Raw genomic sequence first — 70,894 nt, 5'->3', positions numbered from 1 at the left:
GATGATACATCCGGCAGATGCTGCCACATCTGCTTTCTCTCCCGCCTCCGTCCGCCTTTCAACGCAGAGATGAATACAAAGTCAGTCTGGTGTTTCACATATAAGGGCTTTGCAAGATTAAGCATTACGCTTAATTTTAACTGGTCAAGGGAAAGAAGTTTAGGGAGAAAAAGTCTCATTAAACACCGTGTCTTTTTTGAAACGGAAGGTATTTAAATTCATCATTTACCACGTGAATAGATTTTTGATGGACTTAAACGGTACCATGTTTTAATCAATCATATAAAAACTGCACCGCCACACACTTATGTTGTTAAATATATATAAAAAATAATGAAAGCATGAGATTTAACATGGTTTTCCACCACGGAAGGCCACCATTGGTCTTAAGGATCATAGTGTTTGATTTGATATTTATAATCTCTAGATATCTCTTTGATTTTTTTTACAACTCTGGGTCCCGAATTTCTTTGTTGATAGCGATGCAATTATTATTTTTGTTGGTTTCTTTATTTTTATAGATATCATTCTCTTAAAATAACGTCAAGAAACTTGATTTTTTTTTGCAAATTCAGATGAATGACCACCCTTATTGATAACATTGTTATTATTATTTTTATTACATCTTGGCTTTTATAGATGCCCTTCTCTTATAAGTCGCCACATTATCGTTAACAATAATTATGTTTCTTTTGTTGAGAAGATTTTTTTATAAAGTTAAATAATCTGCATAAGACTTTCCATTTTCACCTCCAAGACATACTTGAAAAATCCAAGAGATCATATTTCTACCATTTTTTTTTAAAATTTTTTGCAACGAGTCAAAGACCCTCCTTGTTGATAATAATGCTATTATTATTTGTGTGCATCTTTACCTCTACAATATAATTCCCTTATAGGTCACAAAATTATTTTTTGTCAATGATGACCTTCATTTTACTGTGAAATTTTTGTTTAATAATGTTAAACACTTGCATAATGCTCTTTATTTTCGCCTGCACCATACGGGGATCTTCCTGCTCTAATACCATATTTAAAAAAGCAAATATAATTCTAACCTCGTTTTTTAATATGGAAGACCAACATCAACCTTAAGGATTAAAATTTATACATTCTCGTTTTGTAAGAATATCTAGATATTTCTCCTGTCATTTTTTCAATGTCAAGTTAATGATCATACTTCTTGATAATATCAACATTTTATTTAGGAAACAATGTCAACCGATAATTTCATACAATGTTTGTAAGCATCATTCCCTTTCTATGCTTTAAGTCTCGGATCCATCAAGAACATGTTTTAGTGGTGTTTGGTGACAGGAACCCTATGTTAATATTCAATGAATATGAATATGTCCCAGAAATCAGAAAAAATTCCTCGAGAAATTGGGTCTGATTTGTAAAACAAGAGTATTTCATGAGTGTACCCTAATTTTTAGGATACATTCATGAAACACTAACGCATACCAAGCAGCACCTAGGGGTGCATTTCATTGTAATATATAAGATTTTGATGTTTTAAATTTCAAATATAAATATTTGATTACTAATAAGGACTTAAAATTACTTATTTAAAAAATTCGAAAATTGCATCATATATTCATTATTGTTGTATTTGAATTAATCTGACTTGAAGTCAAAGGAGGTTGAAACATATTTAGGCTATTTTCTAACTAAATATTGGTTTCCAACTTTAACAGAAACCTAAATGATAGCCATATCGGCCAATGCTTCAGCTTGTATCGGCCTACATAGGCCTTTTTTTAGATACAGAAAAGGTTTTCTATTAATGTCTTCTTGAAATATTGGCAGTTGTCGCCCGTTGGCGGCTGAATTAAATGTATATTTTACCATACCCACTTTTTTGAATAACTATATATTCAGATTTGAATTCAGACAATTTTTTTTATCGTTATCTGAATCTGAAATCGAAATCTGACTTTCAAATTAATATCCAAGTCTGAATCCAACTTTTAAATCTAATCCAAACTACATTATAGATGCTGATAGGGTATTTGTTTGAAACTATATCCGATCCCAATCTAATTCTGGACAGTATTTAGTTACATACAAAATGGAAACTGAATTCAATTGGATGTCATTTCTTATATCTCAATTCAATGTAATTTAATCGAATATCAAAATTTTTTTATCTTTATCTTTTTTTTTAAAAAAAAAATTGGTTTCGTAGGATGGGGATCTAAATCCGATTTATTGACATCTTAGATACAATACGTAGTGACTAACAAACACTCATCTTTAGGACAGTGATATGAAGGGCGCAAGGGCCTCCTATCTGTATGGGGCATGGATTCACCCTTGTAATTAAAGCGCGCATGTTTGATGGTAGTGGAATATGTTTGTAGTTCGGAAATGATTTCAAACAAGTTGGATCTTCTTCTTCTTAAATTTAACTTAATTAGATTCTCTGTATTTGGATTTGGATTCAAACTTGAACTCAGACTGTTTTTTAAAATTGAATTGAAACCCAACTGGCAAATGTCCATACATCCACATGAGTTTGAACTCCACTAAGAGGTCCCACTGCACATTCGAAATTACATGTCCCCTAATGCTGTACAAGGAGCTGGGTGATGCGAGCTCCAAGTTGTAAGCTTGGACTCCACTTGACTTGCTCATTAAAATGAATTGATTTTTAATTAGAATGTAAGCTATATATATATATATATATATATATTGAGGGCCATTTTAAAGTAAGAATAAAAATTTGGTCATCAGTGACGTAAAACAGATCAGCATTTTTCACAAACATTCATTATGTTCAAAGCATATGCATGTTTTTTTTATCGGTTTGCTATGTCAACAGACCACACTTAGAGCCAAGAGACTTAGTTGTTAGTCCAAAATAATAAAATCCTAATAAAATCCTGCAGTCAATGTCTTGGCTCTCGGCACCAAGAGGCATAACATAGTTGGTCGGTTTGAGTGTTGTGCTGATATAATGATTCTTTAGTTCGATTTTCTTAGGTGCTGCTCATATAGATTAGAAAATGTGGTATATGCGTCGCTTGAATGGAAAGGTGTACGATCTGATTTAGGATTCTTAGAGGGGGAGGAGGGAGGGAATAGCTTTGAGTCTCAGTAAAGTGCCTTTACATGTTTCGGCTTTGTGGTATCAACTTTAAGTTGCAAGTATGCATTTAACGTTTGTGAGTTGCACGCTCGAGCTCGACATTTAACTCGTGACCTCTTTCCTTTCTAAAACAACAACTGAGGTAGTTTGGCAGTATGAACACTTTGTAAACATTTCATGAATTCACTCAAATTTTGGGGACAAGTTTGTTATAAGCCAGTACTTGTCTACTGTCCGATGAACTTGCCTCTATTTTTGGGGCAAATTCATAAGACAGTTTGTGTTGTTCTTGATTGGACATTGGACATCTCAGCTAATAATTTTGAAAAGCAAAAAAGGTATTTTCATTTGTTTGGTGCATATGAATCGAATACACGCGTTGTGTCGACTTTCGATTTGTGATACTGTATATATTGTGTTGCGACCAAGTTTGATTCTGTATATATAAAAGACCAAGCAGATCAAATTCATCGCTTGGCATATTGCTCATTTTTTTTTCAATTATTTTTGTCTTGGCATAATTGTACAGAAAAATAATTTATCGTAGAAGTGTAACCCATCCTTGCCAAGCAATTAAAGGAAGACCAAACACTGTCTGAAGTAAAATTGATTTGGATCGAAATTTCGAATGATCAAAATTTCACGACAGTGTTTCCTAATTAGAACCGACTCTTCCGTCTCCAGACGATGCTCCTATGGGTTGGTCCGAAGGCGACAAAAGATCCAACTCTATATGATCCGATCTTAATGACGTTAATTCGGATCCAATCAAATTTCCATACTTTACGTTCATTCGGATCCATATCATTACGTGATTGTATCGACATTGTTTCCTCTGCTGGTTTTGAACGTGGACTTAATTTGATGTAGGAGTTTGTCATTCAGGTGTTTAAGATTCGTAATCTTCTTCCTGCTGGTTTTCATATATAAGAATCGAATGTGAAATACTTGTATCAATTAAGGGAGGAAATTATATGGCACTCTTAGGGGACACTTGGTAATTATTAATTCATCTATCTAGATTAATTCAGATCTATGGATCTGATGTGGCGAAAGTTCCGTGCTAAAATTCAAAGTTCATCAAAGCAACGATCATAGGTTATATCACTTAATTAGGATCCACAGTTCATCAAAGTACGTTAGCTAGACCATTTGTTCTAAAAGCAGTTTTCTCGTGTTTTGTACACTACAGGAAGATGACGACGCCCACACGCTTATTCAGCGTATATCGCAGCTGCTGCCAACCAACAGCAGCCATTACGTGAGTGTATCAACAGCAGTCCTCTTCCAAGACAAATTTAATTTATTAAAGAGAGGCAGGCAAGTGCATATGCAAGCTAATGTATGACGTGATTAAAGAGAGGTACGTTCTAAAGTGATTTTAATCACTAGCTAACGTACCTCCCTTTAATCTTGTAATACATTAACTTGCATATGCACTTGCATGGCTGCTGTTTGTTGGCAGCAGCTGCGATATGCGCTGTGGGCGTCATCATCTTCCTGTAGTTTTCAAAGATCACCATATCAAAAAGAAATTCTAAATTAAAGAATACGTGGTGCTCAAAAGAATTTGTTCGGTCCTTGAAATTGGGCTGTACCTTTCATAACACCTTATTATGAAAGGAAAGGTCAGGACTCTTTTGAAAGGTCAACACTGATTATGGTCAAGACTCATTTGTATGTCATCAGTATTCACCATACTAAAAAGGTCAGGACTCATTGCAATTGTATGTCATTAGTACTCACTTACAACAAAAGGCCATGCGCTTGTGGAGTACTCGCAATAAATGTGAGGTAAATGAGAATCGCTTGCCGTAGTCCGGTGCCTGATCATAAGTACAGTCCAAATTCATTTCCACCATATTTTTCTAAAATGCTTGGATATGATCACATAATTCTTCCATGAGAAAATCTCGACGCTTTCAGCAGCTAATGAAATAAGCTTGTTGGTGACGATGATAATTCATGTTTCACCATCAGAAGCAAACGAAGAACACGTCTTTGTTACTCAAGCCGCTGGTAGTGCCGAAATCGCGTATTTTTCATCAATTCCAAGCTAAACAGAATTAGTACGTTAATTATTGAACTCCGGTACTGTATATAATTCAAAATGATGAACTCGGAACAAATGTTTCAGGATACGGTCAATATTATAAATTCCTGATTTCTTTCTTAAACGTACTTACACGGATGTGGGGAGCATTAAAGCTGTTTGGAAAAAAAGAAAATGAAAGGAAATAAGCAAGGACTAATGCACTGCTCCTCCACGACTAGGACCCTCGTAAGCTCTCCTCCCGGCGAACCGACCTGCCGAGAGATGATCGACGGGCCTGCCGGCCTCTGCGTGCTGTGAGCCGAAAACGAAGACGAAGACGATGATGGTGAGGAGGAGGGAACCGGTGTTGAGACGTCTGCGGTTCTTCATGGTTGGTTGGTGGCCCTTCTCGGCAGCAGAATTAGCTAGCAGAGAGGGATGGTGAGGGAAGGGTGGGTTTGGTGTTGAATACTGAGAGAGGAGGGAGAAAAGGAGTAGGAGGTTTGTGGGAATGGGCGGGAGGAGCGGGATTAAATGGTGTTAGAGAGTGAACGCAGCCAAAGGGCCAGGGACGTCGTTGGGTGATGCGTGAACCAAGAGGAAGAAGAGGCACCTCCATCCTCCACGGCCCACCTTCCCTTTTGACTTCAGATTTCTCAGTTTTCTTCGAAGAGTAATTGCTGTAAAGTCTTGGAGGGGCTAGTGAGCAGTTTAATGAGAGGACACTGGACATATGCATGATTTAGTGAGCAGTTTAATGTCTTTCACCATATGTGTTTGCTTTCATTGAAGATCAAATTATATTTAGGATAAGAATATTTCTTGTTTTCCAGAAGTCTAGTTCCTTATTTGAACTCAACATTATTCCTCGTAAAAGACTGAGCTATAAGCCTTTCCAAAATATACGTGCTTTCTTGCATTAAAATGAAATTATTTCAGGTTTTCCACATGCGAACTTAAGATCAACCTGGACTAACTTGATGGGTATCTACATTAACTTGCTTAAATTAGAGTTTCTGTTGTCACTTTACACAGAAACCGTAGAAACCGCTTCAAACTTTGGGTTGAAAAGGATATTTGTCAAAAAGCATTTTAAATAAAATATGAATGTTATACTAAGTTCATAAATACTAATTCAACATAAAATATGTTTTAATTCAAGTTATATATATGGGCGAATTATACAAAAAAACTACTTTAACAATCAATTTCTAGGGATCTACTCCTGTGCAAACTAAAAATAAAATAAAATTTATTTGCATTCAAAACGAAACTAACTTGGGCTTAACAAGATACACGCAATTTTATTCTAAATTTTAAAGTTTGTTGGAAACCGATCTCCTTCTCGTTAAGGAAATGAAGTCTCTTGACTCTCAGGCTGTCGTTTTCAAGTGTAACTTAACAAAAAAAAAATTAAAAGACAAAAAAAGATGCATGATGAGTAAAATGCTGCATCAATAAAATGCTTCAGTGCTCTTCTGCGGTTGAAGTAAGCTCCTTACTGAGAAATGGAAAAGAATGATGTTGAGACATCTCCCGAGGAACGTAACTTTCTATTCTGCCCGCCCGTCCGCCTGTCGGCGTACAGATGTATAAAAAGCCGTCCGCTTATCATCGCAGAGATGCTTCCAACACTGACTGACTTTGTATTCATCTCCGCATTGAAAGGCGGACGGGCGGCGGGAGAGAAAGTCAGGGTTTACTTCTTTCCTCCCATTACTTCTTTCTTCATACATCATAGAATAGAAAGTTGCATTCCTCCGGAGATGTCTGAACATCATTCTTTCCCATTTCGCACTAAGTTGTTTAACAGTGTAGTGTTACCACATAACAAAAATAAAGGTTTTGAAAGATTAAGCGTTACTCTTTCCTTTAACAGGTATGGCAAAGAAGTTCAGGAAGAAAAATTCCTGACAAGTTTTCAAAGATTTCGTGCCATTAAATCAAAATGCCGTGTCTTTGGTCTTTAATTTCATCATCTACCAGGCGAATAGATTTTTGATGGACGTAAAAATGAGTGTATCAGACGAAGTCTTTATCGTTCTTAATAAAATGGGAAGGGAGCCCTCTGTCTGAGCAGGTTTGCATTGAAAATCATGGGCAATTGGATGATCCAACCATCAGACAAGGTGACACTACAAAAAAAAAAAAAAGAATAAGAGAAATTCAGCCGCGTGTGGGAAAAGCAGGTTAGGGATGTTGTTAAGTGGCCTTTTACTGACGTCCATTTTTCAAACGCCAATACAAAGGAAACATTCACTGACATCCAGCTCTAAACTTCGCCAAGAGTACTTTTCCGACGTCCATTTCGCAGATGCCAATAAAAAGAAGCTAATATTCCCAACCTATCATCATGCTTGCGTTTGTGAAATTTTTGTCAGCAAAAAATTAACGTATGGTGCATCTGTATAACTCCACTTTTATCGACTTATTACTGGCCGATAAGTCGGCATAGTTTTGCCACCAGCATTTCACATTCATTGATAACTCACGCTTTTTTTCTCAAAAAGATAAAAAAAAATACATGCAACACACTCTCACGCTTTTTTTCTCAAAAAGATAAAAAAAAATACATGCAACACACTTGGATGTTGTTAAAAATATATAATTATTAGCATGAGATTTAACATGGTTTTCCATCAAGAAAGGTCACTATTGGCAGTAAAGAACATAGTGTTTGAGATTTGATATTTATATTGTCTGTTTGCAATGATCTCTAGATATCTCTTTGATTTTATTTTACTACTCTGGGTTGCCGAACCTCCTTGTTGATAGCGATGGAATTATTATTTTTGTTGGTTTTTTTTATTTTTATAGGTATCATTCCCTTAAAACTTGATTTTTTTGCAAATTCAGGTCGATGACCACCCTTGTTGATAACAATGTGAAGACATATTTGACACATCCAAGAGATCGCATTTGATATTATAAATTTCAAATATAGATATTTGATTACTAACAAGGATTTAAAATTACTTATTTAAAAAATTCGAAAATTGCATCACATATGACAAATTGTTGTATTTGAATTAATCTGACTTGAAGTCAAAGGAAATTAAAACACATTTAGGCTATTTTTTAAATAAATATTGGTTTCCAACTTTAACAGAAACCTAAATGATAGCCATATCGGCCAATATGCATCATCTTGTATCGGCCTATATAGGCTATTTTTCAGATACAGAAGTGGTTTACTATTAATGTCATCTTGGAGTATTGGCAGGGCCTAAATCGAATTAGATGTACATTTTACCATACCCACTTTTTTGAATATCTATATATTTCGAATTCAGACGTTTTTTTGTCGTTATCTGAATCTGAAATCCAAATCTGACTTTCAAATTAATATCCAAGTCTGAATCCAACTTTTAAATCTAATCCAAACCACATTATAGATGTTGATAGTATATTTGTTTGAAACTATATCTGATCCCAATCTGATTGTGGACAATATTTAGTTACATCCAAAACGGAAACTGAATTCAATCGGATGTCATTTCTTTTATCTCAATTCAATGTAATTTAATCGAATATCAAATTTTTTTTATCTTTTTCTGTTTTTTTTTTATTTGGTTTGGTAGGAAGGGGATCTAAATCCGATTTATTGACATCTTAGATACAATACGTAGTGACTAACAAACACTGATCTTTATGACAGTGATATGATCAGTATGGGGCATGGATTCACCCTTGTAATTAAATGTGTTGAAAGCGTGCATGTTTGATGGTAGTGGAATATGTTTGTGGTTCGGAAATGATAACCAGTCGTTGATGGTTGTAAGTGGTTTCAAACGAGTTGGATCTTCTTCTTCTTAAATTTAACTTAATTACATTCTCTGTAATTAGATTTGGATTGAACTCAGACTATTTTTAAAAATTGAATTGAAACCCAACTACCAAATGATCGTACATTCATATGAGTTTGAACTCCACTAAGGGGTCCGACTGCACATTCGAAATTACATGTCCCCTAATGCTGTACAAGGAGCTGGGTGATGCTATATATATATATATATATATATATATATATATATATATATAGAGAGAGAGAGAGAGAGAGAGAGAGAGAGAGGTTTTAGACTGCGATGGGGATGCTAAACATTTATTAAAAAATTGAGCGCCGTTTCAAACCTAAGAATAAAAATTTGGTCATTTTTATTGAGTGACGTAAAAAAGATCGAATTATGTTCAAAGCTTATGGTTATATTACCTTACTGATTAGATCGACATGATTTTAAGAACAAGTTAATGCAAAACATATATTAAGTTGATCATTTGTAAGACTTTAATGGTGTTTTTACAATAGGCAAAAATGAATGGCCCCCATAACATCAACATTTTGATAACAGAAAAATCAAAATTATTTTATAAAAACAACTTGAATCAAAGCTTGTTGTGTATCAAAATTAAATTTTTTTAACTATATTAGGATGTTTATATTCTACCATATCAAAATTATTTTTTTTAAACTATATTAGGATGTTTATATTCTACCATATCAAAATTATTATTTTTTAAACTATATTGGGAAGTTTATATTCTACCAATTAATTATCAGACTCATATTCGGGTGCGGCTAGCCAAATCCGTATCGAATCCAAATCTGATTAGTAATCAGATTTAAATTTATTTACCAAATTTAAGTATCTAGATATGATTCTTCTATTTACATCCTTACCCATCACTAAGCTCCCTTGTTTGTGAATCTCTCTGCTTTCTATAAAGAAGAAGAAAGCATATGATAGACGAAGAGGCATAATTGGATTGGGAACTAAGATTGTTCGGTTGCCTGTCATCACTTCTAGGAAGTTCGCTCCTTGCTATATTTCTGGCGAATATTGAAGACTCATAAGAGCATTTAGCTGTTTCATTCATCACTCCAGCTGTAAAAGGGAGGTACATATCTTCCTAACATAGTTAGCGTTTGATAAAAAATTTTTTGGCAGCGGGAACACATTTTTAACATTTCATGAATTTACTCAATTTTGGGGACAAGTTCGTTATAAGCTAGAATTTGTTTACTGTTCAGATGAACTTGTCGATAAATTCATAAGACACTTACAAAGTGTTTTTGCTGTCAAACGACCTCTAAAATATCTATCTTCAAATTTTATGTTAAAAAAAAAAAACCATAGCGCGACTTATGGCTACATTTTTCTAAAAAAACCACAATGTTCTTGAATCATGTTTTTTAGAAGACACTATGTTTTCTCATCAAACACTCTTTTAGAATCCCAACAGACCTGGATATAGAACAATAAACAGCGTCGCAGTCATATTACCGTATTTGGTCTCGGAGATTTTCTAATAAGTTCAAAGATTTGAAGAGTTTCGTATCAAGGATCCTTCTCTTTATATGATTAAGCAAATGTTATTATCACCGATAAAGTGTGTAACCATCTTTCTTGTTTTCAAGCAAGATATCTCATGCTCGCGAAAGATTTTTTTTTTTTTTCTCGTCGCTAGTGATCGAAATTATCATCCCTTCTTCAGATTTTATTGAGCAACTCAAAGCTTTTAGAATTTTTTATTGATGATGAGAGGGAAAATTTGGAGTGAGATGAGATGAGACACCAAAGAATTAGGAGGAAAAGCCAAAAAGTTGGCAGTGACAAGAGTTTTTGGATGGTTTAATTTGGGACTCATTAAAATTCGTGGATTTGACGTCATTCACATTGGATGTGTGACATGGGAGAGTTATCAAAGCTGTCAAGCTTTAAAAAAAAAGGTACTGACAACATGCATCACCGAAAAATGAGGATAACTTTTCTTCAAGTTGTTTTATGCCTGTTTGGTTGTGAATCATGTTGATTCAAGTGGATGCATGCCACCGTTTAATATGCTCATATTCCAGTGCCGTTCATGCCAGTGTTTGGATCCGAGTTTCCAGTGTTTGGATCCGAGTTTTCAGTGTTTGAATCCTTTGACCAGAAAAATCTTTTAATGTAATGCTCGAATTAAAGTTTATAAATTTTGATTAGAACTGAAATATTATTTTTCACAATGTTCATATAGAAATGTTTATATAAAACAAGTGATTTTCTTAAAAAATTTACATGTAAATTAAAAAAAAATTAACGTGGGGCAAGGGGCCATGTGGGCCTACCTTGTTTTCGCCTAGACGGAGTATTTATGTGTGTGAACAATGAGTGAACAGTTATTTAAATTCATCCAACTATTTAATCAGGGTCGTCCATGATGGTTAAGGAACAAACAAAGAAAAAAATGTATAAATTAATATTAAATGATGAAAATGACTATCACATTTTTCTCAAAATGTCATTCTTTGTTGAATTGGACCGCACAAATGAGATGACTGCCTTATTTTGAAAAGTTAAAATCACCATTCAATTTTCGTATATATATAAACACCATTACATGTCCAACCTATATTTGCAACATATCATGCGCATATACGTAAGAATAACGTTATCAAAATTGGCTTGAACCGGCCGATTCGGATGGCGTTCATGACAAATCGATTCGGTTCGATGGTCGATTCAAGAGTGCCGACATTAGTTCTTATTATTTATTTATTTATTTAAAGGATCCAAATCCGTTTTTACATCATTGATTTCAGGCGCCGATCCGGTTCATCGTGGCCGACCTTGAGGATTCCCGAAGTAAACAGTTGGTAAAACGCGGCCGGGAAACGGCGAATGCTTAATTTTGTCATGCATATCAACGCACAGCTTAGAACACGCGGGCAAATAAATAAATAAATATGAACAAGAGATAGAAAGAGAAAAGGGGAAGTGTGCTGGTTTCCATATATATGTAGAGGTGAAGCGTGGCCGGACGCAGGACCCTTACGTGTCCGGACCTTCCGCTGAGATTAACGAACATCGCCATACTCGGTTGGACCGGGTCATGGGTGCCCCAGATCTGGATCCAATATTTCAACTAGGAAAACCATCCTGGTTCAGCCGGATCTGGATCCGGCATGTCCTTTCTCAACCCAAATCACGTGTCCGACCTGTTTATATCATAAAAAGGATTTTTATTCGATTGAAACTTCATTAAACCATGTAAAAGCGGAGAAGACTCTAATGATAAGCCCACCATCGCGCAGTGAAGCAAGCTTCGATCAACGGTGGGAACAACGGCCACCTGGCAGACCTCTGGCAACCTGGCGGCATGATATTATTGTTGCAGGTGGATTGTTCACGGTCTGGCCGCAGCTACACAACCGCCGAATAAATTCTCTTTCCTCACAATCCTTCACATTCCTATATGTTTTAATCTCCCGCGACACATTTTTTACCTTTTCTATTTAGTGTTAAGGGTGGGCGAAGAGCCACATGCTCGTAATTAAGTACTTAATAAGCAATATAATTCATCTATATATATATATATATATATATATTCCTCAGCATCTTTTTATGTGTTATTGATGACTCTCTTAAAAACTTTTGATGTATTGTTGATGAGTTATTTAAAAAATTCTTGGTATGTTTCTTTTGTGTTTTTAAGATATGAAAATATAAAATATTAAAAGTTTTAAATATAAATAAACATCAAATAACCGGCGACCTTGACGATCAAAGAGAGGTGATGACTAAGTTGGGTCAAGGCTTCGGACTAGACCAAACTTGATTTTGTGGAATGCGTTAATAAAAATTGAGGTATGAAGAAAAATATGAAATGTTAAAGGGATGCGATTGGATGTGAAGAATATAGAAGGGGCTTTTGTTGAAATTGGGAAAAACCTGCCAGGTAGTCCCGTAACGCGCTCTAATGAACAAGTTTTTCCTCTTTCCCCATATATTTGTCATCTCCCAACGCACTCTTGCTCGTTCCTTAGCTGTCTTTCTCTCTCTCTCAATCTCTCTTTCTCTCCGTCCTTTTAAAGAACGAAGACGATGATGATGGAAATCTGCAGAAATCTGCATGCGTTTCTGGGGCGATCTGAAGAGGCCAAGCGCGCTGGTCTTGGTGGAGACGATGATGCCGGTGAAGGCGGAGGAGGTGGCGGTGGTGGCGACTGTGGCCCCATGCCTCTTCCTGGCCAAGTACACCACCGAACCAAAGACGGGTTCCCGGCGTCTTCGGGCCTGACCGTCCTCGCCCAGGAGGTGCACAAGCCGCGAAACGTGCTTGAATCCTGCGCCCTCAAGCCGCCGGCTCTGCCCTCCCCGATGAGCTCAGCCACCTCCCGGATGAGCTCAGCCCCCTCCCGGCTGGCGCTCGCCGCGAGGGTCTGCCACGACGAGGAGGGATCGGGGAGGCACAACTGCACCGAGGGGTTGGGCTTCGAGAGCTCCGACGAATCGGAGGTGGCTTCCGGGGACGGGAGTAGCGAGGTGGTGGACGTGAGTGGGCAGGCGTATCTGGAGAAGAGGACGAGGCGGAAGATGATGTCGAGGATGAGGTGCCGGGCGGAGCTGCCGCCGCCACTGCCGTGGCTGAACGGGGAAGGGCGGCCCAGGTTCTTCCTCCGGCAGGAGCGGCGGGACGGGCGGATGCTGCTGACGGAGATGAGGGCAGGGCCGCGCCGGGAGATTTTCGTGGCCGAACGCCGGGACGGGCGGCTCATGCTGCATCTGGTGGGAAAGCCACTGCCCCGAAAAGAGAAGGAAGAATTTATAAAACAAGAGGAAAATGTTGAGCAGCTGGAGGGAGGAGAGAAGGAGGAGAAGGGAGGAGAGGGCGGCGGAGCTGGGAACGTAGAAGTGGTGATGGGCGGTCAGAAGGAGGAGCGCCGCCTGTTGGGGATGGTGAGCGGTGGCTCGTGGCGGTGCTGCGACGAAGGGAGGGGTGAGCTTGAGGATTTCTGGAACCATCAGTACGTCATGTCTACGTAGATGGTTGTCGATTTGTAATTAGAATTTGTTGGGGGATGATCGATTGTCCTTTTCTTTCTTTTTTTCCCTGTGAAATTGTTTCCTTTTCGTCGAGCGGAGTTCGAACAGGGTTGGCGTTGGTTTAGCTTTTTCTTCTCCTTGTAAGTTTTTCCGAAAAAGAAAAAGGGAAAAAGTTAGGAGAAAAGAGGTGGAGGCGGTGGGCAAGGGATATCAGATGAAAAGTGTTGAAAAAAAGTGAAGGTGAAGGAGGTGGCCAGGGAATCAATGGAAAAGCAAAATTAGGAAATGGTATATTCTGGCAAGTTGGAATCTCTCTCTCTCTCTCTCTCTCCCTCTCTCTCTCTCTCTCTCTCTCTCTATATATATATATATATATATATATATATATATATATATATTATAAATATTGATTTTGATGCATTTCTCTAATTGAAAACGTACCAGAAGATGAGAGACTAAGCTTTGATTCATCTTTTGTAATTGATGTTTCTGCTGCTTATTGAATGCATGCATATGTGGGGTAGACATTTCTTGCTTCATAGATTTTGTATACAACCCAATTTCGAAAAACTCAGCTCCAAGGTGTAATGCACATTAGTAAGGCCATCAGTTTTCCAGTCACGGAGAAAAATAGATAATTCCAAAGAATGATCCCATTTATGTCCTAAAAAACTGTATATGTATATTCAATTTCAATTACTGTTAACAATAGCTGGCATCTAATTTTCACTAATTTAAGGGCATAACTATTACGCATTTGGTTTCTATTGTTATGAACATATCTTTCGTTCGATAAACTTATAGAAAGGCATTTAAAATCTGAATTTCAAATTTTAATTATGTTACAAACCATATGTTTTCATGCTTAAAAAGCACATCAATCATGAAAATGAACAGTTTTAAGTTTGACCGTGCTTTTTCTATTTGGATGAACAAAAATAATGTTTACATGTCCGCATCAACTAAAGAACATTCATCTCACTAGCTGTCGTTGCCCAGATCAACTAAAGGAACATTCAAAAATATAAAAAAAGAAGCGTCTGGAATCCGCCTAGATCCACCACTATCTATCTAGAAGAGAGGGAGAGGAAAATAGGATTTCGGTTGAGCGCCTGTTGCTTTGATGGGCCGTCCACCATCCACCATTATTTGAGTCTGGACCAGCATGGAGCAGTTCCGAAAGGTCATGGCCGTTATATATATATATAACCTTTTTGGGGCAGTTATGGAGGCCAATTTTCACCTTATCCATTTAATATAATAAAGTTAATATAAAAAACATGTATCTTTATTAGATCCTTTCTCTTTTTTTTTTTTTTTGTATTTCATGTAATCTTGTTTTTGTATATAGTAACGAGGAGAGGAGATTTGCCTTTAAGGGTATAGCACAACCTATACCACAACCTGACCGTAAAACACTTAAGGGGTCCACTGTTACTAACAGTGGCAAGAGCAACACCCGAGTTGAAAGATGACGTAAAACACTTAAAGGGTAAAAACAATTAAGGGGTCTATGTTACTAACAGTGGTAAGAGTGACACTCGAGTTGAAAGATGTATTATAAATTTTACTCATGCTATCGTCATTCTTTAGCAAGTTACTCTTTTGGGTCATAAACAGTTGTAGGGCGACACTCGAGTTGAATGATATACTATAAGTCTATTTAGGCAACAAAACATTCAAGAACCTTAAAAGTATAAAGGTATGATCTTTAAGGTTTCATGGCTTTTTTTCTATGCAAATATTAAGAAAAAAGAAAGATAAAGAAGATTGAAAGTACTTTAAGAGTTGTTGGGCAAATGAAAAACCTGCCTAAAGATTTGGGTAGAAGATTCATTGGCACATAGTTCTAGTATTTCATAAACCTATCACAATGTTTAGAATAGATCCGTAGATATTTTTGGTGAGGTTTTATACTCTAAACCAGCAGCTAAGTTGGAATTAAATAGAGATCTGTTGATTCCTTCCTCCCCTGTCACCATGCATGCTCTTTATTTCATATATACTCAGAATTTATGCATTTCTCTCTTATCATCATATACTCGACTTCATATTTGTGCAGCATTTCAGAAAAATAAGTATAGATATTGTCTTGATTACTTGTAGCCATCTCTTCGTGATCATGACAATCCAAGATTTGACGTTTATAAAGTTCGGATGATTTCAGCTCCGATCTTAAGTGGGAGGGCACCTGATGGGTGATCCGCTAATTTGAGCCATTCAATTTGATTGAAACTGTTTGAGGCTTTTACCCATTCAAAATTTATGTGGGCTTTGTTCTAGAAAGCCAAATAGATTGCCATTAATCAGCATATTAGGGTAGGAAGAGGAGTATGTCATCCTACTGTTTTACGGAGAAACGAAGCTCCCATTCAACCTCTATAGTACAAGGTTTATTTTAGAGTTTATGTCTCAGAGGTACTGCCTTCACCGTGCTTCAAATTACGTGTCGGTGACACGTATTTTTATACTGCAAAGACTTGACACCTTAAGAATTCAAATTTGAAATTGAAATTGAAATTGGCCGTCTACCAGCCTCCACCCTAACCGTAGTGATAACCCCCTTGAGGACTTTTCGTTGACATATCAAGCAAGTATGAGTTTGGGAATTGTGTGAATTCAAATGTATGGGTTAAAGCGTGGATTAAATTTCAACTAATTCTCAATTATGTTAATAAAAATGTTGGATAGGAAACACCGGCAGGAAGCTTCGCAGAGGTCAGGGCTTGAACAAAAGAAAAAAAAAATTCATATATCTTCTGCATTGGGAATACAAATGAGCTTTTTCATCCAAGGATAAAGACTTTCACATGAGCCAACAATGGAAGATGTCAACGAAGTTTCACAGAGAAGAAAAAGGTTACAACCCCTCACCTGTCTACTGAGAAATTTAGCTCTCTTTCTCATGTTATTTCTTTTCATGGTCAGAAACCAGTGGATTTTCCTGCCAGTTTGGTTTTTTTTTTTGTTGTTGGGGAGTTGAAGGCAACGAATAGTGTGGACAATGTAACTTAGAAATCAACGAGGAATGGTGCATGAGTCCAGAAGGTAGCAAGTAGGCTTGCTGGGTCAAAATTGGTGTGTCACTAGGTTAGGTGCCCTCTGGGATCTGAAGGCCCAAAAGATAAGCTGAGTTTGAAGTCCAATTCAATTGAATTTTCCCGTGGTTGCCTTGGAATCAACAATGCAGTCTGCTGAATTAATTTGGACGAAAATTTGTTAAGAGACGCTGAATTATTAAGAAACCTTGAATGCAAGTACAATATTTTGTTTGCGATTATTGAAAGAATTTTGGGGAATGAAGCTGATTCTGCTTACAAAAGCAGAATGAGCCTCATCAGCCTGGATTTCACATCAATGGTGTTTCTTGAATTTGATCTTCCTGTTTGAAAGTGTGAGGACAATTACCAAAGTACATGCTATCTTGTCTGCAGTTAAAAAGTTTCTTAAGGAGCTCGCATAGTGTTTTCTTGAAGTGAACATAGAATCTGATTTGCAAATAAAAAAAGAGAAAAATCTTAATTTTTGAGCCTGCCCTTGGCTTATATTTCCAAACAAGTTACGTTTCATGATTTCTTTATAAGTGTCCAGTACTCGTCGTCAAGCCAAGCCAGTCAACTCTTGTTAATTTTAAGAACACAAGCATGAACTACAGACTTTTTCTCAACATTAGTCTTCATTGTTCTTAGCTTAACAGAAGTTCACTTGAGATCCTTCTTTGACTGTCTTGGTGAAATTTGTGACTTTTATATCAAAAAAATACAAAATGATTTTTTTTTTAAATATAAGCAAAATGTTAACGAATAACAAGTAGTTTATATGTTATGGGAAGACGGAGCGTGTATATATATATATGTGTGTGTGTGTGTGTGTGGAAAGAGAGAGAGAGAGAGAGAAATTGGTATATGGCAGACCACTTAAGCCTGGGACAAAAACTGAACCATTAAAATTTTTATAGAAAATTTTTTAAACAACATATTAATACTCCATTATGCTTATAAATACGAATTCAACACAGAATAAGTTTTAGTTCCAGTATTTTTTTAAGAAAATTATTGATTTTTATTTGAAAGGATAGCCGTTCATTTTTTTATTGCTATAGAGATATGTTAAACTCAAAAAATGATGGTTTAATATATGGTTTTCATCAAAACATTCCTCAGATCATATCTATGTATAGTTACAACACCATACTTCAATAATTATTTTTAAGTGGTTTGTTGGAAAGTCTATTCAAGGTAAAGTGATAAGGAATAAAATATACAGCGGCGGAAGGCCGACTTATTCATCTACGCTTTTGCATTGAGTTTTGGACTGTCTGGTGCATATTTTCGGATCTATACATATACATATCCATACAAAGTTAGGGTCGTTTTTTTGTTTAATTTCTATGGGCGTCCTCCCTTTTAGAACAGCGCCAGCCCATAGAGTTTTACTATTATATATACCTCAAAGAGTTGAGGACCGAGTTTTCCTTCTTGACTTCCGAAAGAAAAAGTTAGGGAAGATACCGAAAGAAGCATGCGCGTTCTTTGTTTTTAGACAGCAGCACATCCACAAAAAGAAGGAAAGAAAGAAAGATTCTGTTTCTTTTTGTCCGTGGGGATCTAAATGCGCCGGCCATATGCAACGTATACAGCAGGCCATCTTCAAAAAGGAGACTCGGTGATGCAAATTTTTTTATTTCATTTTCGATTGAAATTGCCACCGATTCAAATGAACACTTTGCTTCATGGCCGTAGGCAACGAAACCAAGTTCCATTTTTTTATAAGTTACGAATCGTTGATACTGCCATTGTAGAAGATAGAGATAAGAAAGAAGGAAAAATGCGAGATCTGTACTCACTGTGAAGAAAGGAAAGAAGTGAAGCAGACAAGTTAATTATAAAGAGAGAGAGAGTTATAACGAGTTTTCTGATGTGAACCGCATAAGCATGCTTCTTAAGCACCAAATACCTGTCGTCCTGGTGCTTCTTGGACACAGGATCACATGAGCACCATACAATATGAGCATGATTTACGCTGAAAGCAGCAATAGAGGGCCAAGTGGTTGAAGGAGGGTGCTAGTAATACCCTCTATTTTCTAAAGAGTAGCACTTTCTCATTTGGGATTTTGTTTTTAATGGATTGAAAGAAACAAAACTTGCATCTCTATGAAATCATTTGTTATGCATGGTATTCGTCTAGGAGACCCTTTGTCTCCATATCTTTTCATAACAGTTGTTGAGATGTTAGAAAGAAGCTTAAAAGGTAAAATGTATAAAAGTGGGAGCATCACCAAACCACCCATCTGCCCCTCGTGTTGTTGAAACATTTCAGAGAATTGGTCTTTAATAAGAAAGCAGTCAAGATAAATAGCATAAAAACCATACCTGGCACATCAAATGAAATTCCCCATCTTCAGAATTTACACCAAAATCACCAGTTACCTCAAAAGGAGCATCGCCAAACCACCCACTTGTATTGTGCGAAAATATTCTTTGACCATGGAAGCACAAACTTGCATTTACATCCTGTTTAAGAAAGATCATCATATTGCTGCAGACAAAATTCCCCCACAAACTTTTCCTGCATAACTGGAGGAGCAAAATAAGAAGGCAAGATGCCACAATGGTGACAAGGAATCACTTAAAAAGAACGTCAAAAGAAAAGTGCCATTGCCTATAATAACTCAAGGAAGAAGGCTTGACAGAATCAAAGATTTAAAATTGAAAACTTTATGACCGTGCAAGAGAGGAAAATGTGAAAACATGAGGTCACTTCATATAGGAAAAATTTGCACCAAATTTTAGAAGGGGATCTAATTAGTTCTGCTTATCCATGAAAAACTTGATACACATGTAAATAGTGAAAGATTGAAGTGTTTGCTTTACAGCCAAAATCCTTCGTATCATTACCTGACGTGAAAAACGTTGTCTTGGTGTCCAATTTCAAAAGTTTCTTCAAGAGCAAGATTTTTCCAAAATCCCTTGTGAGTCCTATTTTTGGCTCCACGGGAATTAAAATCACATTATTTTAAATACCATTTAGATCATACATATACCACGATTTTCCAACATCCATGAGAAGATTCAATGCCGAATGTCGTTGCAAGATGATGACTCTTTATGAGCAAGAATAAGCCTCTAGTGGTATGAATTCCAATCTCAAAGGAACCTAAAGTCAAAGATGAACATACTTACAACATGAATTATTTTTGCAATGGAATTTAACTGTCACATTCTGACATCATGCATCGGGATGACTAAAGGAATCAATGTGAACCTTAGTAACAAACAGTTCTATCAAAGTAAAAACAGTTTTAAGCAGCGATTCCAAAAACAGCAGTAAAAGATGAAAACTTCTAACCATTTAGCCATTAGCCTACCACATAGGCGTATGTCTATTTCTAACTCATTTCAGTTTCACTTTCACCTATATCTGGAATCAAGTAACTAGAACTGATGAGAAGTGTTAAAGAGTGCTTCTGCTATATTAGAAAGTTGGAGAGTAGGTCTTTAAAAATATTTTCTTATATTTAGTGGACTGAATCTGTAATTGTTATATTGCCATTTGCCAACCCTAATCTCTTTAATATGAGATTAGGGTTACTTGAAGAGTAACAGAAAGTATATGAGAAAGAAATCCAAGGAAAGAACCCAAAGGGACAGCAGAACAGGGAGGGTTTTTGTCAATAGCATACACCACTGGTCATGGGTTCAAACATCATTGTGTTCCATCTCGGACCCATGACAGAAAAATGAAGATTCTTGTGGAGCAGAAGGGCTTTCACCTCTTGGCACAGGAAATGTAAAAATAAAGGAAAACCGAAAAAGCAAAAAAAATTACAATTCTAAAAAAAATTGCTCAAAGAAAACATGTTTTTGTCATGTCCACCACCCCCGCCGCTGCCCCTTAAAAAATGTATATGCAATTAGCTTCCTAATATGCTTTTAAAGTTTAAACATGTTACTAAATATTATGAATTTTGATCAAAATTTTTGTAAGAAAATTAGTATAGAACTAAGATAATTTCACATTTTTCTACTATTTTTGCTTTTTGAATTTCTGAGATTTTCCCGAGAAAAACGAACTTCCCAACTAATAATACCTGAAAAAGACTTTGAGAATAAAAACCAGAAAAGGATAACTGTGATTTGGCCTTCACCTCAAAGTTTTACACGAACATGGCCAGGACTCCCACATCAAGAGTGGTTTCTCATTATTAGAGGAAAAAAAATGCAGGGGGGGGGGGGGGGAGATTTTAAAAAATAGTGAAAAAATTAATGATATGGTGAAGGAAAGCAAAAAGGATGAAATCCAAAGAATCTTCCTCCAAATATGACAAAAAACAAACATTGTTAGTATACAGTATAGATATCCTAAAAAAACACGGAAAAGCCCATGATAACCTGTTTTTGGAATAAGCGGACTATTTTTTACATTCTAGGCATCTGATAATCTTTTAAATGGAAAACAAAAGGAGAGCTCGAGGATCTAGAAGCACATGTTAGAAATGCAACCAAGGGCGGATCTAGGATTTCGTTTAGGGACGGGTCAAATAATGCAACCTTAAATTTGGATAGGGCCAAACTAAACCAAAATAAAAAAACACATTGAACTACTAAATTTTTTTTATTTTTCTAGTGCAATTTTTTTTTTCCAGTTAGTTTGGGGCGGGCCATGGCCTAGGCGGGCCCTCCCCTCCCTCCGCCCCTGAATTATGAAACCGAGTCGTAGATCACAAAACGATTTTTCCCAATAGGGTACCCGCTTCAATAAATCACAGAAAGAAAAAACTCAGAGTCCAAAGTTGTTTAGAACCCACCCATGCAGTAACTCCTGCACTCAGCACAGACTAACAGATCTAGAAACAAATAAGATGCTAACCTTGAATAATCACTCTTTGTCTTTAATTTTGTCCATCCAAGTACTAAAATTTCAGAATATTAATGATTTTTTGTTTTAATCTATACATCCCAGAGAAAGATCACCTTCCAAACCAAATTCAGAAGATGAGATCTTGTGCATCAAGAGATAAAAAGAAAATTACTCCCAATCCTTCTAACAGAAACAGTAAGAAGCACCACAATGTTTAAACTGTCTATGAAATAGCATGATCAACAGAAGCAATTAGACAGCAATGAAGACAAGCACCTCACCACTAGCTCTGCCTTTTGGAAATATGATTGGGATGTCCAGATTCCTCTCAAACAGCTGAAGAGAAAAGGAGGAAAATGACAGACAGATCAAACACAATAATGTATGTGGCGTAAAGAGAAAATAAGCACTATGGCTATAAAATAAATGGAAGTGCTACCGGTGCGAAGAAGTCGGAAATCTTTAAGTTGGCATGCCATTTCTGTTCAATAATGTCAACAAAGACATCGGCAGAAAGCCAGCCTCCCCCTTTGGATGGTATGCCAGTTCCCACTCTTACAATACCCAGCACATGCACGCGTCCATAATGATTTTGTAATTGGACATGCACATTGACATTTTCCATCTCCCTATCAATAGTACAGATAAGCCTTATGCACCACATAGAACGCATAAACATTTGATAATAAACAAGTTTCCCAGCTTTTGTGGCCAGGATCATAATGTGTTTTAACAAAACAAGGTCGTAGAAATGTATGAAGTTAACAAACTACATAATTAGTCCAACGCTTCCATTCTGGAGATTAAAAAAGAAACAGGAGATCTACTATCTTGGTTCCCGGTCGCCATATCCTAATAACATGAGTGTTCCTCCAGAGAAGTATACAGAATCAACTGCGACTGGAAGCAACTTGTCAACACCCGTAGTCGCTATTTCTTCATCTTCATCCGCCATTTCAACAACAGTCAGCAGCAAGACTCTCGGCTTTTGCACTCAGATGAGGCTCGACTCTCTGAGCATGACTAGCCAGAAATTCAGAAATATGAATAAGGGCACTTTCCAGCCACGAAACCAACTTGAATTTATGGGCTAATTCAGACATATATATTGACCGATTCATTTCTCTATAAGAAACTAAATTTGCGAAGACCAATTTCGACCCTTGAGAAAGATCGACTGGCACTTTGTGGTTTTCACTGCCTTTTTGCCCCACTTAAAGCGTCCTGCATCGACTCTTCCATGATCTTATTGCGGGTTCCAAAATACACACGATTTGCATCTAAACGCGCCGGTCCTAACCTCTCACTCTTATGACTCTGCATCACAGTTTCCCCTGACCGACTGCTGCTGTTCTTTTGGACATCCATTCCAGCAGAATCACGGATTGATGCGGTTGATTCACCCAATACAATGTTTATCTATCTCGGCTGTTTTGCTACTTAATAATAACCCAGATTCTTGGCAATTCACTTCGCTATATGGCGTCTCTACTTCTCCCTTGTTCTGAAAGCTTCCTCTCCAAGTTCCTAACGGTGTCTCGTTGCACTTACCATTTTCACCATGCACACCAACCAACAGGTTTGAACCATTCTCATCCGAGCTAAACTGATTACTGTCACTACCATTTGATGTCAGAGTTTCTTTAATACCCTCTTGATCTTTTCTCCAGTACTTTTGCATTGGGACCACCACCATGAAAGCCCTCATTCGAGGCATACGCCAAAGCTTCATCATAAGCAGTTTCACTTCCGTCATCAGTTCTCCGAAAATAGGCAAGAGCAGCAGCACGCTACGCTCTAGCAATTTACTTTGGACGGCAACGTGGTCAGCCACGGCCTTTTTTCTCCCAACTTTCCTCCTCTTGAACCTTCGACCAAGTGGGTCATACAGAATTTGGGACCAAAATCCGCGGTCAGTTGCAGAATTGCGCACTAGGGGCGCGTTTGATGCCCTGGAAATGTACTGTTCAATACGAAATAAATTCCAAATTTTAAAAATTTTTTCAATGAATCAAACGTAGAAATATTTTTTGTAAGGTTGGATGGATTTTCGGAAACATATTTGCTGGTGGAAACATATTTCCGGAACCAAAAAAATGCCCGTTTGAGAGAGGAAGAAAGAGGGGAAAGACACAAAATTGTGCTCCAAGGGGAGTCGAAGGGGAGACGAAGAGGGGACAGATCGATTGGCAATGGCGATGAGGAACGGCAACAGTGGCAGTAGCAGCGGCAACATTGGAAGTAGCAGCGGCAGCCTCTCTTTCCTTTGTTAGTCTCTTTCTCCCTGCCACTCTGTTTCCACATCCTCAATTGCCAACACCATCGATTTCATCGCTGCCAATGTGCCGGAGAACCAATTTTCCGGTGAAATAGCGGAAAGAGGCAGACCCATTTCGAGTTTCGGTGTGGCCGGTGGCGCATGCGGATCAGGCGACGTTGGGCTTCTATTAAGGGCTTGCGCGAGGACCATCATTCGATCTTCTTCTTCGTCCCCTTTTCTCCGACTACCATCCTCTGCTCGGTTTGTCAATTCCGACTCGACGGCACGTCTTGGCCTTAGGTTCCCAGAGCATGAGAACGCCGTTGAATAAGAGCAGAAATGAGAAGAAGAGGGAGGCGAAGCGTGCAGTCAAGTGGGGGATGGACCTCGCGCAATTCCCACCTCCCCAGATCAAGCTGATACTGAAGTACGCAGGAGAACTCTCTGTCTCTGTTTCAGTTTCCTTGGTCTTCCACGTTCATGGTCATCGAAATTTTGATGAATAGATATATGATTGTTTATATAAGAAATGTGATGTTCCGTGTTGTTGGTATTGAAGATATTGATAAATGGGGGTGTAGTTTAAAAAGGCCTGGTGTTTTCGTCCTGTTGGTGGAAGATATTTTGATTAATGATTTTCGTTATTCAGGGCGGCTGCGCTTGAACAAGAGGTTTTTGAAGCTCTGATGCTGGCGAAGGTGAGGTTTTGGCCCTTTTCCTTCTCGTTTTCTTGTTTAGTTTTTTTCGTAACATTCATTGCATTGTCAAGGCGGGGATGAGTTTCTTGAATCCATTGAATTGTTTTTCTCGTTTGAGAGACTAGGGCCGGATGTGAGAGAAGGGAAGAGGAGACAATTTAATTATATAGGTTATTATGTCAAATTCTTCTTTTCTTTTTTTTGGCTGTTAAACTACACGTTGGCAGATATAAAATCTTCTCACAGCAATGCCTCTTGGGAATGATTGAATGGTAGAGCAGGATAGTCTATTTTTGTATGTAATATGTTTCGTTCAGGCCATATCTACTCTACTTCGAGTACATGGTTGTCTTCTATTTGATTCTTAGTTTTCCCGTTAATTGGTGAATGATCAACATGGAAATATGAAAATGTAGCAGTTGGTAAAAAACAAAAGCTTATATATCCAAGATTCCGAAGAATGGCAGAACAGTCCCGAACTGGGTTTCTGCTCACTAGAACTTTTAACAGGAGAGTCTTTAATCCTTTCACTGAAAATTTGTTTTCTGATTCGAACCAAAAGGTAATTCATCGAATTGAAAGTGGCTACACAGGCTCAGCATGGACTGGTTGGACGGTTGTCACAAAGCTTAAATGCCTTAACAAAGAGAATTTAGTGTAACCTGCATTCTGAGCGGAAAACCAAAGTAATTCAGACTGTAAAAGCGACATAGTTGCTAAATTTTCTTATAGGTTTTCTTAAAACATATTCTGTTGAGATTCATCAAACCTTCTGAAAGAACAAGTCCTGTCATTGTTTCATCTCAGTTGGATCAATTGATAAATTATATCTGTAATGATATCAGTGAAGCGTGCTCTTCCAAGCCTCCTCCTAAGGCCATATCTTCTCGTTCAACAGTGTTCAATTTGTGCCTTGTAATTCCTGGTGACTAATTTTCAGGAAATGGAAACTTCTGAAGGTTCTTTCAGAGATGAATTGGACAAGGTACAAACTACATGGGAGAATAGGCGATCTGCAGAAGTGGTAGAAGTAGAAACCAATTCGGTAGCCATTGAGAGAACTGATCTTGCTGGTACATCTTCTGCGGGCGATTTAGAGAAGAAGAAAATTGAGCTGGTTGACTTCTCACTTCTGAGCCACTACTATCCCATGCCAATACTGCAGGGAAATCCAGTTTTTCATTTTTTTCCTTTTTCCTTCAGTTATTTTTGTTTTTGTTAGAAAAGGACATGCCATTGCAGGTTTTTTCTCTATTTGGTATAGAATTAAACTAAAAATTAATTTTCTAGAAATCTAGAAGTATATTTGTGTACCATCAAACTCAGAAATATATTTCTGAAAATATATTTTTTAGTCACACACACCAAAATTGAAATCGAAAATATATTTTCCGTTCACTTTTTCCAGGAAATATATTTCCAATTCCACATTTTAAGGCCATCAAAAGGCCCTAAATGATTTCTCAAAACCTATATGCTTGGTTTCATAGCAAAGACCAGTATCCACACAATGGTGGTCTCTCCATGGCGTCCGCTCATCCGAGCAAAAGAAAGAGCCGGAAGTAGTAGGTTCCAGGAAAGAATGTCCAGCATTCCTCTCTTCCTAGGCTGACGATCCAAATCTCTGACGAGTAACAATGTAACCCATCTCTGCGGCCTTCCTCGCAGATGCGTTCCTCTCTCTAGCCCAATCGGCAGCTGCTTCTTCCCTGGCTGCCCTTCTGATCCTCGTTCGACGATCTATTCCCCTCCTCGTAAGACATGACTCTCTTCCAATCCTACTCTGAAGATGGCGGAATGCCCAACCAAGAGAAGTACTCTTTCTGAGCAACTAGCAATGTGGGCTGCAACAAGACTGCATCGATCACAATTGTACCCATCCTAAGGCTAGCGAATGGGCGCAGGAGAACTCTTCCCTGTGAGGACCGATTGAGCAAGACTGCAAGCTAATGCTCAGTGGATAAACCTGGCGAACTTTGCCGAGATCCAATGCCCTCTGCAGGTGATCGGTTAACGACGCAGCGACAGCAGGCAAGAGACAGTCCTCGACAAATTACTAAGTTTGAGTAAAGTCCTGTGAATTAACTTTAAACCCATGATTTAGAAAATGTTTCAATTGTTATAAGATCTATATATAAAAGTAAAGAAAAGTTACGGGCAGTTAGCTCCACGACTGCCATGCACCCAGGCCTATGTTAGCTTCGGCTCTCGCATGGGCACAATGGTTCTTCTTTTTTACACCAAACTTTTGTTTTCCTTGACTTGTATTTATGTGCACAATCTAAGGGAGCGTTTGATATACCCATAATCACGGAAATTTAAAATCAAAATGCTCAGTTTTTAAGAAATGATAATTATTAAACAACCGTGGTATTTTGTTTAAATTAAAACCTGAAATTTTGATTTTATTTCGAGAAATTGTGATTATGAAATTTTCATTCTTCAATAAAAATACCAAACCACCAAATGCCCCTCAAATGTCAAATAAATCATAAGTAAACAAGTGTTTTTATAGTTGCCAAAAGATAGGCTCCTGCTCTTTCTTTCTTTTCTTTTTCTTTTTTTTTAATTGTTGGCCATATGTTAGACAGATGCTTCTAGATATTCCTTCCTTCTTTTAGCTTTTATTATACAAGTTGAGATACCTCTAGACATTCCTTCTTTTATCTTTGGTTGCATGTGTTGAGATTTTTATTTTTTTTTTGTGGCCTGAGTAGATAATCCTTCTTTTATCTTTGATTGCATGAAGTTGAGGTGCCTCTACATATCTTCGATTGCATAAGTTGAGGTAACCTGTGAGCCAAGTCTAATTTATGCCATCGAAACATTCTCCCGAACCAAATTCTTTACTTCTTCCAAATTAAATGATAAAATTAAAACGGAACGAAAGTTCAAAAGCAAACCTAAGTTTTGATAGTGTTTGGATGATACCCATGTTTTGTAAAAGGCCGGTATTTGACCAGCTTTTAAAATCTGGTTTGTATGTTTGGATTACATTGTTAAAGAAAAAAAGGTTTCACTTCTTGAAACTTTGCTTTCGTTTGAATGTCAAAAAAATTGAGCTTTTGATAGAGTACAAAAACTATCGTCAGGTGAATTGTTATTCAGTAGCAATTTACATTGCAGTTGCCACAGGGAAAAATCTCAACAAATCAATATCCAATATTTGCGTATGATGCAAGATGGTATTTCACTGTAGAGGTTGGACCTTAATTCAAACTTCACGAAAAGTTTCAACAATAAACAAGCATAGAACAATTTTTTTACTGTTCAGGTACTTCAGTACTGGCATTGAAGTTTCTACTGTTCAGGTACCTTAGTACTGGCATTGAAATTTCACCTAAGTAGGTGAAACCATAAGGTCAGGCAACATTTTTTTGCCTATTCCATTTCACCTGCTAGAGCACTTGCATGCAATCTCAATAGTTGTTAGAAACATATGGAATAGTTTCATATACAAACAAATATGGAACTAAAATGTCTGAAACAAAAGTTTAAGGTCATCAAACAGTGTGTGCTATATTATTGAAGGGTATTTAATATCATTTATGCAAATGTCAGTTAATGGGTACATGACATGAGCTCAAATGTGAAGCAGCTAACTTGTAACAACAGTAATATTGAGTTGTTCCTTCCTAATTAACATTATCATGAACACAACAATATTCAAATCCAAGTGCAAATGGAACCCTTACATGGCAAAACATCACAGCATCTTGTTCTTATACCATGAGCATGATGCATAGGAGAGAAAGTTACATGTGGCGGGTACACGTGTGCATAAAAGAGAGAAGGACATTTTTGGTAATTTATTAAAAAATGTTTTCTATCATATTTTTGCTTTTTTGTATCCTTTGGCCTGCAAAGGTGAAAGGTGGGGGTGGGCAAATCCTAAGGATTTTAAATCAGTTGCAAATAAATGTCCTCTAAACACTTAATACGTCTCCAAGAACAACATGCAAACATGGACAATTCGAAAGTACATATGTTAGAAGAAAATCTGGGTGAAGTAACAATTTGAATCCCCAACCAGATAAGCCTGTCCGACCAACCTCAACTAAGTCCACCAAAGTGAATCCGGTGACTACTAGACATAGTAAGCCACCTCATACCCGACTACGCACCATGAACTTGGCAAGTCTGAGCTAAGTTGAGTCTTCAGCCATTACCAACTCCATTAAGTGTTTAATTTCAATTAACATCATTAATCTCAACTTTATTAATTTTATTGCCTAATATCGCACTTAGGCTAAACTAATTGGCATTTGAAGTTATTTTGCATCAAGTTGACTCGCATCCTCATAAGTTTACAGGAGGACGCAATTAAAAGTGGTGCACTTGATTTGACCAAACGAGTATGAAATTTGCTGAGTTTGTTCAAGTCAAGGCATCAATGCAGCAGGATCTTATTTTTAATCATAGCACTCAATATACCAGTCAACTTTTGAACACAAAGGCAGTAGAATTCCATGTACTATGATCTAGAAATTCAAAAAACATTACTGGGCTTCTCCAAGTAGGTTATGTCAAATTAATAAGAGATAAAGTGCTTCATTGTTTGTACTTTGTTTTGTGTACTACGTGAATGTTGTTTGTCTGGTGAATAAAAACTTTTCTGTTTGACAATAAGTGAACTCCATTATGGAGTGTTTGGTAACCTCGGACTTGAGATCGCTAGAATCTCAGATTCATGAATTTAAGGACATACCTCATCCCATTCAACCTCAAATCCGATGTTTTTGCCATAAGTGTTTGAGAAACAAATCCTCTTTTTTCACGTAGTAGTAAAATCCAGTGTTTGTTTCCACTGTGCATCTCACTTAAAAGAGATCTTAGCCAGATCAGCTTTGGAATTAAAATCTAAGGTTAATTGTGAAACACACTCTTAGTCTCTCAAGATGAAAGATATGAACCAAAGGAACTAAGTGCTAAATATGTATAAAATATCGAACCACACGTGTGGAGGCTGGCATCCCTTGTACACTTGGACAGAGTTTGAGTTTAGATTTTGGGCTTGGCTAGTGGGATGTTGGCTGCTTTAATTTCCATTGAACTTTTTGTAATTGTTTAGGCAAATTGAACCTTTAATGGGTTCATTGCATTGTATTGGCAATATGCATTGCTGAAACCCATTTGAAGCTTTACTACTTTGTGAAGAGCAAACCCAAAGTAGACTTCTTTACTCAAACTGGCCGGACGTTTGATGTGCATTTTGTGGTGTCTTGTTCTTTGATTGTTCTTTTGAAAGAAAACCTTTAGTTTCTTATGTCTGTGAATTCTATATGTGTCGTTTCCCTTAAAATAGAGGTTTATGTCGTGTGAATTTCTATTCTCATAAATTGATCGTTTTGAATTTCTATTCCCATAAATCGATCGTTCTCCCGCTGATTTAAATCAACAATTATGAATCTATGATGCAATTCTCGAATTTTTTGACTAAATAATTTGAAATCTTGTTAGTAATCAAATATCTATATTAGAAATTTAAAATATCAAATTTGATCTCCTGGATTTTTCAAGCATGTCTTGGAGATAAAAATGGAGAGTGTCATGCAAATGATTTAATGTTGTAAAAAAAATCTTCTCAATAAAAGAAATATTATTATTGTCATGGATAATGTGACAACTTATAAGAGAACTGGATCTATGAAAGCAAAGATGTAATAAAAAATAATAAAAACATTGTTATCAACGATCATGTCATCCACCTAAATTTGCAAAAAAAATTAAGTTTCTTGACCTTATTGTAAACTGAGAGTTTAAATATCAAATCTAACAATATTGATGTTACCTAACAATATTGATGTTACGCAAAGTATTTTTGCTCAACAAAATAAATGTTATTATTGTTGATGACAATTTTGCAACCTATAAGGAAATGATATCTATAAAAATAAAGGAACCAACAAAAATAATAATTGCGTCGCTATCACCAAAGAAATTTGGCTACCCAGAGTTGTAAAAAAATCAAAGATATCCTTAGAGATTATTGTAAAGAGAGAGTATAAATATCAAATCAAACACTATGATCCTTAAGGCCATTGGTGGCCTTCCGTAGTGAAAAACCACGTTAAATCTCATGCTTTCATTACAAGACATTTTCCAACTTTTCTTCAGACAGTCCTACTTAGAGCACCTGTGCCGATCAATCTCTGCACTGTACAAGGAAAAAATGCAAAACCCAAAATCTTCAATGTAGTCACCTGTGCCGATTCTTCTGGCAGAGCAAAGGAGGCACGGCGACGGTTCCTCAGGTGGAGCAGAGGGCTCTGCATTGTCGAGTAGAGGAGGACGATTGCTAAGTCGGAGCAGATGAGTTTGCGACGTCGAGAAGAGTAGGCACGATGATGACGCTCAGGGGCCGCTGTGAATGCTCTCCTCTTTCTGAAGATCAAACTTTGTCTGATTAGGGCACCCAAATCCGTCGGAGAGGGGAAGGGCAATGGGCAGGTAGGGGAAGCAAAGATTAACAAAAACAAAAAAGAAGGAAACACTCAGCTATTTCTGTTCGACGTCGCAGATCAATGCTCACCTATTTCTCTTGTCCAATCGTCTGTCGTGTCCAGCCTGTGTCCAGCATTTGATGAAAAAATCAACTACATAGGATGTCCTATTCCGAATGTCCTAGCCATCAAACGACCTCTTAGGGTTCTTTATGCATTTTTTTTCTCTCGGTCCTTTTTATTTTTTTTTTCTCCACCGTCCACGGTCCTTTTTATTTTTTATTTTTGTTTTCTCCACCGTCCAAAAATGTCCCATCTCTAGGAAGACGGCAAGAACGACCCGAATTTCGTCATTTGCTCGAAACTTGTCGAAGTCTTACGGTTGTGCCATTGTACGTTATTTCACCATTGCATGCACTAATCATCTATGTCACCAACGTGCGGGGTGCGGGTGCAGGCGCGGCACATTTAAAAAAATTTAGGTGCGGCGGTGCGGCGAGAGTATTTAATATTATTATTATTAATTTATTGTAATAATACTAATAATATTTATATAATATATGTGACAAAAAATTGTCATAAACCACAAAATTATTAAAATAACAAGAACAAAATTGCAATTTGCTAATCATGATATCACTTTTAAATAACACAAAATCCGACAAATGATTCCACCCAAGCGTGCATTGGTGAAGTGGACTTGGAACATTGTGGGGTAGCTAATATCAAATCCATAAGGTAAAAAAAAGCCACTCCTAGGTGGTCATGTTAAATAAAATTCACAAGCTTGCAACTCGTCTAAAACTACTTTCACCCTCTCCAAGCCCTTTACTCACAAGCATATGGTTGTGCCGTACAACCATATCACTTGCTCTTCCCACAAAATTCAATTCTCCACATACAACACATTGTTTTGCCGTAAAAAAGGACTACCCAAATGTGCCATCTTCTCATATTTTAATAGATCTAATGAACACTTCTCGATCAAAAAGGTTCAGCCGATTATCTTCCCACCAGAAAGGAAACCATGACAAATTTCAATGTAGTGTGGCTCAGAATCCACACAACAAATAAAAACAAACAGCAACATAAGACAATGAAACCAAATTATCACGAAACTAAAGGAATATATATCAGAAGGAAGTAGAATGAAGTAGAATTCCTACCTAATAGTCGCTTCGACAAAAGCCCAAATCAGAGGAAAAAAAAAAAAACAAACCTAAAGGCTAAAAGGAGCAAAGAGACCTGTTGTCTACCTCCATCTATCTATAAACCACAGCCAGGAGATCACAAAACTATAAACATACATACGCAAAGGATCCCAATGAATCAACAACAAAGCAGATTTCTTTTGCTTCTGCATTTTAGAAGGGGCACCTTTCTTCTATGCAATTGAAGAATAAAGTGAGGCGATAGCATCTACACTTCGATCTTAATTTTCACAAATAACATAAATTAAATTTGTGATCACTCTATCGAAAGCAGCCTGCCGGAGGGTATGCCACCATATTGAAAACATATTGAAAACAGAGAGGAAGGCAAATGCAAACATATTGAAAACAGAGAACGGGGGAAACTGCACATACCGACGAGCAACTTCTTCACTCCACGTATCGTTGGGGCAGACTGGTTGGGCCAGACTTCCTCCTGGCTGCCTGTAGACCATGTCAAAGGGCATGTAAGGACCAAAGCAAACATATTGAACCCAAAAACCGAGAGAAAACAGGGGCATTGGAAGAGGGTTGAGGAAGAAGACGAAATAGGAAAAAGATGCTGGAGAAAACGAAAATCTGAAATAAACCCTTTGCAGAGTAGCTACCTGATCAAACAATTCTCTCGCTTTGTCCACCTTCCCCATGTCTGTGAATCCAGTAACCATGGCCGTCCAAGAAATGATGTCCTTGACCGGCATCTTCTCGAAAATATTGGCTGCCTCATCCATTCTCCCACAAGTAGCGTACGTAACAAGTAGAGCATTTTCCAAGATCAAATTCAGCTCAATTCCGCTTTCTTCTATACACTGATGAATTGTCTCAGTTCCTTAATGCTATTGCACTTCTCCAGGAGAAGGATTGACGGGTTGTGGTTGTGATTCTTCGGGTGGTGGGCAGTGGTGCCGATGGTGGTGGGGAGTAGTGGAAGAGTCTCTAGAGTGGAGGCCATGGGCGGCTTCATTCCGGAGAACGGGGAAACTGGAAAGTGTGGAGAAGATCATGCAACTCCTACACCGTCGAGGCATAGACTGGCGGTGAGTAGCCGCATCGATTCAAAATGACACTCTGTTGGCCTATTCCCATAAGATAGGTGAAGATGGGCCTCTGCACTCTGATAGGGACAACTGATAAGGAGGTGTTATCCATCAGAGAGGAAGGCATCACTCCCTCTGAACAACAAGAGGGAAAACCAGCTCTAGCTTTCAACCTCTCTCAAATGCTAATTGCAAATCCATCAGTTATGACGAAGAAAAACTTTGTAAACGCAAGATTATATAGAACAAAATTCAAGAATTTAATGAAATTAAGAACCTCCACCTCAATGTACCAATGCAGGAACAGGTAATAAGAGGATGCTTAAACCTTTAACAACGGACGGCCATTTATAATAAAATAAGAAACGGCATTGATCCCGAGGTTGGCCTCTGTTACCATCATTTCTAGATAATTACAAGTTGCAACTAGATTTTGGAGGTCTTCTAGCAACCATTGAAAATAGACATTAAACAGGGTTCTTGGGAGAAAATAACTGAATTGAATTGCAAATACATATCAAGCGCCGGTTTCCAGCACCCTTCAAGAAGGATTAAATGATGGTTGAACATCTTGAAACCATATAGTTCACGAAATTATGTAACATAACCAGGCATACGATTCACTTCCATAGAATTTATCTACAAAACATTACCAAGTGGTGTGAAAGAAAGAAACTATTGCTGAAAATGATAACATGCTCTAACTAAAAATAAATAACAGAGCCGCCTAATCCCACTTGCACTACCTTATCAAGAAGCAAGTGGGGAGCCTCGAGGAGAAATAAATGACGTCCATGATGGTAAACGGCAAAATCGGTTGTTTGGATTTAGAAGGAAAAAAGTTATTCCATGATTGCCGTTGCATGCATCGTTTCGATGCACAGGCTTCCAGCAACGATACTGAGGATCTAAACGGCAACAAGACAGAATACTACAACCTTAGAGAACAAAACAATCAACCGCATCCACATTGATAAGCACCTCAATTCAATTCATTCAAAGATGCCGAATGCATCTTACAGTACTTTCTTCCGAGAAAGAAAAAATATAACAGAAGTAAAGACGGCAGCACAATTAAAATGTAAACGGCAAAACATGTTTATTACTTCTCAAAAGAACATGACTGCTTCCTACTGTTATTCCTACTTGTGTCCGTCATAAAGGTTGTCGCTTCTTTCAACTTGTTCAACATTACGTTCCAGTCAGGCAGTCACATTCCACAAGATCACCAGGATTGTCCTGACATTTACAAATAAGCAAGTTCCATTAAGCACTCTCATCTCTTGCGCTTACGCAACTTGCAGGACTTGATGAGGTGCTATTCTTATAAAGCTACTTGCAAGCGAATCCAATGAAAAAGTTTTAAAAATTGAAAAGGAACAGCTTAAAAATGAAAAAGTTTTAATCGCATTCTTCTTCTGGCTTCTAGATTGCTAAAGGCTCTGCCTACTATGTCTATTGCTATCATTATTGAATATGCGTACAATAATGAGTGGTAGACATGGAAGTGGATTTTCATGTTTTGAGATCTTTGGACCCAGTTTGCAATAATTTGCTTGATCATGTTGTTTAAATGACTCATAATTAGTGTCCAAATCTTTTATATTTACTTAGTGCACATATTTCATGAACCATGAACGTGAATAAGCTATACAGGTGCTTGTGAGTTATAAAGTATCAAAATTAGTTGGTTAATTTTTTACTGTATATAGGGACTGATACGACAGTGTTTTTTAAGTTTTTTGCAAGTTACAGTTGTAATATGTTCTTGGTCATGGGGCATGTTTTGGTCTGATGTCCTGATGAAATTTGTCAAAAAGTAGTCGTATCCACATCACAGCCATTGCATTGTTATAATGGTAAATTTTTTGAGTTATTATTCAGCATAGCACTATTTTGTTTCTTACCTTCTCTCTTTCTCTCTCCTTCATTTCTTTTCTCATTTACAGTGATATTGTTTTTTCTCTTTTATGTTTTTTATCTTCCCAAATAGTTGTGAGGCATAGTGTACACAAAGACATAGACACACATAAAAAGGATGAGGCTTTCAGTCCAAATTGTTGTGTCCAGAGCTGACAAGGTTTTTAGTATCAGGAACATTGTCTTTGCTAGGTAAGGGCGTAAGGCCTTCAATGGAGTGGTGTTGGTGTACCTTTAGTGAAGAGAGCATGACAATGGAATGCTTATGCCATTGAGTCTTCAAAGGAGCATAACTAAAGTTATACATGGTCCAAAATAACCAAACAATGAAGTTTGCAATGTTGGATAAGCACACTGTGTAAAAGAAAATTAATGAAAATTGCAGCTGCACTAACATCGATGTAAGGAGGCATAATGTTGTTAGATGATTAAAAATAAAAATTTAGCATTAAAAAACAGTCGTCAGATGATGTTACTGGTGGTTTACAGTGCAGCAACGATTCTTGGTGTCTTTAGCAGTGATTATGGTGCTTTGAGTGATGGTTTTTAAATTTTTGACCATCTTGTCCGGCACATGACAATATAGAATTTTCCTGGACATATATACAGATATTTGTTTATACACATATAAATTAGAGCCACGCCTTGCACCCATGTTCTTAACAATTGCCCTGCAGTATCCACTCCAATGTGATATAGGTTCCTGGTGTCCTCTGCCCTTTTCTTTTGTATATTGTTTTTTCTCTTTTATGTTTTTTATCTTCCCAAATAGTTGTGAGGCATAGTGTACACAAAGACATAGACACACATAAAAAGGATGAGGCTTTCAGTCCAAATTGCTGTGTCCAGAGCTGACAAGGTTTTTAGTATCAGGAACATTGTCTTTGCTAGGTAAGGGCGTAAGGCCTTCAATGGAGTGGTGTTGGTGTACCTTTAGTGAAGAGAGCATGACAATGGAATGCTTATGCCATTGAGTCTTCAAAGGAGCATAATTAAAGTTATACATGGTCCAAAATAACCAAACAATGAACTTTGCAATGTTGGATAAGCACACTGTGTAAAAGAAAATTAATGAAAATTGCAGCTGCACTAACATCGATATAGGGAGGCATAACCCCTTTAGATCGTGCTCAAAAAGAGCAGGAGCCTATCTTTTGGCAACTATAAAAGAAAGTTCTAAGCACTCTCCTCTCTTGCGCTTACGCAACTTGTAGGACTTGATGAGGTGCTGGGCGGCTTCCTTCAAGCTGGCTTTTCTTCCAGCTTTGAAGTTCCAAAGTTCTTTAACAGGATACCTTCCACTTGCATTGTATTCATTAAGCTCCTTAAGGGCAGTCACCACGGCTTCATATATGCCTTCACCCCATTCGGCTTTCAGCTCTTTTAACTTTTCGTCGTCTTCGTTTATGATTTCCTGTCAGCAACAATTTCATCATCAGAAACTCACTCGCATCTACTACTACCACTTTTATATAATATTTCAAGAAAAGAATAAACCTTTTATAAATTTGAAGTCCTAACTTACAAACATAAAAATTCAAAATAGGGCCAAAGAACAATATCTAAACTCCATACCTTACAACTGTCTCCCTCTTGGACCACTTTGAAGGGGAACCAACTTGGGTCTCGCAATAAAACATCCCATGAAGAGGCTATTTCCGCTGCTTTGGTTTCATAATCCTCAGGATACTTTTTCTTGCATTCCTCTTTGAAGGCCTTCAAATCAAGCTCACCCATTCGTCTAACTCTAATATGAGCACGATTGCTAAATAACTCATCAAAACCCTACAATAGGAGCAACTTTAACTTAAGAGATGGTCCAACAAAAGTTTTCAGACAATGTGTAGCTTACACAATAATAACCAGAAAATGAAGTATAAATCTATAAATAAAAGCAGTACAATCATAACAAAATTCTTTCAGGAAATGGATTTTTTTCATAAATATTGCTGCAACACCTCCAATGCCTAACAACTGGTCCATGGTATTCATTGTGTTATTATATTAAGTACCTTTCTGAAATGCTAATAATATTGGGACTATTTGCTAAGTGCCAAGACATAAGTGAGCACGATCTAAAGGGGTTATGCCTCCTTATATCGATATTAGTGCAGCTGCAATTTTCATTAATTTTCTTTTACACAGTGTGCTTATCCAACATTGCAAACTTCATTGTAGTTATGCTCCTTTGAAGACTCAATCGCATAAGCATTCCATTGTCATGCTCTCTTCACTAAAGGTACACCAACACCACTCCATTGAAGGCCTCACGCCCTTACCTAGCAAAGACAATGTTCCTGATACTAAAAACCTTGTCAGCTCTGGACACAACAATTTGGACTGAAAGCCTCATCCTTTCTATGTGTGTCTTTGTCTTTGTGTACACTATGCCTCACAACTATTTGGGAAGATAAAAAACATAAAAGAGAAAAAACAATATACAAAACAAAAGGGCAGAGGACACCAGGAACCTATATCACATGGGAGTGGATACTGTAGGGCAATTGTTAAGAACATGGGTGCAAGGCGTGGCTCTAATTTATATGTGTATATACAAATATCTGTATATATGTCCAGGAAAATTCTATGTTGTCATGTGCCGGACAAGATGGTCAAAAATTTAAAAACCATCACTCAAAGCACCATAATCACTGCTAAAGACACCAAGAATCGTTGCTGCACTGTAAACCACCAGTAACATCATCTGACGACTGTTTTTTAATGCTAAATTTTTAATTTTTAATCATCTAACAACATTATGCCTCCTTATATCGATGTTAGTGCAGCTGCAATTTTCATTAATTTTCTTTTACACAGTGTGCTTATCCAACATTGCAAACTTCATTGTTTGGTTATTTTGGACCATGTATAACTTTAGTTATGCTCCTTGGAAGACTCAATGGCATAAGCATTCCATTGTCATGCTCTCTTCACTAAAGGTACACCAACACCACTCCATTGAAGGCCTTACGCCCTTACCTAGCAAAGACAATGTTCCTGATACTAAAAACCTTGTCAGCTCTGGACACAACAATTTGGACTGAAAGCCTCATCCTTTTTATGTGTGTCTATGTCTTTGTGTACACTATGCCTCACAACTATTTGGGAAGATAAAAAACATAAAAGAGAAAAAACGATATACAAAACAAAAGGGCAGAGGACACCAGGAACCTATATCACATGGGAGTGGATACTGCAGGGCAATTGTTAAGAACATAGGTGCAAGGCGTGGCTCTAATTTATATGTGTATATACAAATATTTGTATATATGTCCAGGAAAATTCTATGTTGTCATGTGCCGGACAAGATGGTCAAAAATTAAAAAACCATCACTAAAAGCACCATAATCACTGCTAAAAACACCAAGAATCGTTGCTGCACTGTAAACCACCAGTAACATCATCTGGCGACTGTTTTTAATGCTAAATTTTTAATTTTTAATAATCTAACAACATCCGGCACACAACAACATAGAACTCCACTATATATCTATATTACATTATATTTATTACATACAACTGAAACTTCAGTAAAGCATAGAAACATATAAGATAATGAAGACAAAAAGCGATGTATCAAAACAAGTAAGCATAATAACAGTATGCTAAAGAAAAGGAAAGAGGATCCATACAACTATCATTTCTTTTCGAGCCTCCTGTAATTCATCATTTGCAATCCGCTCTTTGGTTAAGAGGCAGTTGATCCATGTCGTCCAGCTCAATTTCTTTTTCCTGCAACAGGTTCCTCATGGACTGCATTTGGTTTCTAAGATCATCAACTTCCACATATTCCATCATTTGTTTTTTTTCCTTTCAATCTCTTTATCTCTACCCCCAAATCTGGTATAATGAACATAAATTTAAAGGAATAAAACAATACAAGCATACAACAAATTCTCCATTTACACAAAAATGAAAAATCACACTCAAATCGGCAAAAACAGTAGAGAAACCCCCAAATCGACAAAAACCCCCAAATCGGCATAAACCCCCAAATCAGAAAATGTCCATAGGGCATAGAAGAAGAGATTAGGATGAAGAACGACGGAAAAAACCCCCAAATCGAAAAATCCAAAACCCTAATGAAAAACCCCAACCCTAGACCTAAGTTCTACCATCGGAAAATTAAAACCACTTACCTCTCCGTCGCCGGCTGCCGTCGGACACCACCGGACGTCGCAATGGGAAAGGGGCGAGTCGGGCGAAATGTGCTCTCCCTCACTCCAACATTTGTCAAAAAGAAGTCTACTGAAGCCTGTTCTTGAAAAGAAGAGCAGGAATTGAATTGTTTAAATGAGAATGAGGATGCGGGCAGTATCTGAATGGGAGTGGTGGGTGAGGTGATGAGGTTCCCAGTGGGAGGAACGCTGTACCATTCCATTTGGGGAAGGAGAAAAGGAGGACGTTGCCTTGGTGCGTGCATGGCACCGGCGACGTGTAAAAGAGGAGTTCGTATCGACATAGGGGAACGCTGGAGGGAGACGTAAAACGGGCTCTTTGCTTCTTCTTGGTTTGCTTCTTCTTGTACACCAGTAACACCACTACCGCCTTGTCCCCCACCCAACCTCTCCTTCCCTTCCTTCATCGGTTTATCATCCATACCCATATCAAATCGGCATCATTTAAGAGGGAACTTATCGGCGAGAACAAATATCTCCAAATTTTGCAGGAAGATTTCTTTTTTTTTTTTCCTTTCAAGAACATATTTCTTACAGTAAATTGACAATATATATAGAGATGCAGAACGAACTCGATGCATGGAAAAGTGTAGACTTGTGATACATTTACAGTGTGAAGAGAAAAGTGTGGACGTGCATCAGTAATCATATTTACGTTCTTGACATGCTTGCATGCCAAATATTCATGCTACAGTAATAATAGTAGCAATGATAGCAGTAATAACAATATTAATAATAATAATAAAGTGTCATTTTACCAGTCTTATATATACTTGAGAATTGTTCCCCCAAAATTGAGAAAACAAGTGCTACCGAAATAGTGGCCGTGAAAATGTATGGGTTGATGATAAGCAAAAGAGCGTTAGCTCGGGCTTCTACTGAATTTTTTAAAAACAAAACATAATCAACTTTTGTTTAGTTTTATCCGCACCTTGAACTTTGGATGAAATAGTAACAGCATCTTAGCAATTGTTTTGGTCTTGTCCTTGTTAGTTATACATATTTAATAAAGAAACCGGGTCATACATATATATATATATATATATATACACACACCTGATAGTCCGGCTCCTTCTGACAAAAAATCTGATAAATACCCAAACCAAATTGTATGTATTCTTAATACTTGTCACTACATTCACATGAGTCCTAGTCTGAGTTTGACTGTGAATTCACCTAATCAATATCGACTGGTTATGAGAACAGCTATATGAAAAGCGTAGCATGTGTCGACGGTTCCCCATTTCATCCGCCAGAGATGATTTAGTGCCCTCGAAGGAAATGAATATTTGGAAAACTTAGTCTTTTGAGTTGGACATGTTCAGTCCTAGCATATGGCCTGCCTCTTTCAGAGGCATTTTTAACCCGCCTTGGATCTGATTTTTATACCAGCAAAATTCATATCCAAACAGAGTTTGACTTGCCAAATTGTATCCCTAAGCAAAAGCAAGCAAGTGATATCAAATGACCCAATTAACTTATTGAATGCCAATCTGCAAATATCATTTTTCTAATTACAGCTACGGTCTTTGAAGTTCAGGTACTTATTACTGTTATATAAATTTCTTTCGAAACTTAGGTTTCTTTTTTGGATATTGAAAGCTAAGGCCGCTATTGTAAGAATTATAGCCAAAACTATTTTAGTGTGTCGCAAAGAACTTAATTCTCTTTTGTCTCTCAAAAGATCTCAAAAGTGCCTCCTCCTTCTTGGAGACTCACAGGCAGAAAGGGAAAGAGAAAGAGGGCCAGTGTGTACAATAACATGGAAGATGTGTTAGTGTGTGCGAAACATAATTGGTTTTGCCTTATATCAAGATTACCTAGCATAAGGAACTGTCATCAGAAATAGAAATTCTGATATGGAATGGCCACATATTTAGATGCCGATGAGAACTATGAAAAGTTTATACCATGTTCGAATATGATCTTCAAATTCACAATTGAAATCTGATGTGAATCCTACCCGACTTGTAAAATATAACTGAATCCAGAACGGCATCACGATATGTCAAGAACCAAGTTTCATAAAGTATGGAAACTCGATATCATTTTAAAACTAAAAAACTGAGCCTGAATCCAAATTGGATGTTATTAATTAAATCCAAATCCGATCTGTTTACTTAATTGGATGTTTTTTTTTTTCTACTCTGATTTTTGGAGCAGTTTGACCGGATATCTGATCCGAATTGGATCGATTGACACTATAGTGTCTTGCCCAGTTATAACTAAGAGAATTTTAACTCCATTTTGACAGAGTCTCACCTGCATTGCGCATGTCAATATGTACATGAGAGTTAGGGATGTCAATATATCCGATTTGAATAGAATATCTGATTGATTTGATTTGAAAGAATAGGATATGAAAAAAAATTAACATTCGATTAAGAAATTGGATTGGGTACGGATTTAATAAATGGCATCCGATTGGATTTAGATTTGGATATGCATATATATCTGATCGGATTCAGATCGGATTCATTTTTAGACAAATATCATGTATCTAATGCTATTCAATTTCTGAAAACTGGTAAAATCCGATTCAAAATTCGGATTCAGATATAAATATAAAATCTGATTTGGATTGTAAAATTGGGCTTCGGATTCAGATATGAATTTTCTTTATTTGAATTCAAATCCGAATTCAAATCTGAATATGTGAATATCAGAAAAGTGAATATGATTAAAGACATGCCTTGATCCGTTGAGTACACGGTTTTAAATGATTTACTGAGAAACAAATCCAGAATCAACTAACAAACAAGTTCCATTGGCGAGATTGATATCCATATCTCATGTGCAATATGATCCGTTTCACTAGTTCCAGCCATATTGCAAGTACTTTTGATCGTAAAATCCAGGTTACAAATCTCCATAAACACTAAACAGAACCAAAATGACGATCGAAAACCTGCTGAAAATACAAGTTCTGAAATGTAGTTGCATAACTGTTGTTCAATCCAGGCCCGGCCGCCTTCGTATTGTACAAATAATTGGATCCTATCGAACTAGAAACCGGAATCTGCCGCCATCGTCTGTCAGTGAAGAACACATGACTTCTCTAATGGCGGTCCAGTTGAAGAAATTGCAGCACTAAGAGGGCTGTCGCTTTGTCTCTCCAAACACTGAACATCACATTCTTGGTGTGAAACAAGTGGCCGCCAATAAAAAAGAGAGCACAGCATTTCAATCGACGGTCATGTTATTATTCTGCATTTCTTCTCACGCCGCGTTTGTTTCTCTGGGATCAAACAGGACCTCAGCTGTCATGTGCGGTGTGACTAAAAACTAAGAATCTTTCATTATAAAATCATCATACCATTAACAACCGATCATATATATATATATATATGAAGCTGAAATCTTTGGGCCGTCCTGAGCTCTATCTAATTCATAGCCACTAGATGCATTGATTAAACAAACTACTCGATGCAATACATCGACAGTGGGCTATGAGAGGTTCAAGGATTTTTGTTATTCCGGTTGCATGCCATGAGAGGCTGCAAGATTTCACTGTCTAAACGAGAACGAAGAAATCCACAAATCCTATATACAATTGAAAATTAGCTTAGGGTAAGAAAAATGATCATATATCAAGAAAAAAAAAGGAAAAAAATAAATGAAATAGCAAAAAGAATATATATATATATATATATATATATATATATATATATATATATATATATATATATATATATATATATATATATATATATATATATATATATAAAGAGAGAGAGAAGAAGGTTGGTAAAAACCAGAGACAAAAACAAAACCCATTGACATTAATTATTAAAATATTTTTTTTAATCCAATATTAGAGATACTATCTAAAGAGTGGTTGTTTTTATCATTTGAACAATTTTTTTTAGTAGTAAATGAACGGCTCTTCTACCATCAAATTTTGGAAGTATAATGATCAATTTTTTTTTTTTTTACAATATGACTTGAACTAAAACATGACTTATATTAATTTAATGTTTATAAACACATTAGAATGTTCATATTTTGTTTTAAATACTTTTTAACATGAAATTGAAGAGGTCTGGTTTCTATCCTTACTCAAGTTGTCTGGTACCTACCAAGTACCAACACACACACACACAAATATATATATATATATATATATATATATATATATATATATATGGAACTGGAATCACAACGTACAAAGGGTTGATGAAGTTAATGAGCGCACTCAAATTCTGTTGCCACCTCGAATGTTTGTTTAATAAGTCAAGGCAGACAGCTTACCCTTATTTATTGTGGAAAAAGAATTTGCAGCTGGTAGCATGTGAGCCGACCGATCTATTTGACTGCAGATTATTGCACACCTTTGCTTAGAATGGTTTCTTCAGCGAGTTCTTCATCATGGAGTGCAGAAATTTTATATCATTTTTTACACATTGGAGTTAGATACAACATGGTACATGGAATTATGCTTGTAAATCCCTAAGTTCATGAATTCTAGCCCACTGCTGATTCTTGTGCTATAAATCTTGAAACTTTAATCTTCCGATGCCATGGAACCGATTAATATGAATGTAGTTAATATTTCATGAAAAAGATAGGAACCAGACTCTTGCAAATTCTTGGTACACTGAGTACCACCAAGTTGTAAATATAAAACAAATGCCGTTTCATTCCGTAATTTGCATGGAGAAATTGGTGAAATGATTAGGGCCATTATTGTCATGCGGGAGTTAGGGAGTAACGTGCTATTCTTTAAGGTGTCCATAGAAAAGATAGGCAGACCAAATGAAATTATTATTTCTTTGCGTTCCATGTGACGAGAAGTGGGATTCACGTTTGATGCCACAGTAATTAATATTCTTTAATGTGAAAAATCGAACGGCAATGTGGAAATGGAAATAAAAAAATTAATTTCCACCTATTCAGGCGCTGTTCACGCCACCCGGCACTAATTTTAATACAATATCTATCAAAAAAAGAAAAAAAAAAACGACACAATAAGAGTTTGCCAAATGAATCTCACCGTCTTCCCTGAATTTTCCGGTACCGGAAAAACCCACCTCGAGTTTCTTTTCGTCGACGAGGAATTCCGCCTTTCCGCTTTTCTCCGGCAACTTTGTCGTCTAAAACACCCAAAAGTCATGAAATCGTGCCGGTTTCATTTTCAGTGACAAGATACGGTACGGGAACACTCGTTACTTGGGAAACTCCACCAAAGTACACGTTGGCTCGACTGTTCGGTAGAGAATTATGAACCGCTTTGGCGACTCGGTAGATTCCGCAAAAGTCTCGTTTCTTCTTCGTTTTTGTATGGGTTTTCAGTTTTCACAGGAATCGGAACTGCAGCCGCTCAGAAGACAGGAAACACGTAACGTAATTTCGGCCGGAAAATGAGGACTGCGGATTATTTGGACACCGTGAGATTATGACACCAAGGACTTTCCCGTCCGCAAACCGCCAACAGTCCGACCGTCAGATTTCTCACCCTGAATATGGCCTTTCCTTCTCCTCCTCCCGTTCACTGCAGTGGCCCCTGTTACGGCGTCGCAGATTACGCCCGTTTTACAGGCGGCTGTCAGATCGCCCACTTCGCGGCTGACGCCGAGGCTCTCCAAGAGGTCGGCAAATGCCGCCAGGATGAATTTGTGATCATGGGGATGGTTCAGCTTCATGTAACAGAAGAACAATTCCTCCAAATACTCCCAATCTACGGCTCGTTCCTGCGCTCTTGCTTCCACCATCTCCTGCATGGATTGCCGGAAATCGACGAAGGGGTCCGGCGAAAACGTCGTTACAGCAATGCCATCCGCGACGAGCGCGGTCTTGGTTTCCGAGGACACCTTCTTAGCCGGCGTCTCTCCGGTGCAATCTTCCAGAATGGAATTAGACGTCCCGGGAACGATGAAGAAGCGTTCGGAGGCCACGGCGCTAGCTAGGTCCAGGGAGATGTCCACCGAGACCGAGTCTGTTGAGAACCCGCTCGACTGGCTGCCGGAATTTGACGTGAACTCCGGTGGGTGGTCGGAGTCGTCCGTGACATAGAGTGTGTTGAAGTGGTGTACTCCGTCAGCCGGATCGGCGGTCCTGTCGAGAGCGAAGGACGGTGTCTTTGGGAATCTGCAGGCTGAGAAGAGCCACGAGGCATTGGAACTGCCTGAGGAGGCCGTTGTGGTGGGTGAAGGATTGTCCGGCGATGGTGGAACCGTTCGTCTTGCCCTTGAGAAGTACGTTTGGAGAGCCTTGTGGAGTGCATTTGGCATCTTCTCTCCTTTGTTTTCCGGCTTCTGAGAAGTGGTGCCCGATGGCTTTCACGGTGGTGGCACTTCTGTGTCAGCGGCGATTATGGTGGTGGTGGTGGCGGCAATTGGTGGCTACATAAGAGAGAGAGCGAATGAGGCGAAATTGAAATCAGTTTTCGGTTATTAAATGCTTTTCCTTGTTGGTGCAGCAGAGAGGATACTAAATAGTAAATCCCTTGGTTTTTTCACCACCCGTCTTCTTATTTAGTGGGTGCGAGGGAGAGAGTTTTGAGGATCCCGTGAAAAGTTGAAAATTCTGTCATCGCCAGTTTCGCCATCGGCTAATTTTCAAAAAAATTAATTGATTACTATAAAAAACAATTTATCGAAATTAATTGAGTTTTTTTTCCTTTATATATATATATATATATACATATATATATATATATATATGTCATGTGCTGAAATTTAAAAACTATCATTAAAAAGCATAATAATCAATTTAAAAACACTATGAACAATCGCTACATCACAAGCCATCACTTAATATTCACATGACAACTGTTTTCTCCTAGCAAACGTTATAACTGTCTAGCAACTTCTAGCATATAATGGCAGTGTAATATATATATATATATATATATATATATAGATATATATATATATATATATATATATATTCACATGACAACTGAATTTTAAAGTCTATTTTCTTTTTTAAGATATATTAATCTTGTAGTAAATATGAGCAAGAGTGGGTTAAAATTTGATTAAAAAAACATGCTTAAATTTGAATAAAAAGCAAGCTCTTGAATTAAGGGACAGATGTGAGGCAACGGACACCAGCGTTCTTGGGAGCTGAATAATTTTAGAAAAAATGCAGAAAACATCAACCATTAATGCTATCAGTAAATCGAGAAGATCTCTTCCTACTCAGAAAAGTTAAAAAAAAAAAAAACTATTATTATTTTATTAGCCAAGGTGTCGTTTCAGGCCAAATATTGGTAGCCGCTGATATGATGCCTATTGGCTAATACTAAACTATCCAACACAAATGGCAGTCAAATGAAAATTTCTGCTATTTTTATTTTTTTTTAGGGACTGAAAACTACATTTCATCAAATTCAACTGCTTAGCCACACATGATCATCTTAAGGCATAAGTTATTTATCTCGATCAATTCGAACAAATGTTCTTATGTGGGGTCGTTTGGCAGCAGAAACACCTTGTTTGTATCTAATTAATCTGTTTCAAAGATTCGAGCATGTTCATATAACCATAGTTGTAGTGTTCCATAAATTTGCTTCAGCGAAGTGCCCTTACTACCAAGGGTCCCATGACCAAGTTAATGAAGATTTGGTAGCAACAATTCGCAAATTACAGTGACCAAGATGAGATGTAACAAGTTTGAAGGAAGATGATCCACAGCTCTTGCCGCAAGTCCAGATGTGTGCCAACTTCTTGATCAACAACAAAGATTTGGACTGCTAAAACCACACCATTTTACAACCACTGATAGTAAATTCTTGTTTCCCCACAAGTCTTGAAGAAGTAAAAAGAGAGGAAATGAACTGCTGTTGGGCCCATGGTTCTTAATGGCTCAGGTTGGTTTATGGTAGCTCTTAAATGAGTCCCAAACCCAACTGTGCCCTATGATGTCTCTGCTGCTGTGAGGTCGCCATCCAACCCATTGCATGTGAAAATGGGACCCAGACCTTAAGCTCAATCCCCAGTAGATACCAGTCATTTAAGTCTACCAGCAATGCCACTAAGTTTGTTTAGTTGGGTTCCAGAACTGCTCTTAAATTTCAATGCATGAGGTGCATAATCTGGTAGGTTTTGCCTAACCCAGTTTACTCTTATAAAAGAATTATGTTCTAAAATATTTTTCTTGTTGTCTCACACATAAATTCGCTTGGTTGTCTTTAATTTCGCAATTAAATGCACATAGGCTTTATCTGACTGCAATCTTAAAGAAAACCTGAGGCATAAAAATGTTTCTCTTAGGGCCCTTTTTCACGAAAAAAAAAGAACACTTTTTATGCAGTGTTCTTCGAATCTCCTTTGAACACATATGAAAATGAAGTTTGCACTAAGCATTAGGACAGATAATTAGTGTAATACCCAAAAGTTTAGTCATGTATCTAAGATTATGTGAAATCTTAAAAGATTTATAAAAGAGATTATCAAGTAATTGGTCGTCTCTTAAGAACCTTTTAAGTCAGAGTAGATCAAGACTTCAAGAGCAGGGCGCAAAATTTGGAGTATCCCTAAGCCAGCTTAAACTTGATTATGATTTGCTTTCCTCATTCACAAACCAGTGTCTAAGGCAGATTAGCTCATGTAATCTACAATCAGCACCTCATTAAGTTTATCCACAGCCTTTGATTGAGAGTGACCCACTTAGGGTTGCCAATGGGTCAGGTTTTGTTCAGATACTAAAAAATGAGGAATACAATATGAAGCGGCAAGGGGCGGAAACCTAGCCGACCCACATGCTGTTCATGTATGTGATAGCATAACTGAAGTCCACATTAGGAATTTTATGTGTAAGGATTGGGATCTATTTTCTTGATAAGAGAAGGTGAGTTTTGCTAGTTCCAACTTGTTTGTTAGTTTGGTAGTAAATCCAAATATTCTGATTACAATTTATGTAGGTGAACGAATTCAATCTCTCTCAGGAAACTAAAACCTTGATGCAACCAACAAACCAGTCGATGGCACCGGCCACATTCCAATTATAGGTTGTTTGGATGCGCAGAACAGAACACTTTTCATTGATTTGGCACAATGTCCGCATCTAGGGATGCGTCCCATGCATCGGAATGTAGGGCAACCATATCTATACAGATAGACCTGGACCGCGAACCGAACCCGGCGCACCGGCCCTTTTCCAGCCCTAAAATGCTCAACTACTGAGGCAGTTGATCCTGTGCCCTAGACCAGCCGGTCTAACAACCGACCGCGCCTGCACCCACCCCCACTAAGAAAAGATGGCAAAGCAGGTGAGGCTTAGTAGGGCTATGGGGCAAGCAAAGCAAGGAAAAGAGCCTTTGTAGCGTAGTGCAGTGCCAACAACCGCTACTTCTACCTCACGCTTACTTCCAAGACATTAAATACGAGAGGATGAGGGACATGACGAGCGACCTAACCATCCTAACTACCTCGCCTATCATGTGGATGGGGCCCCACATGGCTCGGCCATCGAGAACGATCAATCGAGACCGTTGATTTTTGGACTGGACAAAAAAGAAAAAAAAAAGGACTGTCCCATGGGAATTTTTCTTTAATCTTTAACCATATCCGAAATATATGGGAATTTTTCTTTAATCTTTAACCATATCCGAAATATATATATATATATATAAGATCTAAACCTGTCAAAAAATCATTTGTGTTGTTGATTTGATGGTAGAGATTAAGTTGTGAATATATAAGTTAAATTGTTTTGTGAAGAGCTCCAAAAGCTTTTTGAAGTAGTCGAAAGATTTTGCATGAAGAAACTTGTTTGTTTCCCTCCTTTCTTTTAATATATATATATATATATATATATATAAAAGATCCAAACCTGGAAGAAATGATTTGTGTTGTTGATGTCATGGAGATGGGATAGTAGACATTAAGTTGTAAATATATAAGTTAAATTGTTTTGTAAGAGCTCGGAAAGCTTTTTGAAGCAGTCGAAAGAGAAACTTGTTTGTTTCCCTCCTTTTCTCTTTTTCTCTCTTATGGTATGGACTCTTAAAAAAAAACAACTTGGCTTCGTTTCTTGTTACTCAATTTTGTGAGTCTGATTTCCTTAAAATCAATGGACCTTATAATTCTTATCAGATAAAGTTTGGCATATGAGGTTTCGTAGCTATTTGATACGTGTGTGTATTTATTTATGTATTTATAGACACATTTTTTTTGCTGATAGGGGATCTTATAGGAAGCTCGTTGCCAAGCAGCAGAAAAAAGTGCAAGCATAAGTAGGCTGGGTCTGATTGGAACACTAGCGTAATTTAACATAGACTTCAGCCGAATTTTTTATTTGTATATCAATACTTGAACTGCAATATTCATTGAAAAGAAATACTTCAAGTTTCGCATGGATCAATATTATAAGATTACACAGCAAGGTTTTATCAAATTTCGACATGCAGAGATGGAAGAGATACAAGGAAAGAAGGAAGGAAGGAAGAGTTTAGTGCCAGGGAGAATTGAAAAGCGGGGTGACGACAGACTTGACTTGGAGGAAGTTGTCGAGGCCGTGGAGGCCGAAGGTGCGACCGAACCCACTCATCTTGTAACCACCAAAGGGGCAGTCGAAGGCACCCATATGATAGCAGTTGATCAACACCATCCCAGCCTTAATGGACCTCGCCACCGTGTTCGCCACGTTCAAGTCCTTGGTCACCACCCCTGCCGCCAACCCATAGCTGCTCTTGTTTGCTTTCGCGATACCTTCCTCCATGCTCCTGCTCACCACATAGACACACACCCCACCAAACACTTATATGAAAGATTTTCTCTCAAACCACATATATTCTTCTTTTTGAGTGTGAGCGGAAGCTACTCGAAGAAGAGCTTAAACCCTCCCCCTTCACTTCACTTCTAAGGTTCAGGGGGCATAGAAAACTAGGTGGACCTATAGTATATCTATCATATAAAATGTCGCACTGCAATTATTTATAGTTCAAAAGAGTAACACCCATAAGATTCGACTGGACTCTCACAAAAAAAAAAAAAAACATGTATGTTTGTTCTTGGATTATGTTAAACATTTAACATATTATTTACTTGATTAATTATTACAATTGCTTAATTATTACAACATTTTCTTCGCTAGGCTTCGTGTCATTTACTTGAAAAAACATACTCCAAGGTGCTTATGGATGTAAACTTACCCGTTAAATTGATGTGTTTTGCATTGATTACTTAGTTAGGAACATAATTACATAAACAATTTAACTATTTCAATGAAAATATAGTATTCCGCAAAGAGGTGTAACGCGTTTGAGAACCCCAGTTAGGAATGTCAATATAATTGATTTGGATTGTATATCCAACCAAAACCGTTTTAAAAATAATAATAATATAAAAAAAATAATATCCGATCAAGAAATCGGATCAAAATTCAGATTTGAAAAAAGACATCTAATCGGATTCGATTTCAAGGTCAGATATAGATAAATATCCGATCAAATTCATATTCAGATCAGATTTAGCTTTAAACAAGTATCCTATATCCAACGCCATTAAAGTTGGCCAGTATTGGTTCAAAATTTACATTCAAATTTGGATGTGAATGTAATGTCAGGCACGGATCATATTCATATTGTAAAATCAGATTTCAGATTTGGACATGAATATAACCTTTTTTCGTTCGTATTCTAATCTGAAGATGTGAATATTTGAAAAAATGCATATAGGAAAGAGTATATCCAATTTGAATCTGATATATTGAAATCTGATATATTGACTTCCCTAACATTAGTAGCGGCTCTACTGAAGCTAATAGCTTTATTAGAAGTGCATAGGGAAAAATGCGACAGATGAATGGTGGCTGGAGTAGGAGGATGATAGGGGCATGGATTTGAACATGAAGATCCACATTTTTTTGGCTTAGAATACCACAGAGTATCAAGGCCTTGAAATTGGGTTAGCCATGCAATGTTGAATATTGTTGATCTAAAGTAAATCAGGTGAATATATATCTCTAATTTTTCCTCCTTGCCTTCTCAATTTTGAGGAGCAAATATCAATTGAAAGAAAAATGGAAAAGAAAAACTTACTTGAATTTCATGATGCATAAAACAGGGCCAAATATTTCATCCTTCGCTATCATCATATCATCCTGCATACAACAAAGAAGTGTTGGGTATATGATTGAGAGAAATTAAAAAAAAAAAAAAAAACCCACGTCACCACTTTATTACAATAAATATAAAATGTTTAGCTTCATGAAGGATAACTGCAAGATCCAAATATCAATATTGAAGAAATTGTTAACCATGAGAGGGTTGGCACAACAGTTGAGAATGATGTTCATATTGTGCTGCAAAAGGATGGACACTGATATACAAGTTGAACATAATGAGTGTGTTGCTTGAGATCCGGAAAGCAACCCTGGACCTTGGGAGATGGCGGGAAGGTAGGGAGGCATCAGCCTTGACTCAAGCAGTATGATTTCCTTCCGTTCACCCGAAATATTGAATAAATTGTTAAGCGAAAAGATATGGGTGGTGGAGAGCTCTTTTGGTCAAGTCAGTTTATTTTTGTTTTATTTTTATTTTTATTTTTTACTTATTTTCTTATTCCAGAATATTTTATATATGATAGAAAAGCAGTTTGAAGAACTCAAAAATTAATACCTCAACATCAGCAAAGATAGTGGGCTCAATGTAGAAACCCTTTTCACCACAAGCTCGACCACCTGTAAGCAAAGTTGCTCCTTCTCTTTTGCCATGTTCTATATATGCAAGGACCTTTTCAAATTGCTTCCTATCAATCTACCCACATATGAAAAAAGAGTAAATAAGCAACACAAGTACATATATGAGTAATAATGTACTGTATTATTCTCAACATATATATTATATCAAAATATTTTACATAATCAAAATGGCATATATTTGATACAATGAGAAGAGAACTAACTAGCCACCTGGGGTCCTTGGTTGACATGAGGCTCAAAGGGGTCTCCAACCACCCATTCTTTTGCCTTTACTATGGACTTCCTCACAAACTCATCATATATGGCCTCTTGCACCAGCGCCCTTGATCCAGCCATACAAGCCTCACCCTAGGATATGGCATCAGTATCTGGATAATTAGCAGTGAAAGTTCTCCCAAATAGGATATATGAGGATAATATTAGCAGAGTAAGGTTGAACTGATAAGACAATATTTTCCAAAAAATAAAGTAGAAGATTAAAAGTACTGTCTCAGCAAAACTTTTGGACACACAAAATTGACCCTTGGTCTAATCTTTACACATCATAGTTTAATCATGCTACCTGAGACAAATGAAGGTAAATACAGATTAAATGGAGAAACATCTGCGCAGCTTTTATTCGATTTATCACACATGCATGTATTAATATTATAATATAAACATTAGAAAACATGCATGCATGTTCTCAAAACGAAGAAGAACATGCTGTTTTATACATGAGCCCAACAGATTAGGCCAAGTTGAGATAAGTTGATCTCAACATGAGCCGTGCGCGGAGATGATTCTTGCCTTTCCCAATCAGTTCAGAAATTAGACAGAGAGAGAGAGGGAGAGAGATGCCTTGTTGAAGAAGATGGCAGTTCTGGCAAGGTCGACGGCCATGTCAACATCTGCGTCGTCGAAGATTATGAGGGGCGACTTGCCGCCGAGCTCGAGGGTGACGGATTTGAGGTTGCTCCTGGCGGCTGCTTCCATGATCGATCTCCCCACCTCCGTCGACCCCGTGAAGCTTATCTGACAGTTCACAAGCAGAGAGATGAGCTGATCATTTGGCTGCCATTATTCAGAAATCACAGTCGCTTTTATAACAAATCAAAAAAGGCAAAAGCAAGCACCTCCCACCTTGAAATCGAAGAAGATGATCAGAATTTACTGTACTATGAAGATTGATTTCTTATTCAATGAGCAAATACATATGAAATGGAGCAGTTTTTACTTACTTTGTCAACATCCATGTGAGACGCGATCGCAGCACCAGCCGTCGGCCCAAACCCTGTTATCACATTCAGCACGCCGTCCGGTATTCCGGCCTGTGGCATCGTCAAACTTCAGATTACAGAGAAAATAGTTCTAGGAGGTGAAATGAAGGTGGAAAAGTGGCTCACCAACTTAGCCAAGTGGGCGTTGTAGAGAGCATTCAAGGAAGCCTGCTCCGCTGGTTTGACCACGACCGTGCAGCCGGCGGCGAGGGCCGGGGCCAGGCATGCGAACAGCAAGAAGGACGGGAAATTCCAGGGCACTATGAGCCCAGCCACGCCGACGGGTTCGCGCCAAGTATGACCCAGCATGGCCTGGGGCATCTTCAGGGTCTCGCCGTGGATCTTGTCGGCTGCCCCGGCGTAGTACCGGAGACAGTCGGCCGTGCATGGAATGTCAATGCACTTTGTCAACGTCAGCAGTCTGCCTGCGTCCAGGGCCTCCAGAGTGGCTAACTCGTCCGCATTTTGATCGATTAGGTCCGCGAATTTCATGAGCAGCCTTCCCCTTTCCTAAAAATAGTCAACGGTAAAACAGAGTTCAGCTCAACTTCTGAAGATCAAATATTATAGTTACTCAAAAAAAAAAAAAAAAAAAAAAGTAATCACATGTTTAAAATATAGTTACAAATAGTGTATAAGAGTTTTAAAGGCGATCTTTTTCTGGAGTATAATACCACGATATTGAAAACAAGAGAAAAATACAGTAAATTTTTAAAAATTAAAAAAAAAACTAAAAATAAAAAATAAAATAAAATAAGTGAAAAACTAACAACATAGACATCAAAAAATAAGTAAACTTGCAACAAATAAAAAATCAAAAAACTGTTTGACATGAAAAACTGAAAAAAAAAGAAAAAAAAACACATTTTCTTTTTTAAATATCTAGTTAACTTATCGTGTTTTTTCATGTTTTTTCAAAAAAACGCATTTTGTGTGACTACTTAAAACTTACAAGTGCCTTGATATTATTTAAGGGGCCCCGGAAAATTGGTGACGGCGAGAAAAGAGGAAGGACTATCAACCTGAACTTAATTTAGGTGAAGCAGGGGTTACCGAGCCAGACATCTGGGGCCATGGGCCATGGTCAAAGGCGGCCCGAGCTGCTTTGACCGCTAGGTCAACATCTGCCTTGTCTCCTTCTGCAATTTGAGCTATCACCTCCTCTGTTCGCGGGTCAATTGTATCAAAAACTCTTCCTATCATATCAAAGGAATCCAAAAGTGAGATCCACATAAATGAGTTATTAAGATCCAGACATCATTTTCCAAAACCCAATTCATATCAAACTAGCATAAATGCAAGCACTTAGCTGGAAAACATAAATTTTTATTTTATTTTTTTCCTTTTCCATATTCAAGCTAAACTTGTTTATTTGAATCGTTACCTTCAAAACAAAATTAGGAAGTTCTAATTTTTGAATAAAAATTTGAATGATATAGAATTGGTTTATTGGTCTTACTGTTTCCATTACCAATTGGTCCCAAAGGAATGGTGCTTCACATTTTAGAAAGATCTAATGCAAGTATGATTACTTAGATAATTCAATTTATGAAACCAAAGATTATGAAATGTACAAGAATCAATTGTTACCAAAACATGTGGGTATTGTTCAAGTTTTATGTGCAAGGTACAAGTTTTCTGGATTTTCAATCCTTTGGAACTAATCATAAAAAACATAAATATTATGCACATTATTTAAATTTATTATACCCGAAAATCTCAAGGGCAGCTGTGCCAAAGGCTGATAATAGAAAGCAGATAAATAGATAACTAAAGAGCTAAAATCTTATGCACATTATTTTTAATTAATTATACTAGAGAACCTCAACGGATTTGACGTAGCTGATTGCACCAGAAGCTGATAATGAAATAAAGAGCATAAATCTTATGCACAGTACTTTTAAGGGGATAAATTTTATGCACCGTACTTTTAAGGGGTTTGGCATTGTGTAGAGGCTGATAATAAAAACCGATAACTAAATAGTTAAAGAGGTTAAATCATATGAACATTATTTTTAATTTATTATACCTGAGAACGATTGTTTTAAAAGAGATAAAAGGTTAAAATATAACAAAGTAAAAAGAGCGGTATTTGATAAAAAGGGCGGTACAAAGTAAAAAGTAAGCCTTTGTAAATTGTAATGAACCTAGGTACTTGTTAGGTACCCGGTACCAAGTTCAATTGGGCTCGGACTCAACTGACCTGAGTCAGATTGATGAACTTCGACTCGGTCAAATTAATTTTTTATATTATTTTTATTTAATAATAATATACATTTTATATTTAAAGGTTTTTATTATATATTTAAACAAATATTTTATATTTTTTTCAGGTCGTGCCAAGCTCAGCCCAAGCTTGGGTTTCGAAACTCGGGCCGAGCCTGTGCTAGGTCCGATATTTGGGAGCCTGTAAAAGGGTGGCCCAAAATATCTTTGGTTCAGCCCTGGCTTATATCGGCTTTTGCTCCTTCTGCTTATATAAGTTGGATCACTTAATGTTCTAATCGACGATTAGTGGCAGACTAAAAAACATTAGTTGAAGGACAGCGTCTATTTAAAAGAGTTTATATTTGAAGGGGCATTTTTATATATATGTAGGGAAAAAAGCGTTTATATTTTGTAATTTTTTTATGTTTTCGAATTCTAAAATGCTCGCTGCAAAAGTTTTTTTTTTTTTTTTTCAAAAATATCGAAGCATCAAGCATCAATAAATTTACTAACGACAAGATTTTTGCCGAAATGAGACTTTTGAAAAAAAAAAAAAACCTTCTTTTTTTTTGCTTAGAAACATTGATTTTGCCCTTTTTAATGACAACAAAGGTTGCAAATTTTTCTTCCTCCGGAGTTTTAAAGACAATCAAACGAGATATACATGAAGTAAATCCTTTCCTGCGACCGGTTATCCAGATAAACGGGGATAATGTGGGAACTGGATGGCAGGAACCCCGGTGAAGAGATGTGCCAGAAAAGTGGGATTTCCACAGGGACAAGCGATGAAAACAAAGAAGCTTCCCGCCTCATTTGTTTTTCCAGATAAACGCAGAACGTATTGTTGCATCATTTGCTCGGAAAATGGGGGTGTTCGAGAGAGAGAACCTGACACCGCGTCGACGAACTGGCCGTCGATGAAGAGCTTGGTGAACTTAATCGCTGGAAGCTTCACCTTCGCCGAACGGTCGTCGCTTTCCCGAGAAGCCATCGCCAAATCCCTTTCACCAATCTGCTTCTCCCTCTCCCCTTCTTCGTTGCCCTTCTCACTACAAAGCACTAAGCTTCTTAAAGAGCAGAGGCAAGGACGACGGAGACGGGAAAGCATCCCACCAAACCGTCCTTGCTCGAGACGGGCCCAAGTTTCCATCAAATTGCAAAACCTACTTCCTTTTAGATGTCTCATTCAATTAAGCGCTTGTTTCGTCTGTAATTTATATGATTAAATAACATGGAAACCAATTTAAGCGCATCTTTTGGAGTTGCGTCGAAACCTGAATTTGTTTTCACAAACCTTGGAGGTACATTCCCGAAGCACATGGACGCTTGCGTAAGCAACTGCCCACACAGTAATTGGTGCCAGTCTTTCTTGGGAGCCATAGTAACCCATTATTGGCTTTAAAGAAACATTAATTATAATGATATATATATATTGACAATGGTTCTCATCAATATAATATTTGATAAAAGAATGACCATTACATTTTTCTTATTGTTGTTCAATTAGTTATACATCATTATAAATCAAGCGACTGAGGAGCCTAATTAGATGGTTAAGTGAATTCCAAAGCCAAATTATATATATATAGCACAATGTAAGCTTTTAGATTTAGATATTTCAAGATGTCAGGATGCACGTATGCTAAAATTTTCAGTGATATGGATCCATGCAATCAAGCTCCAGATCCATAGAAGGTTCGAGGCAGCCAAAAACTGGCCAGATTAAAGTATCTCCGCCATCCATAGGCATGTTCAACCACCACTAACTTTTTGATGGGTCTTATTTTTCCACCATTCTACCCTAACCCTAGGATTTATAGACGGTCTAGGAGATTAGCGCAGTAGAAGGATTCATAGAAGGTTTAAAAGAGGAGCGCAATGAGTCGTGACAGCGATTATTAAGCTCTGTAATTTACACGGATTTTGAAGTGGATTTCCTTGCCGTCCAGTGCATATACTTCTCGGAACATTTTTATGCGCTGGATAATTTACCATGTAAAATGCCCGAGATTGATCAAATACAATGGAAAAAATAGCAAATACACGTACTTTTTTCGTTTATAAATGTTGATTTGTCGCTATAAGCGAATATAAGCAAACGTTTACCAAACTCGAATGGTTTTTCTTTCTCAAACTCAGCTTCCAAAAATTTTGACGATAATTAATAAAAATTTGAGCATCTTCTACTTTATATATGTTTTGAGCATAATTGATTGCCAAAAAACATCACCCACCTAGCAAATACAAATATTTCAAACACAAAAAATAGTCGAAAATCTTTTACGTGAGTGACACCCTAGGTCACATATCAAATCTGACATTGGTAATATGTAAGGAGCAAGATCAGTGAGTTTTCTTTGTTAAGAAGCAAACAATTGCCATTTTGGCTAGACATGCCATTATGTACAATTTGAATTGGATATTTGATGAACCGTTCAAGAAAAATTAAATATGAAACAAAAATTAAAATCCGATTAAGAAATCTGATCGGATGCAGATTTAAGAAATGACATTCGATTGGATTCAGATAAAACAAATATATGATAGGATTCAAAGTCACGTAGGATTTTGTCTTAAACACATACCTTATATCCAATGCTCTTACATTTTTGAAAATCAACTAGATTTGGTTCAAAATTTAGATTCAGATATGAAATAAAAATCAGACTCGAATTGGATTCAGATTGTGAAATCAAATTTTGGATTCATATTCAGAGATGATATTTCTTTGTTCGTATTTGAATCCAAATATGTGAATATTAGAAAAAGCGGATACAGCTAAAAATATTTCTTGTTCGAATTCGATCCATTAACGTCCCTAATTTCAACAAGAACGAAGAAAATGAAGGGGGAATATGCAGTCAGGAAAATAACTTTAAGCAATTTGACCGTTGAAACTTCTAACCAAAAAACTCATCTTAGATTATGGTGTAACTCACGTTAACTCGACGCAGTTCATGCTTGACGACGAATCTTTCAAGTGTGTTCTTAGAAGCATTCACAATTTTACTTTCACTTATTAATTTCAAAATGAAATTTGGAGTCGTCAAGTTTCGATTCAACGATCAACTAGAGAAGACTTTGTTGAAAGAAAATCGGTCGATATATTGGGCATAACGTTCATTTTGTTTGCTTCATCTTCATATGGCTCAATTTTAAGTACATATTAACATTTTTGTAGGAGAATGTCTATTTTACTATTCGGCTATGGTGTCGTCTTTCATCTGTGGTAAGGTGACTGTGTTGCTCCATCTATCCACTCTCTTCCCACCTCTTTTATTTTATTTTACTGTGCAGTTGTCTTGTATATTTCGTCTTTTATTTCTAGTTTTGCGGTTTGTTCTTGTAATTAGGAGACTTATTGTCCTTAAATTTTGCTATGAATTCCCATTTTATCGAAATACTGTTATGTATTCTCATTTTACTCTCTCTCTCTCTCTCTCTCTCTCTCTCTCTCTCTCTCTCTCTCTCTCTCTCTCTCTCTCTCTCTCTCTCTCTCTCTCTCTCTCTCTGAGGAGAGACAGAAGCATACTCTGAGCACAAACTGAAGTAGAATCGTATTTATTTTGTTGCTAGTAAATGAAAGCATCTAGAGCCAAGGAGAATTGTAAAGAGGAGTGACCACAGACTTCACTTGGAGGTAGTTGTCAAGAGCATTCAGGCCATTAGCCCTACCAAACCCACTCATCTTGTACCCACCGTAAGGGCAATCTGCATCGAAGGCAAAGTAGCAGTTGACCCAGATGGTGCCGGCTCGAACCGATCTCGACACCGTGTTCGCCACGTTCAAGTTCTTGGTCACTATCCCTGCTGCCAAACCATACATGGTCTTGTTTGCTCTCTCTATGGCCTCCTCTATGGTCCTGAATCAGTATAATCTCATAAGCAACCACCAACTGTGTAAAATGCCGAAAATCATGATATCCTACAATTGGTTCAGTTGAAACTTGTATTTTCAAGCTTCTTTCGGTGCAAAAATGAAGAATTAAGGTCTGATTTCTATATTAAGATGCCCAAGAATCAACAATCATAGTGTTGTATTTTTTCCCACTGATAAACATGAACAAACCACAATGTAATACCATATTGAAAAGTTTAGTATGTATCTAAAATTTTAAGGAATATTGGGAGACATGTAAAAGAGGCTGTTAAGTAGTTGATTATCATAGTTCTTAGCTTTTTTAAGTTGGAACCGAAACTGCTAAGGGGCGGGTTGAGATATGTCAAATTGAGTTGTAACATTTAGTACCAGAGCCGGTTCAACACTTAGACCTGGGTTCTCTCATAAGGCGAGTGAACCTTATGAACGGTTCTCGGGTTTTCAGGCAGGAAGATTGTGCTGTCCTTAGGCAAAGAATCCCCAATCCATGCTCATAAAAGTAAGTTCAAAGGAATCATGAACAGGCATGTTTAGGCCATTCCAGTTTAGCCACGAAAGAAACAAAGAAACTTACTTGAATTTCATGAGGGACATAACAGGCCCAAATATTTCCTCCTTTGCTATTGTCATGTCATCCTGCACATTGTAGCAACACGAAAATAAAGATGTACGTAGATATAATTAAAGTGGTAGACGCGACACAGATCTACCAGCCACGATCTCGGTACGTTGCATTTATTTAAATTTGATGGTAGTAAAGGGTACACGTACATGTGAGAGCTTTTAACTTGAGCAGAAAAAATTTGAAATATAAAGCAAATTGAGAAGCATAACGCATGTGAGATGTGAATCAAGTGAATACCTTCACATCTGCAAAAATGGTGGGCTCGATGTAGTACCCTTTACTACCACAAGCTTTACCGCCAGTGACCAAGGTGGCTCCTTCTTTCTTGCCGCACTCGATGTATGCAAGCACCTTCTCAAATTGTCTCCTGTCAATCTATTCCACAGATGCAGAGAAAGACAGAGTTTTAGTAAATTTTACAGCCGCAGAGAGAAATTTGATTTCCTTCATAACCAATGAGCAGCAGAGATTCAATACCTGAGGCCCCTGATTGACCTGTGGATCAAATGGGTCTCCCACCACCCATTCTTTCGTTTTCACTATTAATTTCTTCAAAAACTCATCATATATGCCCTCCTGGACCAGCACTCTTGAGCCGGCCACACATATCTCGCCCTAAAAAGGTGTCAACAGCAAAGAACATTCAGAAACACTGGATTCAGGGTGCCTAACTCAAGCATGGCAGTTGCATAGCCAAACAGAGAAGATCTTTTGGCAAAAACACAGATCTGTCTAGAATGGTAGGATAATCTGTAAGATTGCATCGTGGGTACAGCTCAAAGCTGAACTCATCAAATGCTTCAGAGATATGAGTGGAATTTGCTTGAAAGCCTTAATAGAATATGGTTCCTTAACTACACATATGAATTGTGGATGGTGAAGAAACCAAATTAACTGAAGAAACTGCATTCAAGCTTCTTTACTTTATAAGTTACCTCAGCTCATTTCTGGGTAAGTGAGAAGTTCATCCCTACCACCCAAAATGAAGCTTGAAGGCCTCCCATTCTACCTACCTCTGGGATCTTGAGTTGTGTCAACATCAACGATAGCAGCAGTGCATCTTTCCATTTAAGCGTTGTGCCTCACTACCTTAAGACATATGAGCACAGTACCCACACTAATAGAACTAGAGACATGCCTTCTTATATGTCTCTAATCCGACCAGCGATGCTATGCCCCTTGATGCTATAAGTGAGCTCAGCTCATTTGGATGAACTGAACGGAACCCTTTTTATTAACGGAACACATCCAAGCTATGTGCTTTCTAGTTCATTTTACCGGTTCTCATTCTGATAAAAGTGTATAAATTGATCATGGATCTTGGTAATTCTCTTCATTCTGAAGCTACTTCGCCTTCTTGGCCTACTTGTATTTCCAAAAGACATGAAGACTAGGGTGTTTGATGGTTTGGAATTTTGATTAAAAAAAATCCAAAATCATCATTCCTCCTCAAACATAAATGAAATCAAAATTCCAAGTTTCAGTTTCTTAATCACAGGAACAAAATACCCCTTTTGATTAATAATTGCAATTTCTTGAAAAATAAATATTTTTTTTCTAAAATTCCATGATTTTTTGTTACAGAAAACGCGTTTTATTCGAAAAAACGTGTATAAAATGTGAAAAACAAGTCAACCATATAAAACGTGAAAAAGCGCATTTTTTTAAATGCCAAAAAATAAAAAACGCGAAAAAACAGGTATAATATGCATAAATACGAATACTACACGAGATACAGGTATAATACATGTACTATATGCATTTTTTCATATTTTTTAAATTTTTATTTTTTATAATTTTCAAGATTTATTAAATGTTTTAAATTTTATAAAAATTCACCGAAATATTTTTGAGATATACAACTTTGTTGTATTACCACATGTTTTTTTGTAACAATGTATCAAACACCCTTTAAAAACAATTTCCAGCAAAATCGTCTGATACTGCCCTAGAGTAGCTGGACAACTTTATTCAGGTAAGCGACAGCGAAGGATAACACTACATACCATGTGCAATTATGTCTACCGAGTTGCATTCCCCCTTTGATTCTCTTATCAATAAATGGTGCACATGTCGATCAGGATACACAAATTCCAGACCAACTAGGCAAGCATTTTAAACTGCGAATCTAGGCAGTTAAATGAAAGAAATCAAAACTTAACATTTTTCTTATTCCATCGAAGCTTCAGCTCGCCCACGTAAAACTTCATAACATACATATATACATAAAGTATGGGCAGTTCATATCAACTATCTCCCAGTTAAGGTTGTCAAAATCAGAGCCTATAGATGTATTACTAGGTCCTTTTATTAGGATAAACTCTTAGATCATGCATTATAATGACAAACACGAACCTTTTGAGACTTGAAAATGTAGACCCCTTGAAATTCTTAAAATGCATAATTATGTAGGAACTGTATACTTATCGAGTAGCCGCTTTCTGCTAAATAAATGACTTCGAGTGCATCTTTCTGGTCAAAATTCAAGCAGAATCTAAAATTTTTGAGAATGCGAAGCCAAACGGCGGCCACTTACTTGCGAGGAACATATGAGAAAATAAAGATATATATATATATATATATATATATAGAGAGAGAGAGAGAGAGAGAGAGAGAGAGAGAGATTTTACCTTGTTGAAGAAAACGGCAGCTCGTGCAAGTTCGACAGCCATGTCCAGGTCTGCATCATCGAAGATTATGAGAGGTGATTTGCCGCCAAGCTCAAGGGTGACGGATTTCAGGTTACTCTTGGCAGCTGCCTCCATTATCAGCCTCCCCACCTTCGTAGATCCCGTGAAACTGATCTGCAACACCACCGAGAACACATCACATCGTCCAGTTTCACTTTAATCAGAATATACTGATCTTAGACCTCATATATACACATATGTGCCCAATATAATACACATTCTTTACTGAATATTAAGAGTTAGAACACATTCATGAAATTGCACAAATAAAATGCTGACATTGGAACATATGTTGCAATCGTGATTCAAGGGAGTTTCATCTTGTGGCGTTGAAAATCTAAAGAGAGAAGATATATGCCTTTCACATGTGACATATTGTTAGTAAGAAAGAGGGAAACAAATAAAAACAAGGTAAAAATTCGGATTTGGATTTAAATTAAATGCGCCACAAAGGAACAAAAAAATGCTAACATATAATAATATAAGGACTTACCTTGTCAACGTCCATGTGAGATGAAAGTGCAGCACCGGCGGTGGGCCCAAATCCGGTCACCACATTTATCACTCCGTCTGGGATTCCGGCCTATTCAAAAAATTGGACAAGATGTGAGTGCTTTTGTTATTTACTAAAAGTCAGGTAGCCATGTGGAATATTGGAAAGAGAGCAGAGAAGAAAGGGGGGGCTCACCAACTTAGCCAAGTGGCCGTAGTAAAGGGCGGTCAAAGGGGTCTGCTCGGCCGGTTTGACCACGACCGTGCAGCCGGCAGCTAGCGCCGGGGCCAGGCAGCCGAAGAGCAGCGTCGTCGGGAAGTTCCAGGGGATGATGAGCCCGACGACGCCGATGGGCTCGCGCCAAGTGTGACCCAGCAGCGACCCAGACATCTTCAGGGTCTCGCCGTGGATCTTGTCCGCCGCGCCCGCGAAGTAGCGGAGCGCGTTGACCGCATCCGAAAAGTCAACCAGCTTGACCAGGATGAGCGGCTTGCCTGCGTTGAGCGCATCCAGCGACGTGATCTCCTCCACGTTTTGGTCCATCAGGTCAGCCAACTTAAACATTAGCTTCCCCCTTGCCTATAAGCCCCATTCACAAGTTAGAGAATCACAATACTGCCAGCCAAGCCTGCAGCCCGAGTTATAAATATTGGGACATTTGTAAGCGTTTGAGTCAGTACAACAAGTCATCATACCGAGCCAGTCATCCTGGGCCATGGTCCGTGGTCAAAGGCCTCCCGAGCCGCTTTGACCGCTAGGTCAATGTCTGCCTTGTCCCCCTCGGCGATCTTCGCGATCCGGTCGCCGGTCCTCGGGTCAATCGTGTCAAAAGTTTTCCCTGAAACAAACAGTCTCAACCGTGATGAAGATTTATCCACCCAAGTGGGGTCCGTTTCCCGTTTCTAGTGTCAAACACACCACCTTTGTTTGATTTCTTGGTGACGATGGGTACGTTGCCTCCCAATTGGACAAAATGAAAAAACAACTTCTCATAATTTTTTTGCTCTGTTTGGTATGATGAGACTTCTTCTTCTTAAGGCCTTTTTTGTCATTTGCCACTCGAACATAGAATGTACCAAAAATTGGACATAACCAGGTTCGGTTGGTTGGTTTTAATGACAAAAGAGAACCGCTGGCTAATAAATAAAATACTTGGAATGAGCGGCAGTGACTCAAACCAGTTGTGCAGCAAGCCAAGCGCCCCTGGCTCCGCCAACGCTACACAACATTCCCCGAATTTATTGCCGATCAAAGAAGGAAAGACCGAAAATGCTTGCAAGATTTGTAAATCTATAATCTACAAATCCATTTCTTCAGTTTCAGGAGCTTTCGGCTTTAATTTATTGCTTACAGATACTACGGCTAACTGAAAATGCGATGGTTGTGTGATGTTTTAAATGGATGCAAACAATGTTGACTGTTTTTAAATTGCATGATCACTCAGTATCAAGTTTCGATGTATTCTTTTTTTTTTTTTTTTTGCTCTCAAAACACGTTCTATGGACCAATGCTGCGTCGGTTATAGTAGTTTATTAAGGAAAGAAGAATGAACCGATGATATTTGCACCATAACTTTCCCCACAAATAATTTGTGGACTTTCCTATTATTGAGTTGAATTGTTAGTTTAATCAGGCAGATATACATTAAGTGGTTTGGTTGAATGGAGCTTGGAAAATTTCAGCTCCTCAAGTTTGGAATTTGTGAAAGTAGCCAAAAAAAAATTTCAGATTCACTTGCTTTGCATAAAAACGCAGACAATTTGTTCGTGAAAAGATGACAATCTTGCGATTTTGGACTCCGTCCGTATCGACGTATCCACCATGGAAGAGCCGAAAGATTGGTGACATTAATACGGTCTGATTTCTGCGGCCCCGAAGTTTTGACCAAAAATGAAAGCGGACAGCACACGGCTAGATGAGTTTTTAAATAAATAATCAAAACATTTATATTAAATTCTTTTCCAGAAAAAAAAAAAAAGAAGTTGGGTGCCGACGCTTCCAAAAATGGCGGTCACGTCGCCCTGGTTCGGGCGACCGCTGGAAAAAGGACAATGGAAAAGGCCACTGTCAGAGGCGGAGAGGGACCGGAGGTAAACTGTCCGGAAGAAGATAAGCAAGGAAAGGAGGGGAGGGCGTCTCGGTGATTCCCTGTGCCCCCGATTCCGGCGAGACCGACCGGGAGGCGCCGCCTGACTTCCCTCCGGCTCAAGCAGCTCCCCTTTTTCCCGCGTCAGCTCGGGAACAAAAACAAGTTGGATAAGCGACTGTGCATTCACGTATCCAAATCCAAACAGTTCCACATCCTCACGCGGCCGGCGTCCCCATCGGAGGTCTTCTCATGACGGGATTTGTTTTAAGTCAAATCAAGTGATGGACTCTCGACACGAGTGGAGTGGGGGAAATAAGGCGGAGAGGAAGAAAAAAAGTCTGGACAAAGCGGAAACTCTGGAGAAATCCCACCGAGAAGACGAACCAGAAAAGCAGGATTTCCATAAGGATAAGCTGGGTTGCCGCTCGAGCAATGATGGTGAAGATGTAGAACATATTGGGGCATCATGTGCTCATATATAGAGAATTAGGACTTCCCAACAACCCGGATAAAGTGGGTGTTCTAGAGAAAAAGAGAGAGAGAGAGAGGGCACCTGAAACTGCGTCGACGAACTGGCCATGGATGAAGAGCTTGGTAAACTTGATCTCTGGAAGCTTGACCTTGGCCGAACAACCGTCGCTTCCCTGAGACCCCATCGCCAATTCCCTTCGCCGGTCTCCTTCTCTCCTCCTCACTCACTCGCCCTCTGAATATTGCTTCTCGCTTCGTTGCCCTCCATCCCCGAGCCCTCTCCTCATTAAATAGCACGGAGACGGGAGGAGAGCATCTCCTCGAAGGAGAAGGTCACGTAGTCACCGTACGCGTGGCGAGATCGACGGTAACGTCACCGTGCTTGAAGGGGTCTGACTTCTGAGGGGGACGTGGGCCCGTTACAGGGTCGGCGTCCGGTGACATTAATAACCTCACCGGCGTTCTCCGTCACCTCCCGTGAAGGACACCAACACGTTCTCTCGTTCCCCTCGGTTCCTGGCAAGTCAACGTCGTACGCTAGGGACAGAACGCGTGTTCCAAGAAGCAGAAGAAGCGACGATGGCCCATGTTTGATTGGTGCCTCACGCTCTTGTCCTCAGAGTTTTGAAAACACGGCGTTTGCCGTCCCTTGTTTGCCTACACCAGGTGTAGGCAGAGCCTATCGACATCCATTTCGTTTTTGTTTTGGGGTGTGTCTAGTATTTTACCCTACTATCTATATCTATAAAGAGTGAAAGTCTCATTCAAGTCTTTCAAAAATATAAATATAAAGTTTACTACTTTGGTGCATCAAAATATTACATTCATTATGTTTCAACTCGTATATTGTCTACAGGCCGATCTTCCTGTCCATAGATATGCTCGCCCATGGCCTTTCAGGGACAGGTGAGAGCAAGCTACCTTGATCCGCCTTTTACTTCTGTTCTGTTCGTTATGCTCAGCATTTCCAATAAACCCTAAAGTTCTTGCCGCCCACAACCCTTGTAGTACAAAAAGTTGATGCTTTAATTCAAAAGTGGATTAATCTCTCTGTCCCAAACAAACATTATGTTGACTCCCCCCAAAATTCACAATCATAACAGCTCAATCATTAAAGTCTTTTCATTAAATTTTGAGTACCCTCACTCCTTTAAACATCAATACATTTCACATGTTACTAAAAAAAAGTTAAGTAAAAGTTCCTTTGCACCGACCGGTCTAAGACAAGCTTTGTCCCTTGCTTAAATCCCCAATCCCAATCGAGATTTATGTCTATTCGGACTTATGCATCTTCATGAGAATTAAAACTAGCGACTTGCCCCTTGTTAGCTCCAATAAATACATATAATTTCCCATTTTAAAAGAAAAATAGTGTCATATTTGCTAAATAAAAGTTTGATGTTATTTTCTTTTTAAAATTCCTTCACTTCTGGATCCACACATCTTTAAATGCAACGATGAGCTTCCCGGATTAAAGACTAAAATAGACAAATTGGAAAAATGATTTTTCAGAAAACTTGGTTCTGTAAAAATGACTTTAATGAGTCTGAAAAAACTCATTTTCATGTTTGGGTAGACCGGCAAAAACTGGTTTTTAGATGAATAACTAGAACGGGGTTAGATTTTCTACTCTCTTTATAAAACCTATTTTTCTCCTGAAAACTCTGTTTTCAAGCCATTTAAACATGCACCAACTCTTTATTTGCCATTTATAGAGGACTTTTGGGGATCAGTATAAGTACATCCTCCCAAACTGAGCTCTCTCAATCATTCATTTCAGCACTTGCACCATTTAATTCACTAAAATGTGTGGACCTAGTTTATATGATGCATGCACCTTGGAACACACATGATCAAGACTTGGCTTCTAAAGGTGGGTCTAGGGTTAAAGTTCTAGTAGAGTTCTCAAATTCGGGGCATGGCCCTAGGGTTCAAATCCATCGATAAGATCCAGTATCATGAGTTTACATTCCTAATTGAGTTCGAGCATAGTTTAAGTATCATATTCCAAATACCGTATATAGCTCTAATGATCCAACTCTTACAATTTCCAAACGAATTTGATTTGGGTTTTCTAAGGTCCAATATTATCACAATCTACTTATATCCAAGTTTTCAAATCCAATGTCATGGAGATCCAATCATAATCCGGATCTAATACGATTGAGGTCTGATCATGATCTGACATGATATTACTTTGAACATATACTTGCTACAAGCATGGCATGTAATAAGGGGTCGTGTGTTATGTGCTAGAAATGATCAAAATATACCTGTCTTGCTTTCTTTCCTTCCGCTGCACCATTTAGATTCTTTTGACCGAAACTTTTGAGGGGTGGGTTTTCTTTGACGTACAATGATACAAACGGACTGAAATTGGCGGGATTCTACATCGCAAACAATAGTTATGCCATTAGAAGGTTATGAAAACATTAGTTTAAAGTAGAACCCAGTTGTCTCCAAATGCTGCAGTTTCCCACTTGCAATAATTTTAAGAAGTGAGATGTCATCCAGAAAAGGTCGAACTCCAAATTATTTAGATAGTATCGGACAAGATGATTGTGACCCCACTTTCTAGAAATGGTTGTACCATTTTAAAGATCTTGTACAATTTTCTAAAAATGTTATTCAGTAAATCATGCATTTTACAAAAAGGATATTGGGGTTCATGAAGCACATGTTTGTAGTTCGGAGGGGCCCGTTTGGCATTAGGAATCCCGCGTAAGTATAGTGAGATTAATGATAGTAAATTGAGTAAAAAACTAAAATTAGTATAACTAATTTAGCGACGCAGATAGTGTAGGCACGGTCGGGGCGGTTGCCACCCACAAAAAATGCTTATTTTCATATTGATACTGTATATTAGTATCATTTAAAAATTAATTTTGCAACTAATCTCATTTATCTATGTTATTTTTGAATTGATTGACAGCTTGCCAGGTATCGTGAACTTGAAGGAATAATTGAAAACTTGGTTGAATATAGATTTGAGTTATGTCTAATTGCCTAATAGCTCTAAAATCAAAGCATTTATAATATTTGAAGATTATCAACGTGATGTAAATCAGATTATACAAACCATAAACTGAAATAATATAAAATGCCATATAAGCATGGGATTCTAATTATCATGGGGTCCTAGTAAATGCATGAATGTCGGCGACACGCCTAACCCGTTGACCGACCGGTAGATAATGAAACAAGATTTGAACTTAACCATTTTTTTAGTGATAAAAGAATTTGGTTGTGCTTTTCGGATTCGCAAAAATAATGGACTATCGATCGAGGAGAATCATTAACTATCTACCTTTCTAATTCAAAAACCGATTCCTAAACTTCGCCAACTTTATATCCGTTCTACGCACGGAGGAATTAATTAATAAAATCAAATGTAGACCTTGTTTATAATCTCATCATAAATTTAACAAACCACTTGAAGATAAAATAATAAGGATTAAGTTGCAAATATAAAATACAAGTTGTTTTTCTAAGAGTTTGAAATAGTTTTTAAGAGATTTCATTTAAGAAAACTCATTTATGTCTTTCTTTTTTTTTTTCCCGTCTCTCTCAAGTCTTTCTCCTTTAAAGGGTGTTTTGGATTCGATTGGATTTCTGACCTTTTCAGTGCTAGGTCATCCACAGGAATAATTTAACGGTCTTGCGTGTGCAGAAGAAAACGGTCGCAAAAGCCGTGTGCGATTGAAATGGCGACGCCTATGGAAGCAGAGGACGGAACCCAATCTCTCCTTCGCTGCCGTCAACAGTTACTGTGCACCGCATGCAACATATGGTGGATTTTGTATTGTATATTCTCGTCCATGCAATCTAAGTGGGGTCAGGTCGCTAATCCTGTAGTGTATCATTATGTCATTTTATTACTATAGTTACACCTTTGACTTTGGTATACATTAAGTGAATGATGACTTTCAGCTATTTAATTAGAGCAGTCCAATGAATAATTGAAAAAAAACAAGAAGAAAAAGTATAATTTAATATTAAATGATGAAAATGCTAATTACCTGTTCTTCTTATTTTTTTATTTTAACAGTCCATCATATTGGATTAGACTACCTTAAGATGGCCCGATGACTTTGAAAAACTAGAGTTTTTACATAATATATACAATCACTATTTGTGTTAGAAAATCATTTGAGATGTCATGCTTATTTCTATACAATTGATTTGAGACTCCTTCGGATTTGAGATCCATGGGTAATCAAACGCATCCTTGATGGTTCAAAGGTGGTGGGACACAATTATCGGTTGAAAAGACGGGATTGATATACGTTAGGAAAACACTGTCTCCATTGTATACGAAGTGTTGTGCACCAAAAACTTCGAAAATGTGTTCGATTAAAACATAAACATAGGAGATGGAACTTTGACTCAATCTTTTCTTGTTACGGACGTGGAACTCTATGGTGTGAAAGAAGTCAGAAGCTCCAAACCAAACACGCTTTTTACTAGTTATGGAATCAGATCTACACATCAAGAACACTCAATTCCAAAGTTGGTATTTGGAGGTTTTTGTTATGAAGATCGCGTTTGCGGAAATGGAAGAAGAAAAAGATCCCGTGAGAAAATTGGTCGACGACTTTCGACTTTGTTTAGTGAGTAATGGGCTTTGGCTTGTGTGAGCACGACTCTTACGGGGTTGACCCGAGAAATTAATGAACATCAACAAATCCCAGTGATGCACCCTACGAATCGACAGTCTCGCGTCACCATAATTTTGGAGTTTGGACTCCGTGAAATCGTGTTCGGCCGTCGTCCACTTGCCAGGTTTCGATGCTTATTTCATGCTCTTCTATTGAAAAAAAAAAGTAGTTCAGCAGAATCCTGTATTGGTTTCACTTCTTGGAAAGCATGAGGCGGGACTACTGTAAACGATGTCACCTCAATAAAATAATCAAGGATGTAAACAGTTAGAATAATCTAATGTATTAGATCATGAACACGATTTCAAGAATAATCTAATGTAGTTGATTGTGAAC

General features: G+C 37.8%; 7 protein-coding genes across 9 annotated transcripts; 2 read left to right on the top strand and 5 right to left on the bottom strand.

The window, feature by feature from the left end:
• Positions 1 to 12,931: 12,931 nt before the first annotated feature.
• LOC116256350 (uncharacterized) lies at positions 12,932 to 14,232 on the top strand. The gene has a single exon (XM_031632703.2). It carries the CDS (start codon positions 12,989 to 12,991, stop codon positions 13,928 to 13,930), a length of 942 nt encoding a protein of 313 aa, XP_031488563.1. The 5' UTR covers positions 12,932 to 12,988; the 3' UTR covers positions 13,931 to 14,232.
• A 9,453-nt stretch (positions 14,233 to 23,685) lies between these two features.
• LOC116255701 (uncharacterized) lies at positions 23,686 to 26,902 on the top strand. Of its 2 annotated transcripts, none has more exons than XM_031631610.2 (3): positions 23,686 to 24,477; positions 24,700 to 24,748; positions 25,689 to 26,902. In XM_031631610.2, exons 1-3 carry the CDS (start codon positions 24,362 to 24,364, stop codon positions 25,968 to 25,970), a joined length of 447 nt encoding a protein of 148 aa, XP_031487470.1. In that variant the 5' UTR covers positions 23,686 to 24,361; the 3' UTR covers positions 25,971 to 26,902. The 2 variants fall into 2 exon arrangements, with proteins under 2 accessions (XP_031487470.1, XP_031487471.1); XM_031631611.2 differs by having other exon boundaries at positions 23,687 to 24,477; positions 25,708 to 26,902.
• Positions 26,903 to 30,861: 3,959 nt separating this feature from the next.
• Positions 30,862 to 33,501, bottom strand: LOC126410135 (uncharacterized). Its single transcript, XM_050078297.1, has 3 exons — positions 33,011 to 33,501; positions 32,778 to 32,846; positions 30,862 to 31,132 (listed from the first exon to the last, which is right to left on the bottom strand). Exons 1-3 carry the CDS (start codon positions 33,166 to 33,168, stop codon positions 30,862 to 30,864), a joined length of 498 nt encoding a protein of 165 aa, XP_049934254.1. The 5' UTR covers positions 33,169 to 33,501.
• Positions 33,502 to 36,309: 2,808 nt separating this feature from the next.
• LOC116255651 (factor of DNA methylation 2-like) lies at positions 36,310 to 39,968 on the bottom strand. 2 transcript variants are annotated; one of them, XM_031631537.2, is made up of 4 exons: positions 39,499 to 39,968; positions 38,992 to 39,199; positions 36,935 to 37,144; positions 36,310 to 36,773 (listed from the first exon to the last, which is right to left on the bottom strand). In XM_031631537.2, the coding sequence occupies exons 2-4, from the start codon at positions 38,998 to 39,000 to the stop codon at positions 36,507 to 36,509; spliced, it is 486 nt and encodes a 161-aa protein (XP_031487397.1). In that variant the 5' UTR covers positions 39,001 to 39,199; positions 39,499 to 39,968; the 3' UTR covers positions 36,310 to 36,506. The 2 variants fall into 2 exon arrangements, with proteins under 2 accessions (XP_031487397.1, XP_031487398.1); XM_031631538.2 differs by having other exon boundaries at positions 38,992 to 39,968.
• A 4,442-nt stretch (positions 39,969 to 44,410) lies between these two features.
• On the bottom strand, positions 44,411 to 45,938 carry LOC116256415 (transcription repressor OFP16-like). Its single transcript, XM_031632777.2, has one exon. It carries the CDS (start codon positions 45,765 to 45,767, stop codon positions 44,931 to 44,933), a length of 837 nt encoding a protein of 278 aa, XP_031488637.1. The 5' UTR covers positions 45,768 to 45,938; the 3' UTR covers positions 44,411 to 44,930.
• A 3,864-nt stretch (positions 45,939 to 49,802) lies between these two features.
• On the bottom strand, positions 49,803 to 56,690 carry LOC116256240 (aldehyde dehydrogenase family 2 member C4-like). The gene is made up of 9 exons (XM_031632539.2): positions 56,541 to 56,690; positions 54,498 to 54,640; positions 53,571 to 53,954; positions 53,406 to 53,495; positions 53,026 to 53,199; positions 52,396 to 52,533; positions 52,103 to 52,240; positions 51,524 to 51,585; positions 49,803 to 50,206 (listed from the first exon to the last, which is right to left on the bottom strand). The coding sequence occupies exons 1-9, from the start codon at positions 56,641 to 56,643 to the stop codon at positions 49,933 to 49,935; spliced, it is 1,506 nt and encodes a 501-aa protein (XP_031488399.1). The 5' UTR covers positions 56,644 to 56,690; the 3' UTR covers positions 49,803 to 49,932.
• A 2,496-nt stretch (positions 56,691 to 59,186) lies between these two features.
• Positions 59,187 to 66,176, bottom strand: LOC116256525 (aldehyde dehydrogenase family 2 member C4-like). Its single transcript, XM_031632906.2, has 9 exons — positions 65,983 to 66,176; positions 64,036 to 64,178; positions 63,536 to 63,919; positions 63,341 to 63,430; positions 62,788 to 62,961; positions 60,635 to 60,772; positions 60,395 to 60,532; positions 60,107 to 60,168; positions 59,187 to 59,515 (listed from the first exon to the last, which is right to left on the bottom strand). The coding sequence occupies exons 1-9, from the start codon at positions 66,083 to 66,085 to the stop codon at positions 59,242 to 59,244; spliced, it is 1,506 nt and encodes a 501-aa protein (XP_031488766.1). The 5' UTR covers positions 66,086 to 66,176; the 3' UTR covers positions 59,187 to 59,241.
• Between the last annotated feature and the right edge of the window lie 4,718 nt (positions 66,177 to 70,894).

Source organism: Nymphaea colorata, chromosome 6, assembly GCF_008831285.2.
Source record: "Nymphaea colorata isolate Beijing-Zhang1983 chromosome 6, ASM883128v2, whole genome shotgun sequence".
Taxonomy (NCBI): Eukaryota; Viridiplantae; Streptophyta; class Magnoliopsida; order Nymphaeales; family Nymphaeaceae; genus Nymphaea; species Nymphaea colorata.
Note: the sequence above shows the minus strand (reverse complement) of the source record. Positions and strands in the feature narration are given on the sequence as shown.

Excerpts from the sequence above, each read along its gene's own strand:
- LOC116256350 (XM_031632703.2), top strand. The coding sequence starts at position 12,989 with ATGATGATGGAAATCTGCAGAAATCTGCATGCGTTTCTGGGGCGATCT.
- LOC116255651 (XM_031631538.2), bottom strand. Across the intron at positions 36,774-36,934 it reads AAGAGGGAGACAGTTGTAAG|GAAATCATAAACGAAGACGA; the intron begins GTATGGAGTTTA and ends TGTTGCTGACAG.
- LOC116256415 (XM_031632777.2), bottom strand. The coding sequence starts at position 45,767 with ATGCCAAATGCACTCCACAAGGCTCTCCAAACGTACTTCTCAAGGGCA.
- LOC116256525 (XM_031632906.2), bottom strand. The coding sequence starts at position 66,085 with ATGGGGTCTCAGGGAAGCGACGGTTGTTCGGCCAAGGTCAAGCTTCCA. Across the intron at positions 63,920-64,035 it reads GGCCCAGGATGACTGGCTCG|GCAAGGGGGAAGCTAATGTT; the intron begins GTATGATGACTT and ends TGGGGCTTATAG. Across the intron at positions 60,773-62,787 it reads CTGCCGTTTTCTTCAACAAG|GGCGAGATATGTGTGGCCGG; the intron begins GTAAAATCTCTC and ends ACACCTTTTTAG.
- LOC116256240 (XM_031632539.2), bottom strand. The coding sequence starts at position 56,643 with ATGGCTTCTCGGGAAAGCGACGACCGTTCGGCGAAGGTGAAGCTTCCA. Across the intron at positions 53,200-53,405 it reads CTCACATGGATGTTGACAAA|ATAAGCTTCACGGGGTCGAC; the intron begins GTAAGTAAAAAC and ends GTGAACTGTCAG. Across the intron at positions 52,241-52,395 it reads ATGTCAACCAAGGACCCCAG|ATTGATAGGAAGCAATTTGA; the intron begins GTGGCTAGTTAG and ends ATATGTGGGTAG.
- LOC116255701 (XM_031631610.2), top strand. The coding sequence starts at position 24,362 with ATGAGAACGCCGTTGAATAAGAGCAGAAATGAGAAGAAGAGGGAGGCG. Across the intron at positions 24,478-24,699 it reads CAGATCAAGCTGATACTGAA|GGCGGCTGCGCTTGAACAAG; the intron begins GTACGCAGGAGA and ends TTCGTTATTCAG. Across the intron at positions 24,749-25,688 it reads AAGCTCTGATGCTGGCGAAG|GAAATGGAAACTTCTGAAGG; the intron begins GTGAGGTTTTGG and ends ACTAATTTTCAG.
- LOC126410135 (XM_050078297.1), bottom strand. The coding sequence starts at position 33,168 with ATGCTCTACTTGTTACGTACGCTACTTGTGGGAGAATGGATGAGGCAG. Across the intron at positions 32,847-33,010 it reads CGAGAGAATTGTTTGATCAG|GCAGCCAGGAGGAAGTCTGG; the intron begins GTAGCTACTCTG and ends CATGGTCTACAG. Across the intron at positions 31,133-32,777 it reads AGTGAAGAAGTTGCTCGTCG|AAAGAGGAGAGCATTCACAG; the intron begins GTATGTGCAGTT and ends TTTGATCTTCAG.